At 35.2% G+C, this 72089-nt stretch overlaps 3 protein-coding genes across 5 annotated transcripts; 1 reads left to right on the top strand and 2 right to left on the bottom strand.

The window, feature by feature from the left end:
* Positions 1–43451: 43451 nt before the first annotated feature.
* On the bottom strand, positions 43452–57164 carry LOC149962277 (solute carrier family 41 member 1-like). 3 transcript variants are annotated; one of them, XM_090179496.1, is made up of 10 exons: positions 57010–57128; positions 49302–49391; positions 47834–48173; positions 46869–47611; positions 46646–46790; positions 46394–46540; positions 46104–46325; positions 45912–46046; positions 45694–45842; positions 43452–45621 (listed from the first exon to the last, which is right to left on the bottom strand). In XM_090179496.1, exons 3-10 carry the CDS (start codon positions 48150–48152, stop codon positions 45436–45438), a joined length of 2046 nt encoding a protein of 681 aa, XP_090035622.1. In that variant the 5' UTR covers positions 48153–48173; positions 49302–49391; positions 57010–57128; the 3' UTR covers positions 43452–45435. The 3 variants fall into 3 exon arrangements, with proteins under 3 accessions (XP_090035622.1, XP_090035615.1, XP_090035628.1); XM_090179489.1 differs by lacking the exon at positions 49302–49391 and having other exon boundaries at positions 57010–57164; XM_090179502.1 differs by lacking the exons at positions 49302–49391; positions 57010–57128 and having other exon boundaries at positions 47826–47966.
* Positions 57165–57672: 508 nt separating this feature from the next.
* Positions 57673–61600, top strand: MAPk-Ak2 (MAP kinase-activated protein kinase 2). Its single transcript, XM_090179481.1, has 7 exons — positions 57673–58457; positions 58598–58737; positions 58800–59071; positions 59140–59215; positions 59283–59407; positions 59478–59563; positions 60031–61600. The coding sequence occupies exons 1-7, from the start codon at positions 57969–57971 to the stop codon at positions 60232–60234; spliced, it is 1392 nt and encodes a 463-aa protein (XP_090035607.1). The 5' UTR covers positions 57673–57968; the 3' UTR covers positions 60235–61600.
* An 832-nt stretch (positions 61601–62432) lies between these two features.
* Positions 62433–65861, bottom strand: LOC149962275 (V-type proton ATPase subunit S1-like). Its single transcript, XM_090179476.1, has 8 exons — positions 65728–65861; positions 65437–65557; positions 65099–65375; positions 64942–65027; positions 64382–64629; positions 64261–64314; positions 63730–63970; positions 62433–62996 (listed from the first exon to the last, which is right to left on the bottom strand). The coding sequence occupies exons 1-8, from the start codon at positions 65838–65840 to the stop codon at positions 62787–62789; spliced, it is 1350 nt and encodes a 449-aa protein (XP_090035602.1). The 5' UTR covers positions 65841–65861; the 3' UTR covers positions 62433–62786.
* Between the last annotated feature and the right edge of the window lie 6228 nt (positions 65862–72089).

The raw sequence follows: 72089 nt of genomic DNA, 5'->3' as shown, positions 1-72089 counted from the left end.
CAAAATGAAGAGTATAAACCTTGTGTAACAAATTTAATCATGTTTATATTTGTTAGTTATGTAAAATTTCTTAATTTGAGTACTTTTAATTTAAAGTATAGTCTAGTTTTAGCCTAAAAACAAAATATTTTTTCTTGGAAAGTTGTAATTCAAGTATTTTTCATTTATAAAAAATAATAAAATCTAACAGTTTTATATAAATTTGATTTGAAATGTTTTTATTTTCACATTAGGTGGTTTTTTTTCGCCTGTTCTGGGTGTTTTGAGCAGGTTAAAAAGTGTAGTAATATGACGTCATTTTACTTCAATTCTGTCTTGACGAAAAAAACGAGTTCGAGTAAAGGCCTATTCACACGAGCCAACTTTTTGATCCAACTAGATGAGTCAACTACTTGGTTCGTGTGAATAAAAGTTCGATGAGTTGATCCACCAAAAAAGTACGCGAGAAAAAAATGGATAACTGATCCATTTTTGCTGTCTCAGCATTTTGATTTGAAAAGTTGGCTCGTGTGAAAAAGTCTTAAGAAGGTTATTTATAATAAGCTTGCCAGTCATGTTTTCGTGAAACAAAATTTATGCAGACAACAAAGCTAGATTACCCCCTCTACACCTCCTTTCGAGGAGGAGTGAAAAGTGTAACCTTAGAGCTCTGTAACAAGCGAACAAAATTCGGGGCCGGGTGGGTGGGTCTGTCTGTCTGTCTGTCAGGCCTGCGAACGCGTTCGCATTTTCGAGGCAAAGGGTAATCACTGCGTACGCAGTTTCTTAGAATCAGGGAAAAGGTTTTTCCAAAAGCGCCCTCTTTTTGTCATGGGTGTAGTATAATTTTTTAATAGGCCGGGATTCGAACCCGAGCCCTCTTGAACGACAGGTGAGCGTTCTACCGCAGAACCACTTGTTTTTATCTATAGGGAAAAGCATGGGTGACGTGCCGTAACGTCACGCAGCCATTACTCTATTAGCGTGGCAGGCCTAGGCCTAACGGAAAGTTATTACTAGGGTTGTTAATTTTCCGGAAAAATAAAATGCGGAAAAATTTCCAGAAAGTTAATAATTTTAACTGTTCACATTCAAGAAAAATAATTCCATATAGAGTGATATTGGCGTGACGTATGTCGATGTCACTCATGTGTTTTCCTATAGATAAAAAAACTGCCCTCAAAATGGCGGCCATAGCCCAAAGCTACAGAGCGATACTACTCTATACGTTAAATATTTACTTGTGTGATCGGAGTGAGAGAGAGAGAGGTGTTTGGAGTTACCTTAATTTGTACGGAGTTACAGTGAAAAACAGCGTTTGGCGAAATTGAGTTCATTTAAAACGTTGGGATAATATGTCTAAGGAATTTTTCCATGGGCCTAAATACGTTCGGAGTTGCCGTATCCCACCCTGACTAGTTAATACTTCCTACAACTTTTAACTAATTTGATGCATTCTACGTTTATCTTCCAGAATGCATTTGGGTATCTAAGACTATGGGTAGATAGTTTAAGCTAGGAGCAACAAACACAAGGAGAACGCAACCCGTCATAAGTCGTGGATTTTCTTAGTTCCACATCGAGATATATATATACAGGGTCTTTTTTTTTGCTCGGAAAAGTGTTTTTTTTCAAAAACTATTTATAGTACCGATTTCAAATTTGGAAGGTCAATTCTCTATACCGGGGGACATCAGTTTGAGAAATTTGAGCGTTTTCGGTAATGTTTTTCACCAATTTTGAAAAATTATTTTTCGACCACTAGGTGCGAGATAAAAAATTTATATTATAAAGTTGTAGGCCGTCATCGAAAACCCTTAAAAATTGTTCACTCGACGAAAAACAATTTATTTATCAGTGAAAATTCGAGCTTGAAAAATTTACAAGTTGGTGAAGCCAAATTACGATTGTTTGAAACGATAATTGAAACCGAATTACCTAATCCAGTTTAAACTTTGGTTAAAAAAACGACCGGATTTAAAAAACACGAGGCTATAGGTCAATCCTAAACATGCATTGGGTATTTAAAGGAAAACTTTGGGAGATTATTATCAGTGTTTGATAATATTTCGAACAATGCCTCGTTATTCAGTAGCTGAGCGTACCGAGATAGTTGCCATTTACTATGGAGAAGCAGCGCAAAACCTTAGAAGAGTGACTGAAATCTTCGCAGAAAGACATCCAAATGGAGCACCATCTGTAAATACAGTAAGACGAGCAATTCACGATTTCAATCAATTTGGTAACTTGCAACCTAGGTTTCGCGGATTGGGTCAACCGGATTTAGACTTCGAGAACAATGTACTCGCGTACTTTGTGGCATATCCTCGTCACAGTTGCGCTAACGCCGCTGCTGATTTGGGTTGTTCTGCAAATCGTGTGTGGAAAATTCTTCGTAAGAATCGCTATCACCCATACAGAGCTACGCTCCACCAAGGACTAATTGACGGAGACCATCAAAGACGTTATGAATTTAGCAACTGGTTACTAAATGCTGTCCAAGAAGATAGACAATTTTTGCGCCATGTTTTGTTCTCCGACGAAGCGTCATTTTCTAGAGATGGGCCCTTTAATCATCAAAACAGCCATCTTTGGTCTGACATCAACCCACATTGGGGTTTTCAATATCATCACCAGGTTCAATTTGAACGGGTCAATGTTTGGGTTGGACTTGTTGGAAACCGTTTGATTGGTCCCTTTTTCCTGCCGACGAACCTCAACGGCCAAAGGTATTTACATTTTCTACAGAACGAACTGAGTGACGCAATCGACGACCTTCCATTGGCTGAAAGACGTCAGTTGTGGTTTCAGCAAGATGGCGCCCCTCCGCGCATTTTTCCCGGCAAGTAACTGAGCACCTCAACAACGAGTTTCCTGAAAGGTGGATAGGGAGAAATGGTCCAGTGCATTGGCCAGCAAGGTCACCTGACCTAACACCGCTGGATTATTTTCTCTGGGGATTCGTTAAAGCAAAGGTATACGCCACGCCCATTGAAACTAGGGAGGAACTCATTAGACGAATAATCAGTGCTTGCCGAGACGTCACACCAGAAATGGTAGAGAAAGCGTTTGAGAACTTAATTGTCCGCGCACAAACCTGTGTTGCAGCCAATGGTGATATTATTGAAAATGTTTTGTAAAAATTTATGTGAATAAAATATCTGCATTTAAAAACCAAACGTGTACATTTTTTCAAGTGTGGAAACTCTACTACGTTTGTATTAGACTTGTTCCCTTTTCAATTATCGTTTCAAACAATCGTAATTTGGCTTCACCAACTTGTAAATTTTTCAAGCTCGAATTTTCGCTGATAAATAAGTTGTTTTTCGTCGAGTGAACAATTTTTAAGGGTTTTCGATGACGGCCTACAACTTTATAATATAAATTTTTTATCTCGCACCTAGTGGTCGAAAAATAATTTTTCAAAATTGGTGAAAAACATTACCGAAAACGCTCAAATTTCTCAATCTGATGTCCCCCGGTATAGAGAATTGACCTTCCAAATTTGAAATCGGTACTATAAATAGTTTTTGAAAAAAAACACTTTTCCGAGCAAAAAAAAAGACCCTGTATAATATATATCGAAGTGGGACTATTGCTATGGACGGATTGTCGTTAAGTGTTGTGTGTTTGTTTGTGTTTGTTTGTATGTTGGTTTGGTGTGGAAAGCAACGACACGGCAGATGGCGCTGCGAAAATAATTTGCAGCTTTGGCGAAACCGGGATTCGAACTCACAGTCAAAAACTCCGAATAATGACGCCTTTACGCTCTCGGCCACTGGAAGCTTCCCAAATTACGTTCGGAACTTCTACTGTATTCTCGTCAGTTTTAGCGGCGCGGGGGGAGTTGGCTAGTTAAGTTGTCGAAATTCTCGTCCGTTTTTGCGCATTATTTTACGTATATTTTCGCGTCGGGTGGTGGGTGGTGAGTGGTGGGTGGTGGATGGTGGGCACACTCGCTTAAGATGCCTCGCTCGAAAGTGAGTACTCGAATAAACGAGCTCGAAAATTTTAAATGTTCGGGTGGTGAGCAGTGGTAGGTGAGCACACTCGCTTAAGATGCCTCGCTCGAAAGTGAGTACTCGAATAAACGAGCTCGAAAATTTTAAATGTTCGGGTGGTGAGCAGTGGTAGGTGGGCACACTCGCTTAAGATGCCTCGCTCGAAAGTGAGTACTCGAATAAACGAGCTCGAAAATTTTAAATGCCCTCTTCCCCATATGTACTTATAAATGCTCTAAAAGCCCCACAATGATATACTTATTTTCTTATTTAAATAAATCAACAAGAGACATTGAAAAACTTCATCACTCGTTACACCAAACAAAAGGTTCAAGACAAACTACGAGTTCAATCCACACTGAGGAACTTCCTTTTGGGTAATAAAGGCAATAGAACCATAGAGAAACAATTATAAATTGAAGTCACTATCGGGAGAAGGTATTATATTATTAAGAACACGCGTACGCTTAAAAAGTTAAAGCATTGAAGACTCTATTTCCCTTCACACACTTACGTACCGCCATTATTAATTATTGGACTCCCATACTCATCCAAAAACTAGGGGCATTCGGACATATGTTGTTTTATATCTATGAAGGTAAATTTTTATTACGATAATCTTTGCCGTATACCATTCGCAAAACTTGGGTATATTAACTTACAAGTTCACGTAAAGACTACCCGTTTATAGCTCTACCACAAATAGATCGAAATTTAAAATATAGCTTTTTGTCAAATTACCTTGCAAGTTAAGTCAATAAATGTCCTCAACAGCTTATGAATTGGTTTGCCCACCCGTGTATCCTGAGGGTGGGCGGTGGCCTCTCTTTAACATAGGATGGTAAATAGTATATCTCACTATAGGAAATCACATGGGCTCAACAGTTTTTATATTAGTTTGCCCACCCGGGTCTCCTGATGGTGGGCGGCATCCACCCTTTCACTTAGGGTGGCAATTTATATATCCAACGATAAGAAATCACAAAGCCTCAAAAGCTTTGTATTCGTTTGCCTACCTGTGTCTACTAAGGGTGTATGGCTTTGCCCATTCGAATACACTGATGTGGAACTAATATTACGGCCTGGGCCGACTTGTTCATTATCTAGACGCTTTAGCACCTGCTGCCGTCGAAAGGGGAAAATTCGGAAATTGTCTTCCCCCCCGCCCGTAAAACGTTCAGCGTAAAGGCTCCTGACGCTGGTTAAATGAAATTCGTACACAACCCTTCGTTAGCGTGTTTAAAGGCTAGCTGCGTTCTCCTTGTGTGGGGTGTCTTGTTTGTTGCTCCTAGGTTTAAGCTCCTCTTCATTATTATGTTGCAAAAATTAGTCTTTCCAAATTTCATGCCAATCATTATACATCTCTATACAGGGTGTTTTCAAAAGGTTATGCAAAAATTTGAAGGAGTTGTAAGGGGTAAGTTGAGAAGTATGCCTGTTTTTTCCCCATTTTCCTACGATGAGTTAAAAGAGCGCCAGAGTACTTCGAAGTGTGGCCTTCTAGCCAGCCCCTGGAACTAGGCTGCAACAAGCAGCAGGGAAATGTGATTTCAGGGGTACGATGAATTTGCGAATTGCGTGGGAATTGAACAATACGTGTGTAACGAATCAGTCGCAGAGAGGTTCAAGTAAAAAACTAAGTAACGTAATGTGCCTGTCTCACGTAATCGACGATGGACGTTGGTAAAAGTCCGTGAGACGGGGATGCGCCATTTCGGGTACCTTTCCTGGTAGAGACGTTGAGCAGCCAAATCATTGCCATCCGCCAGTCCATACACGAAATGAATATCCGTAAGTTCTTCCGAAGTGAACTCCATTGTTGCAGTTTGCAAGTGATGAGAAATCGCGGTCCATCACGACTTTTAATACTGTTTAAGTTTACTTTTTTTACGCTGGTTCACTCGATTTGTTTACAAAGTCCTTTTTTCCCTATCACACGAACCCAAACCTTAATGTTCGCATTTCCCTGCTGCTTGGTTTTGCGCATTTTGCAGCCTACTTCCAGGGGCTAGTAGGCCACACTTTGAAGCTCTATGGCGCTCTTTTAACTCATCGTAGGAAAAACAGGCATACTTCTAAACTCACCCCCTACGACTCCTTCAATTTTTGCATAACCTTTTGTAACACCCTGTACAAAAAAGCAGACAAACTTTTGTGGTGGTATCGCTTAAAGGGAATAGAACCTTCAACGCATTCTTTGTGGAAGACCCCATCAATTTTCTTTATTCCTTTCACAATCAGCGATTATCAGCGCCGCAAGTGTGAAAAGCTGTGGGAGGCAGCGGACAATATTGGAACTCTCGGAGGGCGACAGAAATACCAGAGGTTATATTCCCTTTAAGCAATGTACGCCTCTTTCTTGTTGACTCTCGAATACTGCTCAAAAACCAACCTATTGTGGGCTTAAAAACGCGCAAAAAAACCAACATTTACCCAAACCTAGGTAAAATATTAATTATCTTGCCCTCTTTTAACATTACATCAGTAATTAAGGAAATGTTTAGATAAATTCATATTTAGAAATATATATTTACTAGTTATAATTATTATAAGGTTGTAAGATAAATTGTCTGAAATATATGATAAATCACTTTTATTCCTTTATTAATAAAAAAAAACATTCTACATATCATAAGGCATAAGGTTCCAAAAAAAGGACCCACACACAATTTTGCTTTTATTTAAGAGACATATGCAAAAACATTCAATGAAATCGGCCAGAAGTAATATTTACGAGAGCCAGGACCCTCAAGTTACTGTTTATATAGTGCTTGTTGAAATAATGTAAGCTGGTCACCTGCACGGTATCAAAGATAATATAAACCTCGTACCCTAGTTTCGAAATAACTGCCAATAGCGTTTACCCACTTGCTGTCAGAACTCCGAAAACATTAGCTCCATAGTTACCATGGTAACCAACTAAAGATAAAACGACAGCCAGCTTTGTGGCTGTCACCAAAGTTCGCCGTGATAGAACAATACAGGGACCGATGGAGATCACGTGCCAGAAGTGGGTAAATGCCTCGTTACAAAACCGTCAATAAGAAAGTTCTCAGAATTCGAATCTAGGGTACGGAGTTCTATATTATCTGTCCTTTTAACCCGGTAGATTTTTGACATATTAAGGCTTAGCAAAAACATGGCGTTCTGTTCTGGGACAGATAGCTTACGCTCACGGCCAAACAGACCTTATTTGTTTTCGTTTTGAAACTCCCTGACACTAAATGAAGCTGTGTTACGTACAATCATAAGTAACGATATCCATTAGTATGACCCTAAATGAAGTTTTGTTACGTACAGTCATAAGTAACATCATCCATTAGTATGACACTAAATGAAGCTGTGATTTCGGCATTTCGCGATTTCGAAGTTGAGTTCGTGATTCCAGACTTGATTTCTAGAGTTTATACTGATTTTTGAAATTTCTCCTTTGTTTTGAATTTGTGTGGCTACTTTGTTAAATTGCAATGATATATGACTTTTTACTCTTAATTTTGTATTTTAAAGTTGTTTTGACTGCGAGGTTTTAAATTCTTGATTTTAAGTTGACTTTTATTGTTTTGTGATAAATCTTTCATCTTCGTATTTCTACTTTGCTTTTTATTTTGTTGCCTTTCCCTATGGGGGGAACGATATTTTGTAACGGGGATCTGTGTCATCTGGAGAAGCGAGTAGGGCTGTGTGAGTACTCGAACATCATCGATTAGTCGGCATTTTTTGAATAATTAATTGGAAAATACTCGTTGATTATCGAGTACCAAAAAATTGCATAGTGGGGTACCCGATTACTCGCATAAGTTCAAAGAGGGGTTTTTGCAACTTTTTGGGGTGGGTATAATAAACGGTACCTACAAGACGTACAAACAACAAATGCTTTGAATGACCTTGGAGATGGATCATGGTTTTTAATACGTAGTGCCCCAGCGCGGTTTTTCTTCAAACAATATTATTAATTTTGGATTTTGGTTTGAAGTGCCACTTCACGAGTTCGGATGTCGGCCGGCGTTAGAACTCCGGATTATTAACTTCCTAAGCAATATACGGTACATAAATAATTAAAAAAAATATATATTGTGTTGTTATTTTAGTATTAATTACTATAATTAGGCGAGTCAAGTAATTCAGAAAAAAACTCGAGTAATATTTTTAACGAGTCGGGTTATCGAATATACTTGATTAGGAGCGGGTTTTAGTCGAGTAATTAGGAAATTAAATTAAAAATTAGTATAAACTAACTTTCAATGCGGAAAAATATTATTTTAATTTAAATGAACCACAGTTTGCACAACTTTAGTGGGATAAAAAAGACTAGTATAGTGTAGTAGCACTCCGTAGATTTGGCCATGCCCGCCATTTTGGTCGCAAATTTTTTATCTATAGGAAAAAGCATGGGTGACGTACTAGAACGTCACAGTGCCATTACTCTATATATATACTAGCTACTCGAATAAGATAAAGTTTCCTCTTAATAAAGAACTCGATTACTCGACTCGAATTCTCGATGAAGAAGAATGCACGAAGGAGATATGGAACGTAGATTTGTTTTCTGCACTGGCTAATAAGCATGTCTGATGAGAACCCAAATTTCATCAATTAAATGCTGGTGACCGACGAGTGTTCCTTTGGGAGAGATGGGCCTTTCAACCATCAAAACACCCACATGTGGTGTAACGAAAATCCTCACTGGGGTTTTCCCCACCATCATCAACAACAACTCCGACTGAATGTTTTGGCGGGTTTGCTTGGGGATCGAGTTATTGGCCCATTTTTCCTCCCAGCTCGTCTTAATGGACAACGCTACTTGGCGCTTTTGAAGAACGAAATAGCAGACGCTTTAAAAGATATTCCGCTGGAAGCTTACAGACAGATGTGGTACCAACATGACGGCGCACAGCCCCACGTACCTAGATGTGTAGTGGAGCATCTTAACAACGAGTTCCCTCAGCGTTGGGTTGGCAGGAACGGTCCCGTTCGATGGCCTGAGAGGTCTCCGGTCCTAACTCCGATGGACTTTTTCTTGTGTGGCTTCATCAAAGCACAAGTTTACGTGACACCCGTTGAGAACATCGAAGATTTGGGTCACCGAATCATTGCATCCTTCGAACTTGTCACTCCTGATATGATCAGACGCTCGTTTCAAAACATGCTTCCTCGTGCCCAAACATGTATCGCGGCAAACGGAGGTATCATAGAACCTCACTTGTAAACTTCTTATGTTTATTCGAATAAAATGTTCAATTAAATCTTTCAGACATTTCTTTCATGTACGTAAAAAATGCGAAGGCTATTGGCCCCTATGGACAGCTTATTTTTTTCATCAGCTCATATCTTCGTTAAAAAGTGTTCTTTTCCAATGAACCCATTTTCTTTGAACATTTTCGACAGCTGTCTACAACTTTCTCATTGAAACGTTTTTTCTAGCACCTACCGGTGAAAAAATATTTTTTTTCCGAAATTTAGGATTTAATTAAGCGATCCCACACTAGAAATGACTCCCTGATAATTTCGCGACTATCTCGTGCAGTTTCTGAAAACAATGCCCAGTCCAGGGGCGTAGGAACGTTCTAGAAGTTGGAGGGGGCAAAGAGAAACCAAAAGGGGTCTGGAGAATGGTTTTGAATTTTTAATGGAGCGTAACTTCTCCGAATTCACGTGTACATTTTACTACTATGTAAATTGGCGGGAAAAGACTGAAATTTAAACACAGTTGAGGTTGTATAAGTTTTTTATGCTTTTAAAATGAGAATTTGAGCCTTTTGAAGATTTCAACTGACCAAAAAGTTGGAGCTCTAGGGGGCAATAACATTATTTGCCCCTCCCAGCAAAATTATAGAGAGGGGCATTGCCCCCCCCCCCTGGTTCCTACGCCCGTGGCCCAGTCAGAGCAACTCAAAACACCCTTTATAAAAATGCATTTGTTTATATTTGCCTAAAGAAACGGTGGGTTAAGAAATTAGTACAAAAAAATCTTCTCATCGCAAGTATTAAATATTTCCATAAATGTTATTTTCAGTGAGTGTTTCCTAACGTCCTTGTTATACCATTATTTTTATACCCATGAACCTATAAGATTGGCTCCCCTATCATTGGAAAAGGTAAGATGGCGTATACATTTCACGCACTTATGTCTAACATCATAAGATAGAGACTAAAGCAGACGCTTATAGTTTTTCCTCATCGTTATTCGTAAAATTTGGACTTTATAAATAATGATACTTTCATGTTAATTGAATTTTGGAATCTTTTGCTGATATTTTGATCAGTTTATTTAGAAAAAAAACGTTATTATGACTTTTTAAATTGTCAGTAGCAGACGCTAGATCATAGGCGTAACCTTGGTGAAGCCAGCGCCGTTACGCCACCTAGACTCTTTTCGGTCGCGAATAAATTTAAATTTAAACCCATCTATAAAATTTCCAAATGCAAAAAATACTAAATCTAGTCTTTTTTGGGTTTCAATTTGTTTTCTTATCGCCAGGGGCTTGCCCCCCTCAGACCGCCGGGTTTAAACTGCTTTGCTCCTCCCAACTTATCAAAAGTTCCTACGCCACAGTGGCGTACCGTCAGATTTTCCTCGCTACACCACTGAAGCAACTGCTTTTGCCAAATTATATCAAATGGGAAAACAAAAGGTAGATAACGCACAAACTGGTTTAGGGATCACACCCGCAGACCAAAATGGTTTACGAGGCGTTGTTAAACTCTTCCAAGCTTTGACATAAATGTTTAAGGTCAGATCAAAAAACATAGCTCTTCTTTTGTGGTAAATGGCTTTCTACGGATTTATTTCAAATTTAAATATGTTGTTATTTTGTTAAGCCTGGTGAAAGGACCATTGCCAATTTACCCTAGCTCCCAAAGTTTGTCCAGTATCAGTGGTCAAAGTTGGACAAAACTTACTAGAGTCTGTTTGTTAAAGAATTTTGCGTCGCGGGTTCAGGTTGATTGTCATATTATTGAGCGTAGCTCTCTTATAGCGTTTTTCATTGGGAACCTCCGAGCACTCCCGGAGTGCTCCAAAATCAAAATCGTATTCCATTGGGAAAAAAGGGGCAACTACGAGAGGGAGGATCGTCTTCCATTGACCAAGGTACTCCCTCCCGGAGTGCTTCCGGAGCACTCCCGGAGTGCTCCAAAATCAAAATCGTATTCCATTGGGAAAAAAGGGGCAACTCCGAGAGGGAGGATCGTCTTCCATTGACCAAGGTACTCCCTCCCGGAGTGCTCCCGGAGTGCTCCCAGCTGCCCCAACTCAAGAGTCGGAGGGAAACAAAAGAGTGCAACGAAAACGTTTCGTATTTCATTGGGAGCTACCAGGGACTCTATTCTGTAAGCACTTCTCGATCGAGATCTCTCTCGATCTCGAAAAATGCTACTCGAATTCGATGGACTTCTCGAAGTCGATCTCGTCGTGTCAACCAATCATCGAGCTAGTAGTTCTTTTTAACTCCCTCCCCCCACCCTTCTCCCGTGTTGCCAAAAAGATACCACTACCCAAACCGTCTTTCTTAGGGAAAAAAGCAATGGCGCTTGCTATAGCTCGGCTTGTATTGTTTAAATATAGCCTTAGAAATCGATAATAGGCGTAATTTTCATAGATAAAGAGTTATAAAAGACCAAAACAATAAATCCTTTGGACTTAGAGCTCGGCGTTTGGGTAAGAAATAATAACTTTATTCATTTTTATCCACAAACGAAAATTATCCGAAAAAAAACCCGATTATTATACATGTTAAATTGCTATATACAGTGTTCCTATCAGGCATCTCTACGCCCCCCCCCCCCGAGCTTCCCCTTTTTCCGACGCCACTGCCAGGCGTGCAGGGAGCGATACGCTCGCCACTGGATACCGGCACCCCGAATGTCTCGGAAACCCCCCGAAGAAAATTTTCTGAAAGAAACACTGGCTATATAGCCGTAGATAATATCCATGGATAAACAGTTAATCGTAATTTTTATGGTTAATCAAAACTTTAGCGGTTAATGTAGCTGTTTCGCCGAGCTCTATTTGGACTTTAAATATATACTGTAGTATTACAATGAATATAAATATCCTTTCTCTAAACTATAAAACATGGGCGTTTGTAATCAGCTGTTTTTGTAATGGTGTATTCTTATTGGTCGGAAAATAGAGAGCCTATGCGCGATTACAAGTTTACAACCGGAAATATGTAGAACCCACGTGGTCTACTCACTTGTCGAGAGTCGAGATGTATCACTTCGAAGTCGATTTCGATGAAATATAGAATAGCGTTTATCGAGAAATGACTTCTCGATCGAAGTGATCGCCTTCGAGATAGAGTTCGAGTCGACATCGAGAGTGAGATCAAGATAAATTAGAGAATAGCCTCCCAGGGCGACTCCTCCGAGCCAGCCTTGGAAATAACGGTGGTCAGGTGGTCAAAGACCAGTTTATTAATTGCTCAGACCAGTTTATTTATTCAAAATTTGGGGGGTCACTGGTCACCGTGTCCAGTTTATTAATTCGAAATAATTACAAAAAATAGAAGGTGACCAGTTTAATAATTCGAAATAATATCAAATAATAGGAGATAACCAGTTTATTATTTCAAGGTTTCGATCAATTTTGATTTCCCTATTCACCGGATTTCTATGTACCGCATCCCACGAACGAGTCGAACTCTCGAACCCCCTCTGGCCTCAAAGCCTCAATCCTCTGTCTCGCTTTCCCCCGAGTACGGTAGGCTACGTGGTAACGGAGCTGGGACTTGGGAGCTACGGGGCCTAGAGTAGAGAGAGGGTCTTCCAGGCTATGGCAGTAGTCTTAGGTGAGATAGTACTATATTGTACTATTCTTGTGGTACTCATAAAATAAAGTTAACTATTTTGAATACGTGTAAAATTATTGTTACCATGTAGTATAGGTTTTTATAGGCTTATAAAATGACATTAGAACATTTTATATGAGACCAGTTTAATAATTCATAAGCTAGGGGTCACTGGTCATAATGACCAGTTTAATAATTCATAATCTAAGGGGTCACTGGTCATAAGGACCAGTTTAAAAAAAACCTTATTTCCAAGGCTGCTCCGAGCGCCTCCTACAGAGAGCAGTGACGTCATTCAACAAATCCGGATCACACTCGGAGGTTCCCAATGGAAAACGCTATTAGCAGCAAGTTCTATGGAAAAGTTTTGTCCGTCCGTTAGTAAGTTTCCAAGGAGGGGGGTGCAAGAGAAAGAGGAATGTTATAAGCCACGGGTTGCGAGAGAGAGAGAGGGCGAGAAGGTAGGGGGGCGCTAGGCGGGGATAGGAGCGAGTTCTACGGAAACGTTTTGTAGATAAGTGTAGGGGGATGGTTTGGGGTGCTAGAGGGGGTGTCGGAGGCGTTAGCAGTGGGCCGGAGCCCGGAGAATATTGAAATCCACGACTGCCTTTTTGACGGGTGTTTTGCAAGCCGTCGACTATAGAACGCAAAATGTGTCACAATTTGTCCAAATTATGGGCGTTGGAAAATTCAGCGCGCAAAATCGCGTTCTCCAATCCGGGCACAGAAAACAAGTTTTTAACCAATCAAATGCGTAAAATTTTTGCGTGCAAAAATATTTCCATGCGTGTCGAAATATTTCGGAGGGTTACTTAAAAATACCGAGTCTTTTTAACGCGCAGGGCCTGTAAGCCAATGAATTTTAACTTTACATATCAAAATTTGAATTCAACCAATTAGGTTTGAATTGAACGTAAAGCAGGGGCGTAGGAACCGGGAGGGGCAGGGGGGCAATGCCCCTCCCTAGAATTATGTTGGGAGGGGCAACTAATGTAATTGCCCCCTCCAACATTTTGGTCAGTTGAAATTTTCAAAAGGCTCAAATTATTATTTTAAAAGCATATACAGTTTATAGAACCTCAACTGTGTTTAAATCTCAGTCTTTTCCCGCCAATTTACATAGTAGTAAACAGTACACATGCATTAGGAGAAGCTACACCCCATTAAAAATTCAAAACCATTCTCCAGACCACTTTTTGTTTCTCTTTGCCCCCTCCAACTTCTAGAACGTTCCTACGCCCCTGACGTAAAGGCGGAGTTTAGCGATAGTAGAAAACATTTCAGCACGCCAAAACTTTTACCGCGCAAAATTGGTTTCTTGCGGGTTAATTTTTTCAATGTCATTTGCACTTTCCCATTGGTTGATATTTGTAAACGAGCACGCTATTGGCTTATTTAGGACACGAGCAAATTTTTAAATTAAAATTTTGGCAGGTGCGCCAGATTTTAACGCGCTAAATTTTCACCCGTTAATAATATTTTTGGCGAGTGCAAAATCTTACATTTTGCATTTCATAACGCGCCAAAAGCAAAATTTAACGCGTTATATTTCGTTTCGACGCGCAAAAAAATCGCGGCCATCAAAATATTGACGTGCCAATTCCAATGACCTTCACAGAAGCCGCGCGTCAAAATTCGCTTCCGCCGTGCAAGAAACTCGCTTCCGCCGTGCAAGAAACTCGCTTCCGCCGTGCAAGAAACTCGCTTCCGCCGTGCAAGAAACTCGCTTCCGCCGTGCAAGAAACTCGCTTCCGCCGTGCAAGAAACTCGCTTCCGGCGCGTAGTAAAATGTGGAATTTATTAATAACTTAAAAAACAGTGTCTGATAATTAAGATATATTTCAAACTTTCAATAAAAATCATTATGAAACAAAAATACTAAAAGTACGGAAAAACTTGTACTTAATTCGTGAATGATCTTTAAAAGCTGAAGGGGATCGTACGAAGCAGTAAATGTGGTAAGGGCCTTTCGCTTATAAAAAAAGGTTCCAAATCAAATTTCATGGGAATATTACCTCCTGTCAATTTTGAGGGAAAAATTGACAAAAAGTTAACTAATAATAGCTAGAAATAATAAAACAAAAATATTGCGAACAAAACAATCATATTTTTGAGAATATAAAATTATTACAAATGAAAAACACATGGTAATATTTTTAAAGGGACTACCTCACGACCATTATTATAGAAAAATAATTTTTAGAGACTCGTTTTTAACGCTTAAAAAGTGGGTAGATGTCACTTCTTTAAAACCAAAATACACAATTTTGAACAAATTTGAATACAATAAAAGCCCACATCAAGTACAGTCTTTTGAGACCAAAAAATATTTTTTAAAAAATAGAGTATTTTGGGTATCGGCAATCAAACTTTTTTAAAATATCATTTCCATGGAATACCTCGCCAAAATTTCACGATGGACCTACTTTATCTCCGTGTCAAAACCAACGCGTTCTGCTAAACCCAGATTTGGTCGAAGTTTAAATCTAAATTTAATTTTAGTTTTATATGATAGAATTTAAAACATAAAGTTGTTAACTGATTTCATACTTTGGCCAATTACAACTGGTTGGCGTTTTAAGGCGTGAGATTTTATAGCAATTAAAAGCGCCATCAAGAGGTCAGCAACGTTTTCATATTACATGCGCCGTTGTAAACAAAACCCACATTTTTTCAATAGATCTTTCTACAATGAAATTTTAACAAATACATTTATGAAATTCTTAAGTTTTCGGAGGATGGGCTGACGGTTTACCTAAATTTTACATTATTTTGACACTAGGATTCAATCATAATTCGCTACGCAAATTATGCGAATTTTCTTAATTTAAGTTTTTGAAAGAATACATCAACATTTATTTATACTAAAACATATTTAAAATGGCTCCAGATATAATTAGAAAGTAATTGTTGTTTTACCCCTATTGAAATATTTTTATTTTTTTATCTGAAATATTTTGAGATAGGGTCAATGGAGGTATGTGTGATCAAAATATTTTTTTGGGAGTTTACTTGAAATTATTCCTAAACTAAAAATAGCATCCTCTTAAGAATTGGCACCATTAATATGGGCACTTTATCCTACACAACTGCGCAAAAAATTAATATCGAGTAAATAGTTATTTAAATATTAATTATTTAATTTAACTCTGTTACTGATCACACTTACCCCCAAAATGTGGGTGGATGGTGCTCACGTGAAATCCTTGACCAATCACTATGAAATTACATTCAGAGGTGAAATATGGTGTCTCATTAAGCTATATTTTTTTCGTAGCTTTAAAATAATATCTTCGTGTGGTCACATTTAATGCAAAAAGTAGAAACTCCACCCACGGAAATATATTCTATGTGTCCAAGTATTATTTTTCAGAGGTTTCCATTTTATTTTAAACCAGTGGCGTTTTCAATGGGGGTCGAAATTTGAGTTTTTACCCCCTCTAACCTAAACGTCTCCGTAGCGTTTGATAGGAGCAATGTACAATAATTTCAAATACATCGTTTTATAGGTATTTGACTAAGGAACAACCATTTATGTTCAGAGTTGGGCAAAAGGGGCGGAAAGGTGGCAAAAACTTAAAAACTCTTATAGGCAGTTGTTTAAAGAACAATCTCGTATAATCGGTGTGGAACAATGCGGGTAAAAGGAGAGGGGAAAATGTAGAAATTAGTTCAAATTACATTTTTGTTCTTACGCAAAAACGCGGCGTAGCTCTGAATAGGAATATTATCACGGTTTAATACTAAAAACAATGCTCAAGAACCCTCAATATCTTAAAGGGAATATAACCTGCAAGGCAATCTTTATGGAAGACCCCTTCATTTTTTCAAGTTTCCCTTTACAGTGGCGCCAAAATTTTTTAAAGCCAAAGGCAAGAGCGGCCAGAGCTGCAAACGTTGGTGTAGTCGGGGCAGGGCGTCGCCCCGGTGCTTTTTTCAAAGGCAGGGCCCCGCCCCGCCTTGGTTTATCCATTTTGCCAGGGCGCGCCATGCTCTTTTTTTTCCACTTGCCAGGGCGCGCCTTGCTTCTATTTCGTAAATCATTTTTCTCGAATAAAAGGTGTGTGAATTTATGATACATTTTGGCCGCAGAAAAATGCCATAACAATTTCAAATCGTTACCTAGGTACGGCCAACTTCGATCACGCTAAAAATCAAAGTTAGACCTACATTTATAGCAGCCGGTACAGCCAAATTCGGTTACGCGCGAAATCGAAGTTGGCCGTACCCAGATAGCGCCCCGGTTCTTTTATTTTAGGACTACACCACTGGAGTTAGTTCACAATTACTTTAACACTTTCAGTCTTAAGCACGCACTGTTCATACACTTAAGTCCATTCACTCGCGTTCCAAACGCGAAACACAATTTAACTCTTTTCTTGACCGAAGACCGAACATACTAATTAAAACCGCAAAGTTACCTCATAACTTTTGACCGACACCAGGACCCCGTCCTGTAGTATTTCGTCTGACAGCCAAGAACTAAGAAAGACTAAATCTTCTAAATTGACGGCAACGGCCTTAAATACCTTTATTTCGTGTTTTTTTTGACCCCTCGAGAATTGACTAAAGTTCGAAAAATTGAAGAGATTATATTTTTTACCCGGTTTGATTGATAGTTCTCCACACGGTGGCGCTATATTATTACTTTTATATAGTTTCCGCGGGAGTTTTGAATAATTATCCTTTTTCTAAGCGTTATTAAAAGGTAAAAAACCCGCCTTATCATAATGGTTTCTTTACTTTTTATTTTCCTAAAGGAAGTCAATGGCTCGGCGGTAACGATGCGACCCGAGTTCAATTCCTGAACACGAAAATAAATTAAACTACTCAGATATTTAATTAAATATAATATTAATATAATTTATAAATATTTAATTAAATATAATATTAATATAATTTATAAATATTTAATTAAATATAATATTAATATAATTTATAAATATTTAATTAAATATAATATTAATATAATTTATAAATATTTAATTAAATATAATATTAATATAATTTATAAATATTTAATTAAATATAATATTAATATAATTTATAAATATTTAATTAAATATAAGATTAATATAATTTATAAATATTTAATTAAATATAAGATTAATATAATTTATAAATATTTAATTAAATATAAGATTAATATAATTTATAAATATTTAATTAAATATAAGATTAATATAATTTATAAATATTTAAATAAATATAAAATTAATATAATTTATAAATATTTAATTAAATATAAGATTAATATAATTTATAAATATTTAATTAAATATAAGATTAATATAATTTATAAATATTTAATTAAATATAAGATTAATATAATTTATTAATATTTAATTAAATATAAGATTAATATAATTTATTAATATTTAATTAAATATAAGATTAATATAATTTATAAATATTTAATTAAATATAAGATTAATATAATTTATAAATATTTAATTAAATATAAGATTAATATAATTTATAAATATTTAAATAAATATAAAATTAATATAATTTATAAATATTTAAAATGATGTAGAATAAATTATAGTACCTAACGTTATAACTTTGTAAATGACATTCGCCAAAGCTGTTTTTTAGAAAAACACCGTAACTTAACAAGCGTTAGTGGCTGAGTGGTTAGAGTAAATCTCTTGCACGAGGCAGACCCGGGTTCGATTCCCGGCCGGCGCCACTAAATCGCAAATCGTTACTAAGACGAATACCGTGGAGAGAAAACGCCCGTACAAACACAACATACTCAACATCTCCAACCATCATAACACAGACACACCTCAATCTCTACACCCACAAACGACATAACACAAACTTAACATGCACAACCATCAAAACACAAACTCAACACTCACAACCGTCATAACACGAACTCAACACTCACAACCGTCATAACACGAACTCAACACTCACAACCTACGCGTAAACGTTACAAAAACGTAATACACCAAACCGTCACGACGGTGAGCGAAAAAACACCATCCAAACCAAACCGTAAATGAATCCGTTAACGCTCACCCTTCGAGAAACTGCGAACGCAGAGATTTCGAGAAACAATGATTAACCTTTGCAGACAGACAATTTTAACTTACCACTACTTGTTCCTTACGCCAGTTTCAAGTTTAAATAGCTATTTGAATATTTGTAGGTGAAAATAGTTTTTTTTGTGGCAAGTAATATAGTAAAAATTGGCGGCAAATTTGAATTTTAAATTATTCGATTTTTCTTACCGCGTTTTTGTCACACTTGACGTTGTTGCGCAAATAATTTTCGTACATAAACCATAGAAATCGGATAACAAACTAGAACGATTTTTGAAATTTTGTCGCGGGTTCCGTTTAGAACTTTAAAAAACCCTGCCTTTGGCTCATGCTTTTCGTGTGGCTGGCAACGAAAGTTACGCCATCGGTGCCAAACTGGTGAACTAACACTCTATTTCGCCTAAAATTAAATGGCTGACTTTAGTTCGACGCTAACGCGGATTTTTTTACATCTTTAAAGTAACTTATGTTTAATTAAAGTAATCATATCGTGTAAGATTACATACTCAAAAGAAAACATCTTTTCACAGGTTAGTGTTAGAAATAGTTTTCTTTTTACCATAATTTCCAATCGCTAAGAACGCGGCACTAGAAAACGCGTTTCTTTCAAATCATAGAAAGATAGTTTTTTAAATAAAAAATGAAAAATGGTTCAAAATTCCGTAATTAAATATTTAAGGAGTAATTACTCAAACAAAAACATATCTTTTCACAGGTTACTGTTAGAAATAGTTGTTTTACGAGCAATGGTTATGGGGAAAACCGGTGCACAGTAATGGGTTATCGCGAATATCTACGTTAGTATTGTATGTACGGCTATAAACCCAAGTATGAACATTAGGGTCCGGCTATTTCCTACAAAAAATGTTCTATGAACATTTTACATACGAGCAATCGTTGTGTCGTAATCGCGGTTTTAACGTTGTACCTGAAACGCGTCTTACAATTTTGCGCCTTCGTTGACTTAAAACGCATCCGCCGCTCTTCATGTAACCGAAGTAGAGGATAACTAAATTTGAACATGTAAATCCAAGATGGCCGCCAAGATGGCCGCCAAAACAACCCCAATTTTTTTTCCAAAAACCAGTTTTTGACCTTGGAAAAAGTCATCAAAATATTTTTGTTTTCAATCTCAAATTTCACCTTGAAGATAATCCTTGACCTCGACGCTTGACCCCTGACCACAACCCCTAAGCCTCGGTCTATCACCCCAACAAGTTTGGACACGATCGGACAAGCTCGGACCGAGATATCGGCGGTAATATTTGACCCCACCAAATACTTCAACTTATTTACTTTTGATATCGTTTTTTTTTTTCGTTTTTTCGTTTTTCGCCATTTAAAATGCTAATTAGTTAATTGCGAGATGGGGTACGAATTCGCGACCTTCGCTTTATAGCCTTGACAACTTTTGGCCCCACCCAAAATACTTTAAACAACTAATAAACGAATCTAAAATGTCGATAAAAACTATTTCTATAAATAATAATTCTTTTCACATTTAAAAACCAAAGGATATGTGTAAACGTAAGACGTCTCAAAACTCAAGCTCTTTAAAGGTTAAAAAAATGAAGTTATTTATGGGGAAACCAGAAATTAAATGCAAATCTCCTACCGAGAACCCTTGTTATTATGAGGAGCCATGTCGCAAACACGCGTTTGATTTTATAGATAGTTTTAAATTTAGTGTTAAATGCTGGGTTTGTCAAGCTTTATTTCTGGAACGAAGAGTTTTTAAGATGCATCTGATGAACCATTTGACATCTAGTTATTCTAATAAAACACTTCTTAATATTGATGTTTGCGATTGTCTTCATTCAAATCAACCGAAATACACAAGCGAGTAAGAAATATTAGACGACCAAATTATTGATTATTTGAACGAGTTTAACGTAAAAAATCAAGAATGGTTCGACGGGTTTGTTAACGATAATAAAACTCCAAAGAAAATTCATCGTAAATAAAGACAACTGGTATTAAGTCCGAAGAAACTTTAAATTCAACAATGAAACCAAATGTTGTATTTCCACCGGATTTTGTCATGCCGTCTGATGAGCAGATGGAAGCTATTATCTTTTTTCAAGAATATTGTAAAAATAATCAAATTTTAAGTCTTTATCAAGTTGAAAAGCCCATTGAGGTTTTGGAAAATCTTGAAAAAACTTGTCAAATGATTGAAAATATGTGAATAAAGCTGTTTTTCTAATAAACATATTGTTCTTATTTTTCCTACGTAAAAATAGATATTTTAACTCTTTCGTGTTAAGGTTTAGCGTGGTAGATCGGTAGCGTTGCAGGACGTTAATCAATTAGTTTCAAGTTCAACTCCCAATCCTTTCGATCTATCACGCTAAATCTTTTATTAATATAAAACGAGATGTCGCCCAACTAAACTGTCATTATAAAGATGTCAAGTTTCGTAGTATTTCTACCTTCGAACGCATCACCCGATATATATCCAGAAAATACACCTTCTGCCTTTAAAGTACAGTTATCAAAACCTTTAAATTTTAACAATGAAAAATGGACTTGTGCATTAGCAGAGATAATTCTTCCTGAAACTTATTCAAATATAACAAAGGAGTATTCGCATTTCCAAGTAGGGCACGTGTCAGATGCTATTTCACCCGAAGAAAATCAATGGGATTATATTAAAATTGAAATTCCACCCAAACGTTACGAGGGTGATCTAGATCGAAATAAGAATACTATTCCAACATCTCTTCAAAATAATATACTTAACGAGTTTGCTAAAACTATTGAGGCCAATCAAACACTTAAAGGAAAAATCCAAATAAAAGTAGATGAAAACGAAGATAGTTCAAAATTAAAAATACAGTTACCAAAAGATGTGCAAGTAAGAATACCTCAAGCATCGCCCCTAGCTTCTGTTTTGGAATTTCGAGAAAATGATTTTGTCGACAGTGATTATCTTTCTAATTATCCTCTCTCGAATCACGCCAAAACTATTTCTTTAACTTACGCAACAAATTTTATCGAAGTACGAATTAAAAAAGCGTTAGTTGTGAATAAATATCAACAAAAATATTTACCACGACAAATTCCCGTGGAAGAAATCCAATCACAACCCAGGAGGAAAAAACAGAAAATTAACAAGAAACCGAAACTAAATCTAGAAGTAAAACAAGAAACAAAACCAAAACTTGAACCAAAACTAAATTTAGAAGAAAAGCCAAATCTGAAACCAGAAGAAAATCTAAACAACATTTTACCAACAGATCCTTTAATTCCAAATATTAATGGAGATGTCAACCAACCAGAAGTTTTAAATCCTTCCGAAGAAAATAATTCGCCAAGTTCCTCTTCCAATAACAATTAATCTACCGTCTCAACCTGTTATTAAACCAATACAATGGAATAATTACGCGATTGTGTTTGAGGCGGGCAGATATGAGGGAGAAAGACAATATAATAATGAAATTCAACCGTTCACATTACACTTAATTATACGCGATTTATTAGAACGATGTAAACCGAGACAGTTTGATGGATTAAAAACCGCGATATCGTCCGATGATGAAGATAATTTATATTTTAATTTAGAAATACCGGTAGGTATGGAAATTAAATTTCAAAATCCATTAGCAGATTTTTTTAAAATTCCACCAGACATTTATTTTACGGGTATTCAAAAATTTGGCCCGTTAAATAATTTAAATAATATTACTTTTAGTTCGCGCAACAATTTTATCGACATACGTATTGAGACTACAAAACTACCGCAATTTGAGCAGGAATATTGGGCTTTCTACTCTGTATCAATTATCCAACCTTTTTTAATTGAAGGTCAGAGAGATGATTTTGGAAATATTATTCCATTATCTTTGCATAGGCAATTAAAAAACGAAATTCAACAAGCAACAAACTTCCCCCCTTTAAATCGGTTCGAAATTCATTACGTAATCGAAGAAATAAATCGAGGTCATTACTTAAGAGTTTCATTCCCTCGAGACCTACAGGCGGCCTTCACCGGGACCTTAGCAAATATTTTTAATATAAACGCGCCAGAATTTCAAGATGGTGTGATTAGTAGTCAAAATCCTTTAAAAGTGTATGAGGAAAAATTTATGTCAGATGAGGATTCGGTTATAGATTTTAGATATAACAAAAATATTCCAATTGAACCGCTTAATTGGGAAAATGACAGTTATACGTTTGAAACGTAATTATTACGAGGCTGATAAGGATTCAAGCGGGAATTTTAAACCGTTATCCCTTCATTTTAAATTTTAAATGCTTTTCAAAGATATTTTGATTCGCATGTCTCGCTTAAGGCTGGATTTTTTATTTTCAAAGAAAATGGAAAATATTATTTTTAAATCGAGTTAATGAGTGGGTTGGAAATTAATATATTCGGTCCTCTAGCAGACCTCTTGCAAATTGAGTACAAAGTAGATTATATCTCCTCAGTTTATAAAAGCAAAGCATTAGACCCTCTTCAAATTAGATTAGAATTGGATAATACGGTTAATTTTATAATTTTTCGAAATGATTTAAACAGAGTTGAGAATAGTCGACGACAAAAACGTGATATTGATTTCCCCAATTACGAACATGGTAAAAATAATAAACTAAATGTTGTAGACAAATTCCATTGTCGAATTCCAAGTGGTGTTTATCACACTATTGAAGATGTTTTAATTGCGATGAAACACTCATTACCACAACAGAGCTGGGCTAAATTCGAGTTTAATTTTAACTCAGATTCGACAGTTTCAGTTAAAGGATTGGGCGGAAACAGTTTTTTAACCTTTCCAATAGATAACCCCAAACTCGGACAAATGTTAGGATTTTCTTCCAATCAAATTGAAAGACTTCTTTTTAACGAAATCAGTATGTACCCCGCAGATCTCAACCACGGAATATCCGGAATTTATGTTTATACAAATATTATACAACCTGTAATTACAGGTCACACCAACACACCCCTGCTGAGAATTATCAAATTAAACGAAAATAAAAATAGCGCCAAGGTTGAAAGATTTCATTTCTTAGACTATTTTCCAGTTCTCTACGATCAAATACAAACCATAGAAATTACTTTAAGGTCGGATTACGGTGATCTTCTCCCATATAAGACAGGAAAGACTATTGCTAAATTAATATTCAAAGACTGGATTCTTAGTCTAAAGTACACTTAAAACAAGCTCATCATGGAAAGATATTATACCCATTACCTACAAACAGGCCGCGGCTATAACGTCTTTCGAGGAAGTCAATATCAAGCTGGTCGTGGATTTGGGTCAATTTTTAAAAGTTTAGCAAGATTCGTAACGCCTCTTTTTCGACCCGTAGCTAAATCACTCGGTATCCAAGGGTTGGTTATGGGGAAAAGAATAATGGACGATGTTGTTGCGGGTCAAAATTTTAAGGAGTCGTTAAAAAAATAGTAAAATTGCTGGAACAAATCTTTTAAATAGTCTCGGTGATACCATATTAAATACACAGAAAGGCTCTGGAGTTCGGAGAGGACACAAGCGCAAATCAAAATTACGCAATAAAACAAAAAAACGACCCAGAACCAAATCCGATTTTCTAGACTAAAGCAGTATGCCTCAATTTGAATCAATGGTTTCGGAGTTGGAGCTTTTTAACGAACCCTTGGTTAATGGAAATATTGAGGGGAATAAATTTGTAGATTATTTTCCTATAGCTCCCTTGTCGAATGCTACACAGATTGATTTTTCTATCCCCGGGGGAGATTATTATATTGACATGCCGAACTTGATGCTTAAAATTCGAATTCGTGTTAAAAAAGAACAAAACGGAATTTTAATAGATATACCTGCAGCCGAAAAAAGTCTCCCTATGTAACCTTCCATTGCATTCTATTTTTAGTCAAATAGATGTATTTATGAATGAGACTTTAGTACAATCTAGCAACAACTGCTATCCGTTTTTAGCATATTTAGCAACAGTTTTAAATTTTGATAAAGGAGCCAAACAATCTTACAAATCCGCGGAAGGCTATTACGAAGACGGGTTTTGCGACCCAGCGTTAGCTTTTGATGCTGATAATAAAGATAAACAAAACAACGGAATTTTAAAAAGAAGTAAAGATATTGCAGGATCTAAACTTTGTGAATATATGGGTAGACTTAATGTTGATTCTTGTAAAATAGACAAATTTCTTTTAAACAAAGTGTTGGAGTTCAAATCGTATTTTAGCTGCCTAAATATCGAACTTAAGTCTCATAAAAGAATGCACAGGCAGTCGCCATAAAAGGTCTAAACGGAACTGTTTTTATTGAGCTTTTGGTAACAACAAAGAACAAATTCTGCTATATACAAAATGTGTGGGTGTGAACAAAGTTCACCGAGTTAGAGGATAGAGGGAGAAATAACAAACACAAAAGAAAAAACCAAGGAGGATTAATACAACGGGACAAACAAGCATATATATTTCCAACACAAAGTAAATTTAAGAATTCGGCTCTTGAAAAATTCCGATGAATTTATAATTATTTCCCAAGAAGATGTTAATAATAAATATAAATTGATTATCGAGGACGCTATTCTTACTGGTAAACATATTCTTGTAAATCCAGATCTCCAGCTAGCTCATAATGCGATACTTCAGAAACAAAGAGCTTTGTACGATTTAACACAAACCGTCGTTAAAACTCTGACAATCTCAGCAGGCGCGAGCGATTTCGTGAAGTCGAATATTTTTTTAAGTAAAATTCCAAATCGTGTAATAATCGGAATGGTAAACAATTCTGCTTACAATGGCGCCAGTCAAGAAAACCCCTTTCGATTTAACCATAATAATCTCTCGTTCTTACAACTTTCTTTGGATGACCAGAATGTCCCAGAAACTGCTCTAACTCCAAATTTTAATAAAAACCTCTACACTAGGGCGTATTATTCACTATTCTCGGCAATGGATTTAATTGGAAATAACTCTGGCAATTGTATTGATTACGAAAATTATAAAAACGGAAATACATTATTCGCGTTTGATTTAACGTACGATTCTTCGGCCAATTCTAATAATCTCTCAATTCAACGGAATGGTAGTTTACGAATGGCAATGAAGTTTTCTTCCCCCTTAATTAATATTCAAAATATAATTATTATTGGAAAATACGAAAACCGATTTGTCATTAACCAAGAGCGTCAGGTTACGTATATTACTGAATAAAAAACAATCAACGAGGGCAAAGATTGCTTAGTTGCTTCGTGAAATTGTAGTGGTAAAGATGTCTCGAACTCACAGTCTCTCGCCTAAACAAGAAGTAACGGTGATAGGTTATGTCAACCCATCCATCAAAATTTATCGACTAGACACTTGCGCCGAGTTTGAATTGAATTTGGAAGCCTGGCAATCTCTATTCACATTCGAAAAGGAAATAACGGATTTTTTTTAAGATCAAGTTGTTAGTTTTCATTCCTGGCTCCCACTTGAAGGTTCAAAAATAAAAATCGACTGTTTCAAGGGACAAAAGGAAAAACTCGTGGATGTACGAGCTTGCGCAAGAGGAAAAAATCATTTATACCATCTTTTTTATTCAACAAATTATGGTTTTACTCTCAACCAAGCAGCGTGGAAAAGATTGAAGCATTGTAAACATACAATTGATCAGGAGATTAATTTAATTTTGTCGGCAAAAAATATTATGCGTGACATACTTGTACACGAGCTCACGGATAAAATGTTTGAAATTACCGAAAATTGTGAGAATCCATATTGTAAATCTTCGATTACTTAATAGTAGAAAGTCAGTTATATTTTGATTTTGTACAAAATGTTTCAAACTTAAAATGTGATTTAATTTATTAAAATAAAAACTTTTACTATAATCTGATTTTATTATTGCTACACATACATTTAAAAATGGTGGTGTCAAAAACCGACAAACAATTAGTTAAAGTTTATTACGATGTTGAAAACCCATAGAGCTATTCTAACAGTTTTACTTTAGGCGGTTAAATTTTAAACGTAACAAATTATATGTAACAACTATTGACGAGACATTTATGGCAGATTTATTAGACCTCCCTCTTTTACAAGCTTTTAATAATAATTATCGTTTTACGCTCTTAGTTCAGGACATCTTAAGTAAATTTATTTTTATTCATCCAATAAAAAATAAAACCTCGAGCGAGATTATTAGGGCGTTCAAAGATATTTTTAAAAAACGGGTACCCCTTAATTTATGTACCGATGCAGGTTCTGAATTTAGAAACGCTCCATTTCGTTATCTCTTAAAACGTTATAACATCCATCATTATCTCACGTATTCCGAGAAAAAAGCCTCTATGATAGAGAGACTTGTTCGTACGGTAAAATCTAAAATTTTTAAAATAATTACCAAGACCGGCGATTTACATTATCTTAATAAACTACCATTAATTGCGAAAGCTTATAACGCTCGAAAACATTAAACAACGGGAATCGCGCCTAAAGATGTCAATAAAGACAACGAATCGGCAATTTGGAAAAAAATTATGGCAATCTTAGAATGATTGGGAAGCCAACTTTAAAAATTGGGGATAAAGTTCGGTTAGCCGTTGCAAAATCAACATTTGATAAAGCATACAGGGGAACGTTTACAGCCGAAATATTTGAAATTCATAGAGTGATTACGAGAGAGCCTTGTATGTATATTGTGAAAGATTTGACAGGCAATATAATTAAAGGGGCGTTTTACGCTCAAGAAATGGTTAAAATTCAAGTGTAGAGCGCTACAATCTTTATTCAACATTTTGTTAACCATGGGTGAAGTACACATTTTCCTGGGTCTTGCGATCGTAATATTTGGTGTTAGCGCTACAATAGTGTCATCCGCGATGAAATTAAAAAAACGAAGTCCCGAATATACCCTAGACATTGGAGTTTGTGACAAAGCATACGACCTAGGAAGAGACACGTACCTCGTAAAATGTAACGAGAATTTCCACGTGCGACATTTTAAGAAAGAAGACGGAAGTTTGAAGCCATCTATTAGGGGAATCAACTTAACAAAAGATCAATATGAAAAATTATGCATTTTGACAGTGACGTGAAAGATGAACACTAATCAAATTCATTCTATACTTAAATGTGACCCACGATCGAGAGATAAATTTATCGGAGTGTTTCCAGCTAACAGATTACCAAAAGTTCCAATTAAAAAAGCTATTGTTTCGTAATCAACACCGATCCTGACACTCTTCCAGGGTCTCATTGGACGGCTGTTTACAAATCGGGAGACACTCTGGACTTTTTTTGTTCTCTAGGAAGATCACATCATGACTATGGATTTTTGCTAAAACAATATGGCAAGCGTATTCGATACAACACTCATAAATTTCAATCAAATAAAAGCCAAAACTGCGGACCTCATGTAATTTATTTTCTAACCTCGAGATGTATGGGGATTTCTTACAGTAAAATAATTAACGAATTGTATAATTTCAATTTAAAAAGAAATGATAGTTTAGCGTTGTTGAATATATGTATTCATTTGATGAAAGAGTGGAAGCGAAATAAAAAGATTTGTTTAAAATAATTTTTTTTTATTTATTTCACACATAATTATTGTTACACATTTTTATTATTCTTGCCAGCGCGAAGGAGGTCGTGTTTGTCGTTTTGGCCTGGGAGACTTTTTAGGCGATGGTGATTTTAATTTTTTTGCGGTGATATTAGAACGCCACCAACAGCACCCTCCTCAGAATCTACCTCTCGATCCCAATCACCTTCCTTGCTTAATTGACTTCCAATATCGGTATTCTCTAAGTATTCTTCAAATATTTCATTTTCTTGATTTAATCGTTTTTGCATTTTATCACCAATAGTTGTTTTTTGTTGCTTAACAATCGGCGTAGATGATTTCCTTTCCCAAGAATCTACAGTCTTTAAGAGACCCGGGAATTTGGCCTCTCCCCTAGTCTGTTCGTTTTCTCTCTCGCTGAGATAGTCTTTCATTTTGCGTGTCATAGTATTTAGACGCAGCTCTGCGGCTTCCCCGGCGTTAACTCCCTCGGGCGTCTTGAAGGGTGAATAAATTTGCGAGGCGAACGGGGAATTTAATGGGGCAACAGGTACGGGTGCTTGAAAGTTGGTAATTTCAACTTTAGGTATTGGTATCGCCTTCCTCATTTCCCTGGCCTCAATCAGTATTTTTAGAAATTCGCGTAATTTGGAGCGACTGTTTAAATTAGAAGATAATATATTTTGCATCTCATTATCTAATAAGTTATAATATGTTTCCTGGGGAGAAACAAGCTGTTTATTTTCTAGAGATATTTGTCCAACACTCGATGCGGGAACTAAAATAATTTTTTTCATTTTATCTTTTATTGAATAAATTGGCAATTAAGGGAACGATAGATCCTAGGAGGGCCGGTATGAAGAACCCAGTGCCTTTCTGAATTATTAAAGCACGCTTCCTTTTTTGTGAAATTTTCGGACTGGCCAAAAACCGTATTGTTTTTTTATATTTAGATAATTGTTTTTTTTGCTTAAGATAAAACAATTCCACCCCCTTTCAAGTTTTTGCAAACGGTCTGTAAGGCTTTTAATTGCGTTGGAGAACTGTTAGCTAATAAATTTTTACGTATCCCTCCTTTAGATTTATACAATAAATTTAAATATGGATAGTGTGTTTTAAACCTGTCAGAGGGATTTGCAATAGGAGTCGTTTTTTTACGTACTGTCTTTTTTGGAGCCATTGTCTTTAATGAAGTTGATAATAATATAGTAAATTATTTATTATTGGAAAAAACTACCATTTGTGGTTCGATTTGATTAAATGTGTACGACCTTAATCGCAAGTTATCTGGAGTGGTGACAGATGTGTCTATAAATAGGGAATTGTAAGGTTCGCTAGTAGCCATATCGTAGGCCATTTTAATTAATTTTGTATTATTGGGAGATATTTGATTAGCTAAATATTGAATTTGACTTAAATCTCGAGGAGATTTAAACAGATTTAGATATGACATATTAAGAGAGATTAAACGAGATTGTTTGCCTCGAGGAAATAAGGTTTGTGAGATTAATATGACTGAAATTTCATAATGATGACTGTCGACGGTAACCAATTTAGCAATTTGGTAATTTTTGTAAAGTTCATCTGCTAAATCATCAATAATAAGTAAGGAATTTCTATTTGATTCCCAAAACTCGCTGTCCATCGGAGGTAGTCCTTGAATAAACTCTATATCGGTTAAAAGTTGACATAAAACCTGGTAACCTGATTGCCAAACCGAATAACAATAAATAATTTTAATAGGAGGTTTATCGATTAATTCATTCCTCCATCTAATTAGCGAGTTTGTCCAAGATGATTTGCCTGACATAGTAGGCCCTGACACCATCATTCGAAACGGTGAAAGAAGTTTTATATAAGACATTACTGATTAAACAAAGACAACATACTACGTAGTTTGTTAGTAAATTGACTGTTTTATAGAATATAATTAAAATCAACAAACACATTTTAAATTTAAAAAATTATTTTATTAAAGTATAATATGTTTCTTATCAAAAATTATTCCTTCACCAATTATATAAACTTTCAAAATAACATACAAAAATATCGTTTTTGAATAAAAAATAAATCATAATAATTCCTTCACCAAAAAATTATACATCAATTCCCGTTTTTTAATAAAAATTCAATTTTAGAAGTTAAAAGTTTAAATCTTAGGTTGTTTAAAAATTAAGTATTTACTCGATTTTCGGAAGAGATTTCATTTACGATAACTATGTGGTTGAATGAAACCTGTTTTGCAGGTTTTTTTGTTACATGTTTTTTAGACTTATAATTAAAAGATGACAATTTTATTTTACAATTCGCCATCTTCATATTCTAAATAACCGTAGAGTACACTAGAGATATTCTCCTTTAACACACGTTTACAAAATGTTTTTTTTTTGAAAGTTTTACTTAAGTTGCCAACGCGTAAAAGCATTTTTTACTTATCTTTTATTACGTTAAAAGGAATTTTCACCTTAAACTCGGTATTTTTTACAAAAATCATCTGTTTGAAAGCGTCGAAATGAATAATTTCTGAATTATCCCTGGTAAGAGTTATCCCTTTTAGTTTTATAATTGTCTGATTATTTTCAAGTTGAAAGCTGTAACTTTTTGGCCCGGTGGACACGAATTTTGTTATATATGTATTCGGGGTCTCGCACGTAAGTTCACCTAAATTACCACCGAGGGGGGGTAGCCATTCGTTTGGTAAATGTGTAAATTTAACTCCGTTTGTGTCAAAATAAATTACACGCTTTCCCAATTTATTAATTAATTTATGCAGATGAATACGCCCATAACTGGTGACAAAGGCAGCAATTATTACATTACCTTTTGTAAATGTGGGTGCCAGCTCACTTTTTTATATAACCTACCATGGCAACGTCGTTGTTGATTAAATGAAAGTCTGTTAATTTATTCGTTGTATCTGCTATAATCTCGGTTAATTGGGAGTAGCGATGGATAATTTTAGTTGTTGATTTATCCATTCTTAAGGCCATTCTTCCATATAATGAATTTTGCGCCAATTTCGCGGAAGTTCTTAAGGATGGGTTATCAACAATTTCTTCGGGTTCTAATCTTACTCCATCCGCTTCGTATATCGCGTCTAAATACTCTTTTTGTTCTTGATATGTTTTAATATTAGGTGGAAATCCTGAATTTTTAACTTTTGCTCTAAAAAAATGTCAATATATGGTTTGAAAAAATTGGTTGCAATACTATAGTGGTACACCTCGAAAATTTCTAACAGCTGGTATTTACACTCTTTTATTGAGTAGTAGATTTCCACCGAAGGTAAAACCACCGTTATAGCTCGTTCGTCAATACTATGGGTACATTTTTCATCATTATTTATCACACAACTACCACATAAAGGATAATAAAGTTTCTTATTAAAACGGTAGGGAAGAACGGGTAAGTAGAGGTCTCTGGGGGGGGGGGGATTCGACAACTAATTATTCCAAAATAGGCGTCAGGTGCATAATCAAAGCTGTGTGTGATAACTTTAACACTTTTACAACCATATTCTTTTTTTGTAAGCAATACGCATACAGACTACAAAAGTCAAAATATCGGATTTGTTCTCCAATTGAGGGGTCTATTTCATGGTACAGCTTAATTGTTTCTACACGTCCTCCAACTAAAGAATCTCTAGGGTTAATTTTAGGAATAATTTTAATTGTATTAAAAAAACTTTCGCTTCAGTATTTTTTCTCAACAAGTCTAATATCGCACATTCAAAAATTTGAATATATGTGTGGTTTGGTAAATTTTGTTCTATAAATTCTTTTCGGTCTAATTCCCGTTCTCGAATTTCTTTGAATGATTTTCCTATAATTGGATTAAAGCTCGAGCCAGAAAAATGTTTTGGACAACCGTGCCAGAAATCACCCATTACATAAATTACTATGGGTGGATTTTCACAGTAACCATCTACGAAATACGGACCTACGGCCTGTTCCCCGGCCGGGGATCTGACCGTTTGCAAAATTAAATTATTTTCCTTCTCGTACCAAGATAAATATTTTAAGGCAATCTCACTTTGATTCTGTCTACTTGCCAAACCGATAGCCGGAATAGTACATAGCGTATATGGCTCTAAAAACTTGTCGCTAAAAACATTGTTAAGTGCCCCAGAAAGAGAAATACCCCCATAATTACTAATATCAATTTCAATTAGGTCTTTATATAAGATGCGAAATTTCTGCATAGCTAAGCGTAATAAATTACAATCTAAAAGACAATACGCTCTGGATTCTGATTTAATACAATATATCGGTTCGAGCTGTTTGTGTGAATACCAGTTTTTAAATTCTCGGTATTCCATCTCTTACATTTTATTGGGTTCAAAAAATTTTTCGTCCGGAATTGGTCCTGAATAGTTTAAAGTCTCTTTTGTCCAAAAAATATAGGGAAAATATCCTTTAGATTTAGGCAAAGAAAACATTTTAGGAAAATGCCTTAGTGGTGCACTAATATAATTTAAAGAATCTACAAAACGAATGTCTACCCCTTTAATATAAATAGTAAGAATTTTGGCTCCATCGTAAATAACCTCGGGAATGACATGTTTAATTAATTTAGAAATAATAAACATTCCATCAAAAGATCTTAAATTATGGGCCATTACGATGAGGTTGGTAAATTTCGGCCTAATTGTCTTTCTTTTCCGTTTACCATCAGTAAGTAAAATAGTTTCATGTTGAAACAAAAAATTGAGAAAGTTATTTACACAATATTGTCCTTCAAAAACCGTGGTTTGAACAGGTTGATTTAAGATTTCACTTTGTGCCACTAACAAAATAGGCTTATGAATGTCCTGCTCGATTACAGTTTCAATATCGAAATACACATAGGATCGTGGTTTCTTTTTAAAGGTTGGCTGTTTAACATAATGTTGATTAGGAGGATGTTCAATTTTACAAGAGTTGCAAACTGTTTCACATTTGTGAACTTTTAAAGTTTCAAATTGAACACAGCATTTTTCGCATCTGTGAAAAAGCTTGCAAGTTTCATTTTTAAAATGAAAATTGTAACATTCACCTTGTTTTAAATACCTATTACAAAGTTTACAACGAACTAAAGGAATTTCTAAAATTTCGTGAAAATTTGGACTTAAACACCTTTTACATTTAATATTTGGAGCGGCAAAACAGTGGTGCTTGTTTCTATGTGTGGTGGAATAAAAAAAATTCACAGTCTAAGCACGAAGCTACGCCGCCCCAAATGGAATGTAGATTTTTAGCTAAATGAACGTGCGTGCCAATTTTTACAAGTAGAATTTTGTTTTCGGAAGGTGGAAAACCTATGAAATAAATTTGAAAATTTTCCGCTGCGTTAAATATTATTATCTGATATTTTGGGCCTAAAAATGTTTGAAATTTAGCTATATCACCAATTTCTACCGCTCCTTGTGCAATTCCTACATCCTCATGCAATTGTTTAGCGGCTTTAGTTTGTAATTTACTACGAAAGAATGTTAAGGCTCTATATTCTTTAAGAACACTTGTTAATGGAAGTTTTTTCTTTTTGTATTCGGTAATTTGACAGAGTTTTTGTCCGACTATGAGGGCTCTCGCTACGCATAAATTATCTATGTTGTTTATATAGTAAAAATTGGTTTTAGTTTTTAAAAAAAGCATCAAGATCGATAATATCTCTGTTTTTTAAGGCTAAATTTTTTTTCCCATTTTCTGTGGGGATTTCAAAAGAATTATACTGAATTTAATTTCTCCATCTAGTAAGAAATCTTTTTTCGATTGAGCAATGCGAGCTATATGGCTAAATATTCGAGAAACAGTTAACTGGTCAATTTTAATAAATTTAATGTTAATTGGATGTTCTAAATTTTCCGATTTAATTGCAAATCTGAGGAAATCGAAACCTGGTGCCTCTTGTTTTACGTATTTGATAATTTTGGACAGAATCTTTTCAAATACTGTAAAAAATAAATGTGTGGGGATTTAGTTTAAATCTATTAGTTCTAATTCAATATCAAGTTGTTTACATTTCCACTTTTTGAATTTCTAGGACTTAATTTTTTAATTTTATAAAACTTTTTATAATTAAAACTGTTTAAAGATGAAAAGTCTAATTCAGTGTCCGAACCGTAATCACTGGAGTCTTCCATATTCTAATTTCTTTTCCAGGTCTAAAATGTTATTCTAATTACTGTTACGAATAATTAAGCAATGAGTTTAACTTGCCTTCGAGGGTGGGCAAACAATTTTTCCTTCCGTCTGGTCAATTATTTTTTTCAGCCTGTTTGTTGAGTTTATGATTCGAACAACGTCCAGGGATAGGGTGTTGGCTAAGAATTTTACTCTTTTGTAATCTCCTTTCCAGATCTCATCTTGAGGAAGATGTTTAATGTTTTTATACGAATATATCTGAATATCTAGATATATGCCCTTGTCGCTCGCCTTCTTTCTCGGAGTTTTAGTTTCGTAAGAAACCACTTTTTTTTTAACTTTCACTGATTGTTCAATACCGACTTCTTCGATATTTGACATGCGACGTAACTCTTGAATAAAATCTACATCCGATTCGTCCGAATCTAATAGCATCTCCTCTTCAGGCCTATCAAAAACTGAAACTGCTTGACTCGCGGAGATTTGACTATCGCTTGTGGAAGCCATTTTAGGCTGTTATGTTTTAATAGTAAAATTTTGCCCTTTTATACCAAATGTAATTTATTTTTCATTAATTTTTTCAAAATATAAAACCTTGAATATTAAAATGTTTAATACTACAAGGATAGAACCTAGTTATAATTTATCGGTATGTAAATGGTATTTAAAATTGTTTGTGAATGCCAATTTAAATATAGACATGTATAAAAATATAAAATTATTAATTTTTTTTGAAGTACTTTATATTTAATCAGTTTTTTATCATTGAATCAAATATTTTCCATGATAAAAAAGAAAACGCCCTAAGTTTATTAATATTTTTGCTTTAAAAATCGATTATAGATGTAAGAATTTTGTTAATTACAGGGTTAGATGTTTTAAAATTCTATGGGAAGAAATATATTTCTGCGAGGTATAAAATTTAAACGACGAGATAAAAATTATATTTCTGCAGGGTGTATTTGATAAAAAAAAAGTCTTTGACTTGATTTTAAACAGGTTAAAAAACTGGATGTAAAAAATTAAATATTTCTAAAATTTTTCTTATAAAAGACTGTCTTTACCGTATTCGTTTTATAAACCATGGGATCTCGCGAAGTTTTGACGTTTTCCGGTAAGATTTCTCATCCTCTCGCTATTAACCCTTTTTCACTTAAATATCTAGCTTTACGCAAAGTTAGGAATTATAATCTTTTTAAAATTAGTGATATTTCAATTAGACTTGAAAATTACTGTATGAAAACAGTCTTTCTTGAGTGTCAAGCATTAGTAGAACCTTTTAAAAAAATCGTTTTTGCGTGCCCCTTTATAAAAAAAATCTTTTAAATTATCTCCATCTGTTTTTGCTTCAGTTTTTTCTAGAAGAATCAATAACAATTCTTGTCTATTTGACGTTCATTCTAATAATGTTTTCTGTCCCCACGATGGTTTTGAGTTTGATGGTTTAATTTTCCACACTCAAACATCTCTTGAGGGCTGGTTTTCTTACGAAATTTTACGTTTAATTGGAAAACATATGCGATTATATCAAAATTTAAATAAGATCCCATGGTTTAGACAACATAGAAATCGTAGGAACCTTCAACACGACCTTTTAATTCTCTATCAATTACAACAACTTTCTTTCTTTCGAAAAAACAATTAACTATAACTAATGACTTTCGCCTAACAAGATATACCATCCGTTTAGAATTAGGAATGATAGTTCTATTTTTTATTAATGATTTGGATCGACAAGAAGTTAAAATAGTTACAACTTTAGAGTAAAGCCTGGTTTTCACTTGGCGGAAAATCACCGACAGAAAGTTCAACGTCGGCGATATGGTTTTCGACGTTTCGCTCACTGTCGGCGTTTTAGCATTTTCACTTGGCGTTTTTTTAGGGCGGAAATAAAGCGATTTCTTTCAGGCAGCGAGTTCGTCGGTTTTCGTCTGATAGTGGAGATTTAAGCCTAGGCCTAAAAATGGATGATTTATCTGATCATAATAGTGAACTATTGATTAAAGCTCATGTAAGCATTTTAAATTTAATGTTATTTTACATGATCTATCGTGTTCAAAGAAATATGAGTTATGAAAGATCGGTTTGTGTGAAAGAAACATACTGGAAAAGAAGGCAACAAGGGTATAAAAAAAAACACGTTCCAAAATTCACAGAAAAGCACGTGGCCGAGTTCCGGATGCAAGAAGCGGGAAATTAACCATCCCCCTGACGTCACAGTCACCTTTCGAAAATGGTTTTTGATTGGTTGAAAAAGAGCGAAATCGCCCAACTGAGCGAAAAAAATAGAAATGAAAATCGCCACACAAAACCGAAAACCGACGGAATTTCCGCCCGGCGTCGACGGAAATTTTCGCCCATTTTCCGTCGACGCCGGGCTTTTTCGCCCAAAAACCGCCAAGTGAAAACTAGGCTTTAGGAATACTAATTTTAAAAAATAATTACAATAATTAAGATAAATATTTTTATTTAGTTGCAAATTATCTCCACCAAATTCGAATTTAAACGATCGTCGGCGAATTTTACAACTACGACTCAAGGTATTTACAATATTTTTTATTTATTTATTTTAAAAAATTAAATTTATTTTTTTAAAATAGGACTCAAATCTCATAAAATTTTAATTTTGTGAATAGACATTTTTTATTTAAAAAACTTTATTTGTGTTTTTTTTTATTTTTTTATTGTTTATTTGGTGAAAGATAATAATTTTGAAATGTTTCATATTTTTTATTTAAAATGTTTTCTTTTTAAAGAGTTTAAGTGTTTTTTAAACATGTTTTCGAAAATAACTAGCTTTATTAATTTAATTCAGGCGGTGGAGGCTCTTTTTAATACTTCATAATCTACTTTTTCTTTTTTAACTAGCTTTATTAATTTAATGTTGGGATTGGTGCAAAGACCTTTTTTTCTATATTAAACATCCTTTGTTTTCATCTTTTTTATACAATACATTTTCAAGAAATTGTATTATTCTTATCTTTTTCTAATTTTTTGGTTAAATTAATTCGTTGATATAAATATCTTTTTTTGTTTTTATTAGTATTAGATTTTTTATATTTTCTTTTATTATTATTATTACTATTATTTAAAAAACTTCTTTATTGTTTATAACTGATGTAAACGAAGTTCCTCTGGGATACAATCTATTGCTCATTTCAAACTACCCATTGGTCATTTATTATTCTTATTTTTTTTTTATTTTTTCATATCTTCTATATACTTTTAGTGTTTATATACTACTATAGTGTTTGATTTTCTTATATATGTTTATTTTAGTAATTGTTGAGTGTATTAACTGAAATTTTATAAGTACATTTTGTACTAGGTCGTTTAAAAGTAAATATAGGGTCAGTCCCCCTATTATCGGACGCTCCTATTATCGGACGCCCCTATTATCGGACAGAATTCATTTTAATATTATACAAAAAAATCCCGCGAAAGAAAAACCAAACAAAATACATTTTTCTATAGGTTGTATCTCCATTTATATTTCAGAATAGTTAACAAGGGCGCGGGCCCCTGTGGCAAGAAGAAAGTAGCATCGAACCAGGGTCACTAAGTTTTCTTGTTTTAAATTAAGAAGGGGGAGAGGAAATTACTTTCCCTCCGGTTTTTGGATATTATTTTCAAGTGCTTTAGTAGTTGTTAATTATACATTCTTGGTATCAATGAAAAGACTGAATACTTCACTATAAATTTTTATAGTAAAAATGGCTTTGCGTTTTCTTATTGCAAAGAAACAATTCGATTACGTATTGTAATTAAAACCCTATTATCGGACACGTCTTACACTAATTTTCGGATTGCCTGTGAGACATCTATCATGAATATTAGTTCAGGGAAATAAGGATTTAACGTAAAAAAAATTATAAACAAGGGAAAATAAACGGGAATCGATTCACTAAATAAAGTTAAATAAGGGGGGAGGACATTTTCCGACGTCAGAGCGGTGAAACCCCCCAGATAACGACCTCCCTCTAGAATATTAGGCCTTTGTTTAAATTTAGGACACTACCACGAGAGATATTGATATTCACGAAAAACCTAAACTCTTCATGTGGCATAGCTCGCTTAGGGGGTCACTGAATAACGAAAATACAATGACCTTGAACCAAGTCGTCAAGGTCATTAAAAATTATTACTAGAACGATTAGATTAGTTACAACTGAGAAGTGTGAACCAGATCATTTTACATCGAAATACCTGTAATCCGAGGTGAATTATCGAGGCTGGATGATGTCTAGGGGCCAAAATATAGGACCAATGCCTTCTAGAGCCCGTAACGAGGTTAATTGATATCTGGGGTTGGTAATTAGGTTTTATGCTATATGGGGCCCGTAATGAGGTTTGATGCTATCTGGGGCCCTTAACGATTTAATTGATATCTGGGGCCCGATAACAAGGTTCGATAAAATCTGGGGCCTGCAACGATGCTCAAAGCTTTCTAGGGCCCGTAGCGAGGCTTGATGATATCAGGGGCCCATAAAATGTTCTGCTGATACCGGGGCTCGTAACGAGTTCCCATGATATCGGTATGAAGAGCTATTATTAATAGGGCCCGCAGCGAAGACCGATGTTGTACAGGGTCTTGAAGGAGCTCATTTATTAAGAGGGCCCGCAATGAAACCCGGTGATGTCTAGGACCAGTATCGAAGCTCTATTATTAACAGGGCCCGAAACACGCTAGATGAAGTCAGAACCAGTGGAAATGTAGACAATGTCCGGTCTTAAGGGCCCTTTGTCCGGTTGAAAGGCACCGGTGTCCGAAACTTAAGTTCATGTGTCCGGTTCTTAGCTCCTAGTGTCCGAATCAAACGTACATCGTCCGATAAAAGGACCAGTGGTGTCCGATTCATTATCCAAATGTCCGATAATAGGTACTCGTACTAGCCAATTAATTTTTCAATTTAGCATTAATTTACATATTTTTTTAAAAACAATTTCAAAAGCATCTAGTCAATAATGTTCCATATTCCATAGTTCTGAGGTTTAAAAAAGCCTCTATGCTGTTTACCTTAGTTTAAAAATGAATTTTCTATAAGTTGTCCGATAATAGGGGGACTGCCCCTAATTGTTTTTTATTAATTTGTTTAAAAAAACCTGTTTGAGAAGGATAGGGATAATTAGTTAACCTTAGTTGTATTACAAAATTAATAATTATTCCCAAAGGCAATATTTTTAAATATTAAAATATAGGTCAGGCTTAAACTATAAAATCTCAATGTAAAGGATTTTTACCAGGAGAAATCTAGAATCAAGATGTCTGGTGAATTCTATCTAAAGCCTGTAGTTTCTTTGCCGCGATCGTTAAAATTTCTCTCTCTTCGAGTAGTAAGAATGAATAATCTTTTTAAAAAACAAACTATTTGTAGAGAATTCGAAGAACGTTGTTTAAAAACTGTATTTCTAGAATCTAAAACAGTAATCGAACCATATGGTTCGATTGAGTTTAATTGCCCCTTTTTTAAATATTCCTTTAAGTTAAATCCCTTATTTTTTGTCGCACCCTACGAATCGCGAATTGAAAAATCGCAAAACTTTTGTTCTTTTTCTGTGCATGATAAAAGTTTCAAATGTTATCGTCCAGGAATTGTGTACGATAATTTATTATTTCATTGTAGGGTAATGTTAATCGGTTGGTTTAGCTACGAAATTCTTCAATTATCTAGCAAATATATGCAGATATTTTGTAATACTAGTCAAATTTCGTGGTGGAATCACAAGAATTTAAAACAGTTTGAGTCTGAACTTCACGTGTTAGATCAAATTCAACATGTTGGCACTGTACAACATAGCGTTCGATCTGTTTTAATTAATTCAGACATTCTCGGACTGTATACTTCCGAAGCGATTAAGACCAAAACCAGTGTTTTTATTCGTGCGATGGTAGAGCAACAAAAAAAGTTAAAGAATTCTTGTGGTAAATATTTTTTAGATATATTCGTTTTTAATAGATTAATTTATTTATATTTATAAATTCTAGCCCGAATTTCCAACCCGACATGTCGTTTTGTACCGAAGAGGAAAAATACCTTCTACGAATTGATGTAATTATAATTATTTTTAATTATACACTTAAAATATTTTTAACATTGTGTTTTTTATATTTTTTAGCCTTCAAATTATTTATACCCCCTTCTTTAATTCTTTATTATTTATTAATTTAATTTGTTAGATTATATTTTAGTTTTATTTGTAGTGTTTCTTTTGTTGTTTGAAATATAATAGTTATTAAATATTATAATAACTAATTGTGTTTTTGATTACTTTTACTAAAACTAACATTGTTTTAAAATAATAAAACTATTAAAATATTTGCGAAAAAAATGAAAAAAACTTATTTATATTAATTTAGTTATTTAAAATATTTTGGGTGGGGCCAAAAGTTGTCAAGGCTATAAAGCGAAGGTCGCGAATTCGTTTCCCCATCTCGCAATTAACTAATTAGCATTTTAAATGGCGAAAAAACGAAAAAACGAAACAAACGATATCAAAAGTAAATAAGTTGAAGTATTTGGTGGGGTCAAATATTACCGCCGATATCTCGATCCGAGCTTGTCCGATCGTGTCCAAGCTTGTTGGGGTGATAGACCGAGGCTTGGGGTTTGTGGACAGGGCTCAAGCGTCGAGGTCAAGGATTATCTTCAAGGTGAAATTTGAGATTGAAAACAAAAATTGTTGACTTTTTCCAAGGTCAAAAACTGGTTTTTGGAAAAAAAATTGGGGTTGTTTTGGCGGCCATCTTGGATTTACATGTTCAAATTTAGTTATCCTTTACTAACCGAGTTTAAAATTTACCACCCAGCTAACTCTTGTTATTTTTGCAATAAATCGCTTGAAAATGAAGCTATTGTGAAGGATGTGTGAGACAAAATGATGGGAAATTCGGAATAATGGGTCACTTCAATTTAAGTTCATATTGACTGCCGTAAGGAATAAATCCAAAAGACCAGTATCAATGCTTTGAAAAGAAAACACGACACCGATGAGACTGTTCGACATGTAGAATCAACCTACTAAATGATATAAGAAATATTCAACATACAAATTTTCCCGTTTATATGAACTTAAATGTAATATAAAATCGTCTTGAAAAACCGTTTATTGCTTTATAACATTCAAAAATAATATTAAAATTATTAACATAATAATATAATAAGTTTGCGTTGTCAACGCGCGTATTTTGAATCGGATTAATAATATGATATTTTTAATACGAAACAAATAACGAAATACGTGGAATTTTTGCCGTTAAATAAGCTTAGAACGTATTTCGTTATTTGTTTCTTATTACAAGGAGCGTTCGCCATCATTTAACCAAGATTTAACGATAGTAATCGGGTTTTTCCGTTTCAAAATACGCAGTAGATTAAACCGAGGCTTAAGACTGGGCAAGATTCCGCGCCTTAAAATTTTCGTCTACTTTAAAGATACATTCTGAACGAACCAATGGATGAAAAGATATGAAACTAGCTTTTAAATAAACCTTGAAACTTATTTCAAGTCATATTTATAATTCACCAATGACAAAATTCGTGAAAAGTATTAATATCGTTCCGAATTACAACCTACTTTCTAAAATCTCATTTTTCTTTCTAATACGCGCGTTGACAACACAAACTTTACCTAGACGAGCAGATGCTCGGTTATCTACATGGTGCGGGAAAAATATTATTTTTGAATGTTGTTGGGGGAAAACTTTTAACCAAGTTACGCGCGAGCGCGCCTCTTTGGGCAGCGCAGATGGCGTTACTGTCGTTTTAGCCAAGAATCTAATCGGTACCTTGTCAGCCATTCGATTAAGCGTTCTAGTTTGTTATCCGATTTCTATGACATAAACGCGTTCTTAACTCCTATGGTGAGTTGGTAGAAATTAAAATGTACCAACCTCTTATGGTTACACACTTTTAATTTTTTCTCCTTGCACAATGCATTTGATGGTACTTTTAATTTATGCTATTGTACATAATGCAATTTACGTCTTATTTATTTTACTTTTCCTACAAAATGGCCACATGTGAAAACGATACTGTTCGATAAAAAAGGCCAATAGGCCCTTCAATAAAACGTCTTCAAGGAAATCGCTAAGAAGTAATATATTCGAGAACCAGGACCAACAAGTTACTGTTTATATAGTGCTTGTTGAAGTAAAGGAAACTTTTCACCTGTAAGCCGAACGTCATATTTCTGTCAAAACAAAAGTTGGCTGGTTAAAATTAAATATTTTTTGCATACCGTACAGGTGAAACGTTTTCATTATTTCAACAAGCACTTTATAAATAGTAACCAGCAGGTCCTGGCTCCTGTAAATATTACTTCTTGACGATTTCCTTGATGATTTAATGAAGCATCTATTAAAAAGCAAACCACAGCTAAAAATGAAAATTTAAGTTACTTAAAATGAAACAACTTCTTTTATTTCTGTTTCAAGATCAACAATATTTGGTTATTTTCTCTTTTTTCTCTTCACCTTCACATTAAAACTTGAAATGCGAAGTTTACATATTTTAAAGGGCGAATGATTACAACTCTCAAAACAAAATTTAGTGGATTTTTTTTCTCTTACATAAAACCTCAATCTACCGATTAAACTAGACTACGTTTACATTAGAGAGATTGAGAAGAAACTACAGGAGTTGCGTATAATGCTTTTCGAATATCACAATTGGATTTTTTGTTTCTAGTGGAATTATACATCCAAGGAAAACAAATAGATTTTCTGAAATTTCTTTTTATCTCGAATATTTTCTAATTATTGAAAAACGTTAGAATTCACAATGTATTTTTTAACTTTTTTATCATGATTTTTTTGAAGAAATTTAAAAATTTGGCATGTTAGTTTGCATTTTAAATGATTAAGCAAACAGGTACATGTTGAATTGTTTTAAAATGGACACGTGAACATGCGGGTTATTTTAAAACCTTCCAAATCAATCAATTTCTTCCGGGGAAAAAAATCAGCGATACACACTCCTTCGTCCTTCTTCGCACAATAATTTGGGTATTTTTAATTGCCAGTTTTATTTGAATTCGGCAAAAACAGACATATTTCAAGCCCTTAAGGCACCGAGTTTAGTTTTTGCGCGTTTTAAGTCTCACTTTTCTTCCATTTTCTGCGTTTACTTAACTTTATCTGCTTAAAGGACGGCTACATCCCTTTCGCTCGCATATCATTTTTCAAAAAATACACAAACTAACAATATATGGGGTAAAAATATGTAATTTAGCGAGTGATAGCAAATATACAGCCAATCCTAACCTAAAACAATCATTTTTGACTAATTTTAGTAGATTTGTATTATTTATCAACAATTCCAAAAAAAAAAATCACAACGATTCAGAATTGCAGGGATATTTGACTTACATCTGAATTTACACTTTTTAAAACTTTTGAGAGCAAAAGATTGACACCCACTTACGAAATTATTGCATATTTTAAAGAACATCCTTCGAGATACTTAATCCACTTGGCATGTAATAAAAAGTAAAGGTTGGGTTTTTGTTAACCCAAGCCTAATTTTTAAAGCATAGCTTACACTGTGCTTACTTTCGAAAAGCAAATCCAAAAGCTGTTACAGTATCTCGCAATTACAATTTTAAAATTATGCCAATCACTCCCCAAAATGTTTTTTCGTGTAAATCAAAATTTAATTTCCTTAAATAAAAGCTTTCGCTACAAACACCTAAATGTGCTTGATGTCACTAATTTACCTAATTTTCCTATTTTTTTTACACACTATAAATAACCAAAGAAAACATAAAAACAATGTGATTTTATAACGAGTAAAGAATAAATTAAGAAATTTTAATGAGAACAATTGAATTAAGAGAATGCTAAGTAAATTGATTCCCAGGGGGATAGTAAACTAATAAAACACAATAAATAAAAATATAATTTATTAAACATGATTTTATAATTTAAATTTCCCAGATTTTATATTTGGTTTTTGAGGTGTTCGAACTACTGGTAAAAAAAATATCTAAATATATATATATATAGTTTAAAATGGTCTAATTTATGTAATAAGGCTTTGGCCACTTTTTAGGTAAAAACTTTTCAAAATTATACAAGAACCTCGTACCAAATTCTACTGAAAAATTGAATTACAAAATCCGTCAGAGATTCCATGCTTCATATGCATTTTATGATGGTTTTTGGACATCCATAATAACAATTACCAAGGATTTTTAATATTAACGGAGAAAAGTTACCTGAGGTACGGTTAGAAACAAATTCATTAAATGAAGCCTTCGTTTGTAAAAAAATTTCAATGGAAAAGTCATTTTGGTGGTTTTAGTTGTGTTAAGCCTTGGTTGTAACACATGCTTTAGATTAGAGGAACAGATTTTTACAGATGGCAAAGCTTACCAACACTTAGAAAACAAAGGCCTAGGAATAAATGTTGTCAGTAAAATATCTAAGCTTACATGCACCGGAACACTATTTTTTGTTAATTTTACTATTTTCAATTTATATTAAACTCACTAAAAAATAAAATAGTATTTATGAAGAGCGAATTTTTCCTACCTACAAATATTTGAACCACCAATACACAGACCAGTAGGTGCGTTAAAGGGGCAAACTCATGCAAAATTGTCTATATGATTAAGAAGTCTTCATTCAAACTCGCGGAAATTCACCTAAATCACATTTGTTTTTTAAATAACACAAAATGTTTCTTAAAATATATGTACAAACGTTTTGGATGATTATATAGTTCTTGGTGGGGGCGCGGAATTGGAATTATTCACGGGGGACCTAACAAGGGGGTTAAGGAACTTGATTGAAATTGACGAAGTTTTAATTTTAATTTCTTCCTAAAACTGACTGGCGTCAAAAACCGTGTGGACGTTTGAATTGTTTAACTTCTTTTTCTTAGAACCTAGATGGTTAAGCCTGGGCTTAACTTAATATATACATTACGTCGAAACACACCGCAATTGACCAAAACTAAACTTAGGATAACTAACTTTCGATTTTATGTATCTTAATCTCCAACATCCGAATCTTTGTCTCCAATTGAAAATAGAAATAAAAACGCCAAGGCTAAGAGGGAAGTCCCCAATAGATCACCAAACGCAGTCAGGTATGGAATGGCCGAATTGTCCGGATCTGTTTTGCGACTCCACATGAAATGCACCATTGCATGAGCAATATACAGTAGCAAGAAAACCTAGCAGTAAAACAACAAAAGAATTAGAAGCTTAAATGTAGGAGCCAATTAGAAAACATTTAATATTTTTACTTGTAGTAGACCGGCTAAAAGATATACAGTGAGGAAAATGAGGGTAAGAGACGTATGGCCAGCTTTCATTAGATTAATTCCAAAAGCAAAAACTAAATGACCAGGAATCACCATAAGTATTAGGACGCGAGCTGTTCGAGAATGAGGATCTGGAAGAGCAAAATATTGGAATTAAATTCAAGAAAACAAGCCTGTGAAATATTAAAAGAAAAACTAACTGTTAGAACAAAATGATGCCCACGGTGTAAGGCATATTTCAGAATCTGTTGGGGGCAAGACTCCCAGACGCGAATGCTGATGTAGAAAGGTGGAAATACGACTTGCTTGAACTGCGACTAGATTGCCACCCACACCTAAAACCATACACTGTCAGATAATTATTTATGATATAGAAAATTAGTAATCAATACCATTTATAACAGGTTGAAACACAGCGATTCCTTTAAACCTCGCAACTGCGTAGTCGAGTACAAGGCCTCCTGCACTGGAGATGGCCACTGCAGTTATAATAGGTGTCCAGCCAGTACTGAGTACTTCGCTGGAGTACTTGTTGCGCTTAGCTATGTATGCCCAAACAGGAATCAGAAGTAGAAATAAACCAATCACCAAGGGTGCGAGCCATTTGTGAACTTCTACATATTACAATCCCAATATTAGTAATATTCATAGAAATATTTCAAAAAGCTACACTGATACGTACCAACCCTATTATACAGAAAACTAGATATGCCAGACAAAAGAGCTAGCGTTGTTAAATCTCCGAGAGACGCTGCGATTGGAGTTGCAACATTGTCTGGATTGATGTGGAGCTTACGCGATAATATAACCACACCCACCATAATTCCACCTATAAAAATATCATTTATTATAAGTATAGAAAGACAATTTAGCTAACTGCATTCAACAAATGTAACGCCTAATCATTGAAGTAATTATATACAAATATCAATACCCAGTATCAGAGATGCGAGGGAAGCAGTGACAATAGAACTGGAGCAAAGAACAAGTGCGTGGTTTACGTTGAACTCCCCATCCGGTATCCATCCCATAACCATAGCGAATAACGATGCCATGAAACCTAATACAGTAGCTTGGCACTTTAGTTTTCCAAAAGTTCAAAAGAAAAAAAACAGGTTAGATGCATTGCTGAAAAAAGTTCCATCAATTTAATTTACTTGAATAAGGGCCATGTTTCCATTGGTCATCTTCAACTGCTCTTTAAACGTATCCATATGCCCCAAGTTAGCCTGAGTAGAAAGCCTTGACGCAAGCGTCATCTCCAAATTTCCTTTAAGGCCTAAGAGGGCAGGAACTAAAATGAACACTTCAGAAACCTCCTTGAAGACTGGCCAATGTTGTACGATGTCTAGCACCAATCCAGCTCCAACAGTACCAAAGCCAGCGATGAGAAATGGAATAAAGACCTGGAACGTGATGGCCCAGAGAGATTCAGGTGCGGTTTCGTCCAATGGAGCAACGGGGATATCCTCACTCGCTGACCTCTCTGATTCGTCCATGGCCAAGCAAGTTGCGTCAAGATGAGCAGAACCCACGGGCAAGGTCTGTGGCCTTTTCAATAATGGTTTGATCGATCCAGACGTGTCTTTTTCTTCCAATTCCAGCGCTTCTAATTTCATACCATCAGCGTCATAGACATAGGCTACTAGACCCTTCCTGTGGCTAGAATTCTGTTGATTTGGGAGGAGAGGAAGCGTTCCGTTTAGAGCCGGACCCGCAAAAGAATCACTCTGGCTATCATCTTCAGTATCTCTTCGGCTACTTTCGCTACCTCCAGCGTTCATATCGCCTCTACTATCGCTGATCGTTACTAGTTGCAACGAATCCTCAGTGCTTGTTGATGGAGTTGCCTCCTTTTCAGCGGATAGTTGAGGAACCATGTTTGTGGAAGTTACGTATTCTTCAAGGAAAGCGTAATTATTAGCCATTTTTACTATTAAATTACCGGAAAAAAAAACAGTCCAATGAGATTAAGGCTATTTTTGTTTGTTCCCAAGACCAAAACTAAAGTATCTGTATAACAAAACCTCCTATTTATCAGTGACTTAATATTGAAAAATTATCAATATAGAACCTAAATGGACTGTGTTCCAAAATCAAAGCAAAAAACTCACATCAATACCTTGATCTGAGTGACTGGTGACGCGTCGTCTTAGGAAGCCTGTACCTTTGGGGGCTGCTCGTCCGTACAAGGGGTACTCCGAGTTATTGAAATTTAATAGAGAGGTGGTGGATTCGGAACTGGTGAAGGGGGAGTCGTAGGACGACGAGCGCGGTCTGGCCGTCCAGAGTTTGATCCCCTTGTTGCTTTTGCCGCCGTTGTTTTTATTCGATGAAGAAGAGGAATCGAGTGGCAAAAGAAGCTGTGTCTCTGAGCAGCGGCCGGATGCTGGTGAATCGCGTGAAGTTGAATTTGAAGAGCCCCCTTCGGACGTGGTCATAGCTGTAATCCAGCTGCGCCACTACAATTATTAAAAACAAGGATAACCAATTTTAGTTAACCACTCAATTAAGCTTTGAACTTAGCAATTAAAACTGCCACTACACAGTGAACTTCTTTCACGCGCAACTTTCCCCGTTGTTTTTATAGCAGTACATAGTGTCGTTAAGCAACATTTCAAAGCAAAAATAGAGTGTTTTATTTATTGTATATGTAAATACGACAATTCGTAGCTTGCTCGTGGGTGTGGCTTGCGTTCGTTGCCATGATAACGCGTATAGGTCTGCCATGACATTAAGACGCCCATGGTGGTCACGTGATTATTTCGAAGGATCGTACGGCATTTTGTCTTCGTAATCTGTGACGTCAAATTAATGTCTGCCGTTTCAAGGCGGGGCTTAATTATGACGTATGTCTACGACGATACGAGCAAGCACCCAATGTCACTAAGTAATCAACCTTAAACAAGCGTCAACTTTTTTAAATGTGCTTATTAAACAATGCAACCACGAATACACATGCAACTAGTTGGCGCTATTCAAAACAAAACAGAAAACATTACGTGGCTTTATTGATATAAAAAGGTCTTTTTTCTCTTTGTGATACCACTGACTACAGCTACCAGTAGTAACAGATGCTACCCCACCCCGTAGTTAATTAAGAGGGACCAAACATGTTAGCCTATATAAACGAACTTCCTTTAAACATAATCAAAAAATTTCTCATTTAAGCAATAATTTCATTGTTATAGCGAAATCAAAAAATAAGTAAAAATTCAAATTCTTAATTTAAATTTTAAAAACCAAATCAAAACCAAAGATGAAAATAAATCCGAGCGTATAAATCTTTGTTATTATTATTCTCAAACCTATTAAAATTGATTTAAAATAACTATAATAAAAATGTCTGCATGGTGTAGAAACATTTATTATAGCTAGCAAGTGCATGCGAAAAATGTTTTGGATACATTACAAAAGTAGTTTAGAAACTACATGAAAACTGGGAAAAATCTTCAAATTTAAGAAATATAGTCTCCAAAAAATGTTAAGAACCCTACCAGAGACAAGAAAATGACGTTCCCCTTTAAGTTAACTGGTGTTAGTTAATGATTAAAAAATAACTGAATAAAGCGGTACGGAACAACACTTACTTGCGGCTAATTTTCTATTAATTTCTGAGACACCCATTCACGACAGATATGGAGATGTTACAAGAGAAACCATTGATTTTAAAAGACAGCCTGAGTTAGAGGAGGGGGAGACAGAGGGGAGAAACAGATCAAGACAAGATAATTAGTGAACGAGAGAATGAAAGATTATCACGGCGCAAAACGTGCGTGGAAAAGATAAGCAATGCCACCCGACTTCCAAATACGCGTTACACACGGATATTAGGAAACAAATTTAAGTTTTGCAACTTTTTAAAGAGCAAATGTTTTTAAATGTGTAAAGGGAGTATGAAGTTTTTGAAATAACTTTCATAACGGATTCGAGCAAATGTTTTCAAATATGTATGGAATTTCTGATATAACTTTGAAAAACAATTTCAGGGTTAGACCTCCAACGATGATTTTTCTTCTATTTAAATAAGTTGGTCGAAATCGAAAACCCTTCGCTGTTTGTTGGTTTGCAATGTGATATGGTGGGAAAGTAGATTGCCCGATGTTTTAACTGATTAAAAATTAGTTTAAACAAAAATTTTGTTCTTATACAATGAGTAGAGCATTTGTAATAATTCAGTATTGTCAAAAGCGACATAAGATCCAAAAGTGAGTCAGTATGGTATAATGTTTAATGAGAGTTTGTCGAGAAGTAAAAAGAGGGAGTGGGAGTTGAAAATACGTCATCAAAATTTGTAATTTTCTCCACTTCAGCGCCGCCGAGTGAGGCGTTTTAGAACGTATGTCTACGGGAAAATAAATCAAAGAGAAAATCGCGGCAGACCATAGACTAAATATAACGTTGCTAGTACTATTCCAACTAGTAGTTTATGTAGTCTATTGTGAGACTACCTCTCACAAGGAGACTTGTGAGACTAGCAGCTCTCACAAGGAGACTACCCGAGGTGTTACACTCAGATTTGGTTCGAACTCGGGGGATTGGTAGACCTTCATGTAACTTGAAAAATTCTAAAGGGATTTTATTCAATGGGCAACGGTTTTGCCATGGCAACGAAAAATGTTTTTGACAACATAAAATTGAAATTTTCCCATTGAAAATAACATGGGATTTTGACAGATTTCCCTGTGGAAAAAATTAAAAAAATTGATCAAAAATGTGATAAATTTTATGTTTCACAGGGGGGGGGGGGGGGGGACCCTTGGAATCGGTCAAAATCCCATGTTATTTTCAATGGGAAAACTTCCATTTTATGTTGTCAAAAACATTTTTCGTTGTCATGGCAAAACTGTTGCCCCTTGAATAAAATCCCTTTAAGATTTTTCAAGTTACATGAAGGTCTACTAATCCCCCAAGTTTGAACAAAATCGGTGGGTTACACCTCGGGTAGTCTCCTTGTCAGTAAATATTTTAACGGGCGCGAAGGTAGAGTTGACACACTTTTGGGTCTTATCGTCACTTTTGGTATTGTTAGTACGGAAACGACAAATTAATTTTCCAAGTGCCACCGACATAGACATTTTTTTAAGGGGGTTAGTTTACACTCGAGGGGGATATTCAAAGTGTACCCTTTTTCATTGACATTATATTAAATATTTTTAGTATTTAAGTTTTAAGCAAATAAAAGTAATTAATATAATTTTTAGATCGTTTTGGCATTTTTGAAAAAAAGTATGAATCAAAGCGAAAGGATAAAAAACATTAAATGATTTAAAATCAAATAGATTAAATATTAGGTTAAAAAAATAATTTAAAACTAGGGATGCACCGATAAATCGGCCTATTTTTCTAATATCGGTATCGGCCAATATTTTCGGGAAAAACTTAAAATTAAAAAATTCTCGATTAACTAATGATAACATTTTATTTGATTGGCCGCGCCACATACGGCAGACTTCAGAAGCTAGATCATACCTTGTTTTAGACAGGGGGTTACGAGTGTAAACAAATAAATAACGATACTCAAATTGTGATAGAAAATATGAATCAAGTAAAATGAAAAGAAACATATTACGATATGCTCTTGCACTGAACAGTCTTTTATAATGATTTTATCACATACACTACTGATATGATAGATAACTTTGTTAATATCGGCCACGAATAGCTGTACCCATATCGGTGCATCCGAATTTAAAAAATCAAACGTAGTTTTCATTATATTAGCAATATTTTAAGTAGATGTAGATAAATATATTAAAATGTACACCTAAAAGACATTTATAATTTTTCATTCTTGTTATCTACCAATTGATGACTTTTCAACATCTCAAAATCGATAAGTGATGCTTAAGGAGCCATTTAACACTTACTATGTGATAGATAAAAATTTTGACAACTTCATAATTCCACTCCAATTTCAAGGGTTTAATATCATATACTATTCTTTATGGTGTAATACTTTAAATAATATTTCTGAGGATTTAGCAACTTGAATCGGAAAGAAGAACTTTTAAACCCCAAATCTGAGGAATGTCTTTTGATTGATGGAATATATTGTATACCAAGGTTCAAAATAAAAATGTAAATAACTGCACGCTCCAAAGAAAATTATATTTTGTATTTATGTTTTCAGCCGCGACTCTAGGAAGCAGAATGGTATTGCTATAATGAAAATATATTTATAAATTACGATAAATCTTAATCGTAAATTTTATACGCATACATATTAATTTTCACATTGATAATTACAGCTAATTAAAAATAATTTAATATCACAGTAATAATAATATATAGCGCAATTGCAAATTCCATTGGATTTTATTGAACCGAAGCACACCAAAAATTGAATAATTGGCCAAAAGTTTCTAAAACTTCTCTAACAAAAATTAAAACTGCGTTGTTCAATTTAAATAAAATTATTTGGTGAAAAAAATAGTTCCTTTAACTTTCTACCTATTTTACTTTTATATCTTTATGAATACGTATAAAAATATTTACGGTATTAATGGAAATTTACACCAAACTAAGTGATAATTAAATTTAATTCAGATTAAATTATACCAATGCACGCAAATTATTCAGTAAACTTTCAAAGGGAAATATTTTAAAAAAAACATTTTTTTTCTTATCAACAACCCTTGACTTGACACCTGTACAAACAGAATTTACGCTTATAATCAATGTTATTTCGCAACCAAGTCGCTATAATTTCCAATTTACAAAAACGTTTAAAGTTTAATCAGCGCCCTTCTAGAAAAACCCTCCATTTACGTCACATTCAAATCGAAACAATGACTCGGGATAAAATTACAATAACTGTTAAGTCTAGGGCGTCAGAAAGGTTCCGATAACATACATTAAAGGTCTTTTTAATCTAGTTCTATATTTAGAAATCGAATCAATATTCCTAAGACCAATTGTTCGGGAGTTATTATTTCATCTTTTAGATTGGAAAACGTAGGAAGAAAATGCAGACATACCCAGGTTGCACCAACAGGTAAAAAGTACAAAGTTTATGGAAGAATTTTCATAAGCTAAATATCAACTTACTAGATGCGGTCCCTATACTGCCTTAACAAACACATCCTGGATACATTTTAAACAAGACTACCAACTGGAGATTTTTCCTTTTATAAAGTCAAGGGCTTTTAATATTAAATAGGAACCACGCGCCATACTATAATTTTTTTGAAGGCGGGTGCTTTGACTACTCAGGCTAGGGTTTAAAGGGCGATTATGTAATGGATCTGGTTCATCAAAGTGTTAGGGTTTTGATTTTTATATACAGTAACGTATGTAAGCTACAGTTCGTTTTAAATTGAATAATAAAAAGTGCCACCCTTAATTTTTAATGTTTAAATTGAGGGACCTAAAACTGAAAAGCTCGAGATTGTCAAAGCTCTTTCTGGCCGTTAAAAAACCGCGATACACTTGTCATATTAATAGATGTGTTAACGTATTTAACGTTGCGCATACAGCCCTTATTCTTGGGTTATGTAAAAACTCTTCTTTAAGACATTTATTTTATTAAATTTCATTTGTTGAACCTATGGTGGGGTGTCGGAGTGGTTAGCACTTTCACCTCGCAGCGAGGAGCCGGGTTCGATCCCAGCTAGTGGAACTGGGTGAAAATCCGGAACCACTCCTTCCGCGTGTAGTTTGTAAGTTATCTGCCCAATGGTTAAAGGGGTTTTCCCCCGAGATTTTCGGTTTCCCCTTCCCATAAAAACTTGCCGAGGTTAACGGTAATAGTGAGTGTAGGGAGCTGACGGTTGGCTCGCGTGGCATGAAGGGCTTGCCACCACCCTCCTACGCATCGTAACCCGGCCACCTGTTACTTGATCACGCACAAGCAACATTGCTTATGTCGTTGAAGGTGGTGCCTTAAAAAAAGGGTATTTTTCTCATGACATTTATAATTTTCTGCCACGACTACAATCTCAATAAAATTCCTTATGAAATCTTACAAAAACTAGTAGAAACTAACCACTTGCATCGCCCATTAATGATCATATCAGAACTCTCAGCCATTTTCTTTTAATTATACGAAGTATAGGAACTTAACACAGAAAATATAAGGAGTTATATGTAAAAATATCTTGAAAAATTGGATTATATAGGAACATCTTCTCCATAAAAACCCTTGTAACAAGAGTTTAATAACGTTTACACTAGTAGCCCCTTTTAAAAAATGTATATTCTAGCTTCTGAAGTCTGGCGTCCATGACGCGGCTAATCAAATAAAATATCGATAATTTTCTTGTTTTTAAAGGTTTTTCTGAAAATATTTTTCTAACCCGGTATCGGCCAACATCGGTTTCGCTTAAGCCGATATTGGCCGATACCGATATTAGAAAACTAGGCCGATATATCGGTGCATCCTTACCCAGGATGTTATTAAAAAAAATTAAATTCCCTTAGTAAATATATATTTCTATTTTTTTGGTATTCTGCCAAATTTCATTCAATGTATTGAACAATAAATGTCAGATTTTATATTAGTTCAAACAATTTCAATGAAATAACAGACATGCTAGTATCCTGAATATTTCATTAGTCATTTTTTTAAAGGTCATGTAGTAGTAACGTGGCTGTTGGCATTATTACATAATATCGGAACCGAAACTGGTGTAATAACAATTATAAGTTTCAAAATTATTTAAGAAAAGTGATGATATTGACAATGGCCAAATTGCCTAATCTAAAATCAGAAATATTTCAGTTAAATTAGGAAATTTACCAACAAAATAAAAGTTTTAGGTAGTTTAAAGTATAATTTAAGTTCCAAAAAAAAACGTCAAAGAAAAACGTAAATTGTACACACCAAGGGGATGATACCCAGCTGTAAGGTACAGTAGCGGCGCTAAGGTTTTTTCACAGGTGGGCTAATTATTTTGTGGCCCCTAAGAATTTTGTGGCCGTTAGCTTGAACCTTGGATCGACTATATTTCGCAAAAGTGGTGGAATCGAAAAAGCATTTTCCAGGAAGCGAGAAGAGCAAGGTCGTTTTATTGTTGCGGCTCTCGTCGCGTTTTGTGGACCCCCTACTGACCTTGTATCTGACCTGGAGGGGACACGTGCATGCCTGGGATATTTCCCTAAATTCCCATAAGCCCCTTTCTTTTCAACTTTATCTCTGTTTATGGTCTACTACCTTTTTGAGTAAACAAATTGATTTGGAAAGATTTTTTCCAGAAAAAAGGTTTCTTGGCAATAAAACAAATTTCTAGACATAATGAAAATTCATGAATTAAAAAATGTGGCCTCTTAATTATGAATATGTGGCCCTTTTAATATAAATATGTGGCCCCTCTCAGAAATGCAGGGGGGCTAAAGCCCACTTCAGCCCACCCTTAGCGCCGCTACTGGTAAGGTAAACAACTGGAAAATAACACAATGGTTTAAAAATATTATCCCTGCTGTGAATAATAGGGTTCATAGGAAAAGTTCTGATCTAAAATCCCTGACTTTTCCAGGTTATCCCTGACCTTTTTGGTTATATTTTAGGAATTTTTTTTTATTATTTTAGGTCAAAAATTCTTTGATAATGTGTGGTTTGGTTGACTAACCTAAATGCCTGACTTTCTACGAAATTATTTAAATCCCTGACTTAGCCCTGACATTTATCCTCCATTTTACAGATCCCCGACTTATCCAGGTTTCCAGGTTCTGTACGAACCCTGAATAAGTACGCTCACTAAGTTCACTCGCGGTACAGACGTACTTGCCTAATTTAGTACTGTAAAGATTGGCCGTTTAATAATAATAAAAACCACTACCACGTTGTAACCACAGTATTATAGTAAATGATTAACTAGCACGGTACAAAAGACAAACGTAGCAAACAACATTAGCCTCCGGAAAAAACCATCTTCAAAGGCGCCTAATTTATCAAAATTTACTCAAGGTGAAAATAAAAAAGCTGATAATTGAAAAAAGAAGCGCTGACAGCCGTAAAAATGTGAGACAGACTTACGCATGGCTGTGACATAAGGCATACTTGACTATGCACCTAATAACTTCAGAAAACCGTCAATTTCAATTAAATTTAACACCCCAGGCACTTTATCACTAATATCAAGGTTAAAAACATAGTTCTTCCATGAGTATAAAGGTATTTACACACGATTTAAATTAAATGCGAATACATTACAATATATTACAAATCAACTTACGAAACAAGAACTTGAAAACCAACCTAACTGTTGAAATTATTATTACAAGTGGTTTTGGGGTGAAAACTAACCTAGACACATTCACAATGGCCCGATTAAATTCAATGCCAAACCTTTACTTTAAAAATAACATGAATGGAAGCTTCGCTACTAGCCTATTGATCCGACAGTAGTGATAATTTAATGTTAGTATATTATTTTTGACTGTACCTAGTTCGTAGCTCTCCCTCTACTGTTAGGTGATAAAAATATAACACATAAAACAGAATTTTTGGCCTACTTAGATACAATGAAAACCACATTAACCCTATTTCATTGGGGTAGGACGAGCTTAGGTATGCGCGATTAGTATTCAGGTGTAGTTTTTCTCATACTGGTAACCTAATTTCCCCGTAGTAAACAAGATTAGATTAGGTTTAATTTATTATTATTATTAGAGAGAATTCATCCTAAGTTTGAAAATTCAAAAACTTCAATAACAGAATCATTTGGAGCTGTATCAAGATACCAGAAAAAAAAAGTCAATGATAAATTAACATTGAAAGTATTTTTTCAAGAATAAAACATTCAATTGCTGTTTTTAAGTTCATTGCTAAATTTATATTGTAAAGTATCAGAATTTAGTAATATATTATAATGATTTAATAAAATTAAATGAGTTTAAACAATTTAGACGACCATTGATTATTATGATAAATACAAATGAAATAACCATTAGTGTAAATATGTCCCGTTATTTAAAAAAAAAACACTACACCACTTAGGTGCTGGGACAGCATGGTTCATAAGTTAATAGCAATAATTACAAAACTATATAATTTGAAGAAAATGGGGCATATCTGAAAACACGGTCAAAGAATTACATCTCAAATCGGCTTCAAATTGTTTCGCTTATGAAAAAAGGCTTCAAGAAAAACCCACAAAGTCACTCAAAGCACGTTTTTTTCCCTCAACTGTCATTACTTTCAAAGATCAAAGGTTTTCGAACAAAGGCTAAAATCACAGCAAGCCTCGGCTTATGAAAGCCATCCACGATATTAAAATCACAATTAAATACCTCCGATTTATGTGAAAAGTACATAAATTTGAACTGCACGAGTAAACAGTAAACAGATTCGCTTACCGTTCTGATTATGGCTTCGGAACTCAAGTAATAAACGCTTCGTAGCTTCAAAAACAATTTTTGCCGGGTAGAATGCAAATCTCTGATGGTCTACATCTTTCTAAGAACTGAAAGCTCCAGCGCTGCTCAGCCAACGAGTCAGACGCGTTGACGTAATAATTGCGTCATTTCGGCGAAGTTGCACGGCTTCGCCACTAGTCGGTAAAAATGAAAGTTGCAAAAACTAAAACCTAAATTGTTTAAACATTTATCTCGCGTTTATAAATTAACAAAATAGAAAGTGTTTGTTCATTGCAGTTCGCTTGTTATACCGATTCAAATAAAATTTCACGAACAATAATCTACGGTTTCTGATTTCGAAAAACAGTCGCTCATGGTTTTACCACTAGCTGGAGTTAAAAACTTTCCATTTGAAAACCAATTAAACGCACCTCATCTATGAATTTTTGTTTTACAAGTTTCATTTGTCTTTGAAAAAAAAACAAATATTCACACTGAGATTAATAATTAAGTTCTGAGTGAAGGCAACTTTTAAATATATATTCAAAAGATAAGACAGAAACGCACTTTTGAACAAAGCAATTTTCGATCAATTTCGCACCAATCATAAATATCACAACTTTAAAAAACCGATCATGATTAAAGTAAAGACTGAGGGTAAATTTAATTTTTTATGTAAAACTGTAATTATAGATAACCTTCTTTTTGCGTTGCCTATTCCCACGGCTTCTATGAATTCTTGCTATCTACGGCAAGATAGACTAAAGATTGCTAGTAATTGCGAAACTATTTCATTAAATGAATCACTGAACTGAAAACCCTTTATTCGAGAAAGGTGTATCGGTCACTTCCATACACGAAGAAGTCGGAAATAGCGCGTCGAAAACCAAGAAACCCAGTGGGCACAAAGATCTAAAGAAAGGTTGTTTAGAACTTGGCGCGAGGGTGTTAAAGATTGCATGGCATTGCGCGAGCATCGCAAAGCGTCTGAGCCACGAGATCAAAGAAAAGAGACCGCGTTCGGACCTGTTCAGTCAAAGTGGTGGTTCGATACCTCGGATCGCGGAGTTTTAACTTATTACTTGACCAACAATTACCTTCCAGTGACTTTTGATGAACGCAATATAGAGAACGTAGTGTATGCTCTGTCGAAAAGTTTCGTTTCGTTGTCGAATTTCGCTAGGAGAAAAATTCGTACGGTAGAAATAGGCCTGGAAAACGTACCAAGGCCCAGTTTTATAAATTTTTCAAGTAGATCTTCCGGGCCTTCATCCACCATGACAGATCGAGATTTCCACAAATTAGGCAATGCCCGACCCCCTTTGATTCCGAAATCATCTCCAATTATTGCGGACTACACAATTTCGGACAAAGTACTCGGTTTAGGAATTAATGGCAAGGTTGTGGAATGTTTCGATAAGAAAACCGGCAGTAAATACGCCTTAAAGGTAAGGATTATACGTTTAAAAATATCAAGGTCATTTTAAGCACACCAATTTGGGACACTATTTATAACCTTTTTTTGGGGAACACAAAAGATGGAATCAAAGGTAAACAAAGTTTAAAACCCTTATTATCTACTTAATAGGTTTTGACAGATTGCCAAAAAGCCAGACGAGAAGTAGAGTTACACTGGCGCGCGAGTAATTGCAAACATATCGTAAATTTGATTGATGTGTATGAAAATACTTATGCTGGGAAAAGATGTCTCTTGGTTGTTATGGAATGGTAATTATTAAACTATCTTTGGTTTTCAGTATCAAGCTTAAGGTCTAATGGGTTATTCTTAGTATGGAAGGTGGGGAATTGTTCCAACGTATTCAAGAACGAGCCGAAGGTGCCTTTACGGAACGAGAAGCTGCAGAAGTTATTAGAAATATCTGCAAGGCTGTTGCCCATTTACATCGCATGAGCATCGCCCATCGTGACCTGAAACCTGAAAATTTATTGTTCTCCAAAGCCGATATGACTGGTGTTTTAAAATTGACCGATTTTGGTTTTGCTAAGGAAACAAACTCACTAAACACCTTAAAAACCCCATGTTATACGCCTTACTACGTTGGTAAGTTTATCTCGTATGAATCACGCATTTTTATATATCTTTTTATATGAAATTATTGTTTTTTGTAGCACCCGAGGTTTTAGGGCCTGAAAAATATGACAAATCATGCGATATGTGGTCGTTAGGAGTTATCATGTACATTTTGTATGTATTTAGAATTTATTATCCAGAAATGTCACTTTCATTTAACTTATTTTCTCATCTTGGGCAGACTATGCGGTTTTCCTCCATTTTATAGTAATCATGGGTTAGCTATCTCTCCTGGAATGAAAAAACGGATTCGTGCAGGCCAATATGATTTTCCTAACCCAGAATGGAAGAATGTGTCTCAAGATGGTATGATTCCCCATTAAATCAAAGCTTTGGTTAAAGTTTTCTTGGTTCTAATTTTAAAATTGAACTGTAGCTAAGGACCTAATTAGGGGCCTTTTGAGGACAGATCCCGAAAAGAGATTATCAATTGAGGATGTATTGAGTCACACGTGGATAGCTGTAAGTAATCAAAGTTTACCAAGGTATAATTTTTCCTTGCAAAGGCTTAACTTGTTTTGGACTATTTTGGCAAAAATCTCATCATTTTTATCTGCTATAATATTTTATAAATAGTGATTGGTAATTGTTTTACTAGAAACTATTAAATTCTGTTTTAAAATGCGTGACCTAAATTGCTTTGTTAAAGACTAAGCTTTAAATTTTATTTCTAAATCAGTCTGGCTCAAATATAAAAAGTTATTTTCTTAAATGCCGTGACTTAAAGCTTTTCTTTGAAGTCTGTGGCTTAAAACGTCTTTCTTAAACTGCTATGGCTTAAAAAAAATCTCTCCTAAACGGTTATCTTAAAAAAAGTTTCAAAAGTAATTCTGTTTGGTTTTTATTATTTCTACTTCCAACGCTAGCAAAAGCTTAAAGCCTTAGCTGGAATAAAATAAGTAAACGATGGTTTGCATTTTACCTTATAGAAATACACTGAGGTGCCACAAACTCCACTCCATTCAGTACGGGTATTAAAAGAAGAAGAAGCCACATGGCCTGAAGTACAAGAAGAAATGACGCGTTCCCTAGCTACTATGAGAGTAGACTATGATGCCGTTCATTTAAAAGCCTTGGACACTTCTACAAACCCCTTACTAATCAAACGTAGACAAAATTCAAAAACCAAGTAAAACCTAGTTAACCGAATCCTTCGACAAACTTTTAAAAAAAATCAAAGCTTGATTTTATATCCTAAAAAAAGATAACCACGAAGTCTGTTAAAAACTGTGGTTAATGCCTGTTTCTTTAAAGAAAAAACACATGTGTAAAATGGGGTTTTTTGAAGTCTTCCTTTAAACTAACGAATTTAAAAGATTTAATAATATTGCCTTGCAATCCGGGCCAAAGTTTATCATGAATATATTATCAACTTTAACGTTTCAACCTGCCAATATATTAGCCGGAATGTAGTTCAGCAATAATGACACGTTAAATATAAAAACGCATATCTTTTTTAATTTTTCCTACAACGAATGAAAGTTAAATCTGCGATAATTCAACTATGAAATACTAATTTGATTTTATCTTGTTTGGTCTTCCAATAATTGTTTTTAACAATGCTATTTTTAAATAATTCTGGGATGTTTTAATTTTTCTAATGGTTTATACATTCCTGTGCATTAAATTTTTTTTTAAATATTTCAACTTCTTTCCCCCTGATTTTAAATGTTTCTGAATTTTGGTTCTAAAATATTAATATTAGAGTCTTTAGGCCATTTTAAGCCTGTGTTAGATTTATAGCTGACTACGCTTCTAAATTTACAAAGATTCAGTTTTTAAATTTGAAAAGAAGGCTTAATCATGACATTTAAAAAAAATATGGATGCGCAAGCGAGGCTTAATTTTTATTGATAATTGATAATATAACCTAACAATGCCAGACTTTAAGGAATATTTCTCTAAGATTTAAGCCTTTTGAGACTATTCAATGACAATTGGGATTGCCTAACGATAAATTAGCACACTTAGGAGTTTCAGCAATAGGCATATTGCAAATAAGTATCTTGAAAGATTTCAAATTTTAAAATAAATTTCTAAAGATGTAACTTATACATTGCACTAGGAAAAAATGTTATTTAATTTATTTGGTGCTACAAAGTTTAAATGTTATGAAAAGTAGACTACGAATAATATAGAAATATTTTCACTAGGGCCTACTGATATATAAGAAAAGCCAAATTTTAGCTGGCTTTAAAGCTATTTATTTTTCTCAAACATGATGAGTAGCATTAGATTGGGTGCTAGATTTAGTTCAACAATGCGAGGGCTGTGTTTTTTGCGAGTAATTTTCTATTCCGCCTTTGGTTTTTTAGCCCTTTCGCCTGCCCTCTCTTACAAAATCGGGCTTAAAACAATAGGCAGGAAATTCCTCGAATCTATATTTTTTTGGTGCCTTGCTATTTGTTGTAAATAATTAAATTTGTTACACCTCTGTGAAGATGGGTGATTCATGTATTCTACACTATACCAATAATAAAAAAGTTATATTCAATTATAAAGCGATTTTTGGTCTATCTCTCTACTGATAACATGGGCTTTCTTTGGCTACTCGGAAATTAATCTAATGACTCGACTGAATTAGTATTATTCTTTACTTTGCAGATAAGTGGAGCTTATCTGATAGACTTGTACTTTGCATGATAAGAAACAAAATGTAATCCGAAGGACGCTACCTAAAATCAGTAGCTAGAAAGGGGGATTTATTTCACTCTTATCATCTAATTATGGTACATATTTACAATTCGTTTAACTTTTATAATAACGTATGATAAATGTAAAAAAGTTCATCTTGGTTTATAATTTTATCTATAGAATAATTATTAGACTTTTTTTTTTCATAAAGCATAGTCTAACTTAATTCCATGATGCTGTTCTGACCAAGACACCATGTACGAATCCCATTCATATTGTGGAATTCTTTTTATTTCTAAAAAAATCTAACATTGGGATATAAGGATTTTTTTTTCTACCTAAGAACCACATTTAAAATATCTGATGCAAATGATTTTGAATTTATCCAAAATATGCTACATATTCTGCCAGATTATAGAATTGGTTAGGAACTAAATCAACTGGAAAAAAGATCGTTTCGAAATTGCACAAAGGCATGTGTTTTCATAAAATAGTGGCTCTTTTGTGTTAATGATTTTTGCACTTCACTACATTTAGCTATAATAGACAAAAAAAAACAGACGGGGATTTACAAGAAACTCTTATCAGAACCCGTATGAGAGTTGGGTATGCTAAAAGACTGAGGTTAAACTTGGGCTTCTGATGAGAAAAACATTTTCATTTTACAGAAATAATACCTATATACCAGTGAATATGATTTACGGATCTCGAATAATTTATTAATACCACAGAATATATTTACACAATTAATCCTTTCACACTTTCACAGTTTATAATATTTATCTATGTACAAAATCTTCAAAGTTAACCAAAAAATTAAGCAAGGAATGATCAAATTTGAATGAAAATGGCATAACCTCATGGAAAGTGACTGAGTGAGGTCAGCCAACGTAATATTTAAATAATTCAGTAATTTTAATTTATTAATTACAATAATGTGATTTCCACGAGATTAAATATTGCTCCTGAGGAAACAAATTGCTCGAATAATAAGTTGTTTACCATAAATGGTCTTTTTTTTAACTTTAAACCTAAGATTATTTAACATTGATTAATCCGCAAGAGGAACTGAAATGCTTTTACCCTTAGGATCGTCAAATCTATCCATAGTTTTCACTTCGAAAAGCATAAATATGCCAATTGAAAGAATGACAGTGAAAAGTAAGACTGTTAGAGTACCCATCCAAATTGGAATGGTGAAAAACGTAAAGCAGTCAAAACTTTCACTGAATGTAGAAGTGCTTTTCGGATGCCATTCAGCCTGAAATCATAATACTTATTATAAGTTATTTGTATATGGTTTTGACAAAGTACAACCAAATACAAAATTAAAGACATATCATTCAATGTAAAAAATGTTTTAATGCTATGACACATTACTTACTATAGCTGCTTCCCCCACCAAAACCCTCCAGGCAACTAGGTGTAAGCCTACTCAGGCTATTCATTACAGGTGTGCAAGTTCTTGAAACTGCTATTTTTAGGGTGCCAAGGACTAAAAAATACCAGTGGCGTAAATAATGACACCGGTTTCAAGGGGCCCCATAATGTAGGGGTCTTTACTCGTCCCATTATTTACGCCACTGATTATAGAGGGCCCCCCAAAAGGGTTTCAGGGAGGGGGGAGACCTGAGCTATCCCACTGGAAAATACTGGCGCTGAATTTTTAGGTATGACGGTTTCCTAGATGGAGCTTAACTGATTTTCTGTAGTTTTCAATTAAATTAATTGTTTAAAATAATTTTTTATTTTTGTTGAAGTTATTATTCAGTAATATTAGTTTCAAAATTAGACTGATTTTCTTTAACGGCTTAGGGATAAATTTAGGACTCAATCATTTTTCAGGAATCAGGGGTGTCTTTTTCAGGACTTAAGACTCAAAACCCCAAAAAACAGGACTTGCACACCCTTACTACTGATTTTTGACAATTAGATGACAAAAGGATACAGTAATGCAAAAACACAAAAATAAAAATATTAAAATACTTCCCAACCTGAAAACGCTCGATAACAAAATTGACATAGAGATCTCGCTTTTCCGATTCATTCTTGTACGAACCCTTTAACTCTGCAACATTGCAGCTAAAGGAAAAACCTTTCGAAGCTCCAAAAACATAAGGTGGTTTCAATGCAACAGTCAAATTATTCAAGAAAGGTGCATTAGGAAAATTGGCATTAAATATTATGTCTTTCGCCCCCCAAAATGAACTTGGGCTATCACTAGAGAAATTCAACCTGAAATTTGTAAAGTAAAACTTCATAAATGATTCCAAAATAATTCTTATTGGGTGCTTGCTCGTAGCATCGTAGGCATACGTCATAACTAAGCCCTGCCTTGAAACAACCGCCATAACATTAATTTGACGTCACAGATCACGTGATAAAACGGTACACGATCCGGCAAAATAATCACGAGACCATCATGGGCGTCTAAATGTCATGGCTGACCTACACGAGTTACTGTGGCAACAAACACCAGCCACACCCACGAGCAAGCTACGAATACTTATGTAAATTTAACTTACTTTAATTGTATGTTGTTCACAATTGGCTCCTCAGATGGGTAGAGGAATGTAACACTGGATAAGAAAGAAAAAAATATTTTATACATTAACAAATAGGGAAAGTAATTATTATAGCTCTTACATTGCTGATTTGTTATTTAAAACATCAAGTGAAACTGTATCTGGAGGCCAAGTGAAATTGGCAGTATAACTGATGTTTTGATAATTCGATTTAAGTTCAATAGTAACACCAGTTCCATACATAATCAATTCCGTTGAGTTCAAAAAATTTCCATCTTTAACAAAATCACCAAGATTCACCGACATTTCCTCAGTTTCTTGAAGTTGGCGAGCAATGCGATAATGTAGCTCCATCTCAGCTTTTGAATCCTATAAATCATTTTTTCTAAATTAGTCAAGATAAAACAATATGACAATTAGTCGAAAGGTGCCAAAAAAACTATAGCCTTCTATATAAATAGACCCGAAATGTTAGATATTTTTTTAATTTCAGGTCTGCAGAGAAAATACCTTTTAATTTTAACCAGTTTAAGGTAAAACTTACAAACTTTACTTACTCCCACGAGAAAAACAAGAGCACCAATTTAATTGGTGCTAAACATTTCCATAAATTCAAAATAATCTTAACTAGAGATAAAATTCAAAATAATCTTAACTAGAGATAAAAATATTTAAACTCACATATGAAGGGCTCAATCCAGTATACATGGAAACAAAGTCTTTTTTATTTGATTTTAGCTCCTTCATTACATTATCAATAATTTCATCTGTAGGATAGACACATGTAAATTTAGTGATATCAAAACACAAAAAAATAACATTCGCTAGAGTAGATTACCATTTTTTCGCAATGCAGCTTTCTTGTCATTTGATATTAAGGTAGAGGGTAAATGATAAATGAGAACTTCAGGTTTGAGAGAATTTGATTCAAATTTATCCTCGGATCGTACTTCACGGACATTCATGTGACTTTTCATGCTTCGTAAGCCCTCTACTGGATTGCTTACACTAGGTAAAATTAGCGAAGGGCTTTGCTTAAGATTGTTCTCTAGGTGGGGGAATGCTTTTTCATTTGCTGTTAGAGATCGGTGAGTACTTAAATCCTCAGGGCTAAGCTGTTAATATAGTCCTACTATAATTTCTATCTTTTGAAGGCACAAAAAAAATGCAGTCTACCTTGTCTTGAACAAACGCAACGATGCTCTTGTGGTCCTTTGCTAACTGATCTAAATACTTAACTCGAAATTCCTTGTGCGATAATGATTCAAAGGCAGAAACCGATGGATAGTTAGAAGAGCTGAAATTCAATAAAAAAAATTTAATACTAATCATAATTAAAATTAAAAGCTAAAGCAGGCCACCCCCCATAGAATTTAGAAACCGGTATTTATCGCAGAGGCTTAACGTTAAATAATATAAATTAGCTAACAATAAGTCAAATTTTTCATAAATAAAACTTCCCGTTACCTTTTTAACCCCATAATATACACCGGAACATTTTCGGCTAAAGCTAAATCTAATAAATTTAACAAGACGCAAACGAAAATAGCCGTTCTCAAAAAATCAGGTCTTGACGCCATCTTGAAAGTCACGTGAAAATAAATATTAAGTTATGAGAATTCGAGTTACATTAATTGATTTGGGAATATATAACTAGAGATACAATTACCACTTCAGAAATCTGGGTTTCGCGAGACAAAGTCTTCACTGACTGTAAACTTTATCATTCGGGGGTGGCGCCTTCTATCTTTTTCAAAAACTATGTTTTTGAAAATATCGTCTGCTTATATACTTTTTTTGCACGTGTTCACGTGGTAATTGGTATTTAGATACTTAAATTAATGGGAAGAAACTGAAAATAACGTTTAATATTCTGATTATAATAAAAGTAAATATTGTATTATTCTAACATAACTCCAAACATAACTTTTGGTCTTTGAACAATATCAATTTAGTATTTTCCTAATGCATTCCCTTTTCACCTTCTCATTAATATTCTTCGCTATTTTACTGAGTTTTAAGTCGGTGTAAAAGTTAATTACTTTAGGAACGGGGAAATTTAAATGATATAGTTCAAAACCACCTCTTGGTCAAACATGTGATCATTCAAATCTGGGATAAGTGTTTCATCATGGTCAAATATGATCATGGTTAAGGCACCTTCGAACCAGTAACTCAATTTTGAAGGTAAGGCGTTTATTTGATGCCCCTTGTTTATCCAGTTTAATGCTTCTTATGAATGTTTCCTTTATGTGAAGAATTTTAACAACACTCTCAGATGGATAAAATGCCCCATCATGATTCCGTAGGATTATTTCGTTGTTAAGCAATAATCATGTTGGCGATATTTATCCTTTCTTCCTGCACCAGCTCAAGCAACATTACCAATGACCAAAGTATATCCTTAAATATAAGCTTAATTTAGAAATTTTCCATTTAATTTAATTTTAATTTTTTCCTAGGTTTTGTAATTTGGTTTATATTTTAATTGTATTTTGGATTCCTTTGCCCCGTGCTGTACTCTAGGAAGATGAAAACTACGTACCCGCTTTCATCCTCCTAGCTTTACTATTTTTTCAATATCAAGCAGGGGACACCATTCGGGATCCAACCGCGATTGTTGAAACACTCAATGCCTTTTTCCGGTCGGTTTTTGTCGACGAAATTCATGAGGAAGCGGTTCTTCTGGGTGACTTTTTCTCAATCCTTCCTGCCCGTGATGAATTAACCACCCAGGACTTTGGCCTAACATATGCCGCTGTCCGTAAGTATCTCAGACATCTGAAAATAGACAAATCACCGGGCCCAGACAACCTTCATCCACGCCTTTTGCGAGAGGGCTCGTCTACACTTGCCACCCCCCTCCTCGCCATATTCAAGCTCTCCCTGGAGTCCGGTCGCCTGCCTACGATTTGGAAACAAGCCAACGTTGCGGCGATCAGGAAATCACCCGCCTCCAGTGCGTACGACAACTTCCGGGGTATTAGTCTTACATGCCTCCCTTGTAAAGAACTAGAAACTAATGTTCGGGACACACTGGTATATTTCCTCGATAAGCACTCGTTCTTCTCCAACGACCAACATGGGTTTCTCCTAAGATGGTCGTGTTTTACCAACCTACTTGCTACCCTGGTGGAGGTAACTGAAGGGCTTGACAATGGAGACTCGGTTGATCTCATCTATCTGGACTTACGGAAGGCCTTCGACACCGTCCCCACTCCTTGCTCATTCGTAAACTGGAAGCTCTGGAAATGCCGTGTAGGGAACGACTCATAAGTACGAAAATCACAACTCCGAATACAAAATTCCCATAAATTCCCATATCGCCGCATTCCCATTTCTCCGAATTCCCATAACTCCGAATTCCCATTACGTAGAACTCTCATATCTTCGAACCAAAACCCCGAATACAAAATTCCCATAACTTCGCATTCCCATAACTTCGAATTCCCATAACTTTGAATTCCCATAACTTCGAATTCCCATAACTTTGAATTCCCATAACTTCGAATTCCCATAACTTCGAATTCCCATAACTTCGAATTCCCATAACATCGAATTCCCATAACTTCGAATAGTAGTTTTTTGGGTACGGAAATGCTAATTATTATTCTCAACTCAATGGTGAAGTTTGTTTTCGTTGTAAAGCTCTCTTGTGGAAGTGAATAGGAGAAAGCGGATAAAATATGCTACCAAACAATTTTCTTATACTGTAATAAAACATCATATTTAATTACGACCAAAAATTAAAATAAAGGGAAAACTTCAGTCAAGATTATTTAATTTCAATAATCTTGCTTTAGCCACAAGCGGGCGTAGGAGGTTTAACTCTGCATAGTGTAACTAAATACATTTCGGAGAAATGGGACTTCGGTGATATGAGCTTTCGGAGTAAAAGCAAGAATATGTCAATTCGGTGAAAAGGGAATTCGGTGATATGGGAATTCGGAGAAAGGGGAATTCGGAGAAATGGGAATTCGGAGAAACGGGAATTCGGAGATGTGAGGTCACTAAATACATTTCGGAGAAATGGGACTTCGGAGATATGAACTTTCGGAGTAAAAGCAATTCGGAGAAAAGAGAATTCGGTGATATGGGAATTCGGAGAAAGGAGAATTCGGCGAAAGGAGAATTCGGCGTTGTGAGGTCGACCCGCCGTGTATGCTTCTTAATTGGTTTGACTTTTTGAGCGGTCGGGTTCAACGCGTGGTCCTTGGTGGTGCTAGCTCCTCCTGGACTAAGGTCACTAGCGGGGTGCCTCAGGGGTCTGTTCTCGGTCCTACCCTGTTCGTTATATTTATTAACGACCTGCCCTCGGTGGTTCGCGAATCTCTCCTAAAACTCTTTGCGGATGAAAACAAGGTCGGGCATAAGATCACCTCACTATCGGATGCAAGCGCTCTTCAGAGCGATATTGAGGCTCTTGACTGCTGGGTGGTTTCAAACGGTATGAGCTTTAATGCTGCCAAATCTATGGTGCTCCACTGTGGAGCGAAAAATCCAAAATTTCATTACCGGCTGAGAGGTAGAGCCCTGGCTGTTGTTCGTGACCTCGGAGTCATGCTCTCTGGCCATCTATTGGGGACGTCGCACAGTAAGGTGGCTTCTGCTCGTGGGATGAAGGCCCTATACATGCTACGACGCTCCTTCTCACACTTCACTCCTAAATTGTTTAGAATCCTGCATCGTACATACATACGTCCCCACCTCGACTACTGCTCCAGTATTTGGTCCCCTAATTTGGTGAAGGACATAGATAACCTCAAGTGTGTGCAGCGAAAGGCCACAAAACTTGTAGCTGGATTACGCGGTCTTTCCTAGCCCGATCGCCTCAAGCGCCTGAACCTTATGTCGCTCGCCGATAAACGTCTTCGGGTGGACATTGTAGAAACCTTCAAAACTATCTATGGTCATTATGCCGTGTCTGCAGCGCAATTTTTCGACCTCAAATGGACAGGGCGCAAAGCTCCCACCATTATTAAAAAAGGTGCCTCAGTACGGTTCGGCGTACTTTCTTTACCCAACGCGTTATTAACTCTTGGAACTGTCTTCCGTCGGACGTTAAAATTAAATCGTCGGTGTTTGCCTTTAAGGCTGGTTTAGATAAGTTTCGCGGATGGCGCTAATGTGTGTGTATATATTGTTTGGGTACTGGGTGTATTTAGTGGTTCCGAGATGTCCTTCATGGATCTTAGTGAGGACGTCGTGTCGTAGAGCGTTAGGTATAATGAGTCTGCATCCCATCATTAACAGTTCGTTAGTAATTGAGGTGTTGTGTCTATGTCGATAATATTCCATGCATTCTAGAGGTACATGATTTTTGGCGGGCCATACACTGCTGGCATATTAACGAATGAGGGTTATGGTTTTATTTTCCAGTTGTGACTGCAATATTTGCGTCATCCTAGGGTCAGTCGCTGGAAATATGGATGTGATGAGTTGAACATGCGCCAAGAGTTCTTCTTGAAGTTCGTTTGATTCAATGACATCTAACGGTTTCCTTGACAAAGCGTCAGCAACCAAAAGTTCCTTACCAGGTATATGTACCACGGTGTAAGAGTAGCACATTAAGCGAATTCTTAATCGTTGAAGCCTCGGCGTTAAATCCAGGGCCGTCTTTACATATTGTGAGGCCCTGGCACTTTTTATTTTAGGGGGCCCCTACGGTGGCGTACGAATTGGGAGCACCAAAGTGGCGACGAGATAGCAAGTATGGGATGTAGCCGAGTACTCTTCAAGGTAGGGCAGGGCGAGTAGAAATTTATCATTTATTTTTGGTATCATGTACGGCCACAGGATGGGAGTAATTGCCGCCCCCCCCCCCTTCAATGAGCTATTCTCCGTTGCCCTTCTTGGGTCAAAGTTTTCCCCGCCGTTATTTTCGATTAATTATCGGAGACTAGGCTAATACCTAAAAATGAACTGCGGCCCGTCCTGACCATAGAAATCTCATAGGTAACTAGAATGCTGCCGTGTAACTGGCAAATGGGTCAAACGCCGTGGCAGACGATAGCCAGATCTCAGCCAATCAGAGCTCAAAGAGTGGTTCTGCCAAGAATTTAATGTCACCAGAGAGAATGACGTCACCTATCTCCCGCTATAGTAGCGGATCCAAGGAGGATTATTATCCTCCTTGGCGGAACCACTCTACGGCCTCTCATTGGCTGAAGGTTCAAGGCGAACTGGCGTCAAGCTCGGCCGTAGGCGGCAGCATTCTAGTTACCTATGAGATTTCTATGGTCCTGACCAACGTATTACTTGAACTGTCGTTCTTCGTTTTGGTGAATACACTGCAGTAGAGTAATTACTTCAAATGTGTCTTATATCACTTACGGAAAGCTCGTTCATTTGGGCCATTTATCAAACCGTCTGTGTGACCTCCGAGCGAGCGAAGCGAGTGAGGTCGCTATATATGGCACACCCTTAGAATGTCTGCTGGCGCACATGTTGGCTATTTGTCAAAAACCAAATATTTCGGATTTTAGAAATCATTTGTCAAATTTGATTTCGAAAATGACTGGAAGTATTCGAACAAATACCGCCAGGTTTGAAAATTTTAACTAAAGGGAACTTTTTATCATATACCAAATATCAACGTTTTAGCTTGAGGAGTAAATTTCCATCGACTATGAAAGCGTGGTATTTAACAGATGGGAAATAACATAATATAAAATGGGAAAAGTGGTTAAATAAAGGTAAATAACACTACAGCATAGCATGGGAAAAGTTGTTAAATAATGGTTAATAACACTACAGCATAACATGGGAAAAGTTGTTAGATAATGGTAAATAACACTACAGCATAAAATGGGAAAAGTTGTTAAATAATGGTAAATAACACTACAGCATAAAATGGGAAAAGTTGTTAAATAATGGTAAATAACACTACAGCATAAAATGGGAAAAGTTGTTAAATAATGGTAAATAGCACTACAGCATAAAATGGGAAAAGAACGTTATGGATTAGCTTTAAAGGGGCTCCAAAGTTCGGTGGCAAAAAAAAAGAATATTGAGCATGCTTTTCATTCCCCCCAACCCCTCACTCGGCCTTGGCAGAAGCGGGCAGAGTCATCCGTAAATTTCGCACTTTACTGACTTTACACACATTTTGCCACCGAACTTTGGAGCCCCTTTAACTTCTTGACCCCATCAATCGTAGGATGATTCCTCAGTGACTTTCTCCCCTCCAACTTTCTAAACGTGCTACTAGCATTGCTGATATAATTTTCTTACGCCTTTTCCATTGGCTTATGCTCTGGGTTACTAAATAGCTAAGGCATAAGTAACAAAATATTATATTTCCTACCACCCAATGCAACATTTTTAATGATATTCGGTTTCGCCAATGACAACCTAAATCATTATGTTTGCTAAAAACTGACACCGGTCCTAGAATTACTTAGTCTTTGTAAGTTCCAGGTAACAACGCGCGGGAAATCATTGCTGTTAGCCATTTTCAACTTTTGATGAACGAGCCCAGACCCTTTGAAAATTAAAACACTTTCACAAGTATCAGAAGAAAATTAACTTCTGCAAATATAAATAACGCTTACTTTGGGAAAATAATGATGTATAATTGAATCGGAAGTGAAATATCAGAATTATAAACACTCGCTTCAGTCTTTAAACCTCTGGTATTTTGGTCACCCTCCAACGTTAAGGCTGTTGACCGCTTCTTCCTATGGCTTTGGAGGTATCGGCGCTGCTTAGTGGTTTACTTAAGAGGTAATCCTTAAAATTGTGGGGTCTTCCACACAGATCGCGTTGGAGGTTACATTACCTTTAAAGTACTTCTTTTTGAATTTGAAACTTAAATGCGTTTACGATAG

The sequence above is a fragment of the Leiobunum rupestre genome, chromosome 1 (genome assembly GCF_980474605.1).
Source record: "Leiobunum rupestre chromosome 1, qqLeiRupe1.1.hap1, whole genome shotgun sequence".
Classification (NCBI taxonomy): domain Eukaryota; kingdom Metazoa; phylum Arthropoda; class Arachnida; order Opiliones; family Sclerosomatidae; genus Leiobunum; species Leiobunum rupestre.
This window is presented reverse-complemented; position numbering and strand designations above follow the sequence as displayed.

Excerpts from the sequence above, each read along its gene's own strand:
- MAPk-Ak2 (XM_090179481.1), top strand. The coding sequence starts at position 57,969 with ATGGCATTGCGCGAGCATCGCAAAGCGTCTGAGCCACGAGATCAAAGA. Across the intron at positions 58,458-58,597 it reads GCAGTAAATACGCCTTAAAG|GTTTTGACAGATTGCCAAAA; the intron begins GTAAGGATTATA and ends TCTACTTAATAG. Across the intron at positions 59,564-60,030 it reads TGAGTCACACGTGGATAGCT|AAATACACTGAGGTGCCACA; the intron begins GTAAGTAATCAA and ends TTTACCTTATAG.
- LOC149962277 (XM_090179489.1), bottom strand. The coding sequence starts at position 48,152 with ATGACCACGTCCGAAGGGGGCTCTTCAAATTCAACTTCACGCGATTCA. Across the intron at positions 46,326-46,393 it reads TTTTCTGTATAATAGGGTTG|AAGTTCACAAATGGCTCGCA; the intron begins GTACGTATCAGT and ends TGTAATATGTAG. Across the intron at positions 45,843-45,911 it reads GGCATCATTTTGTTCTAACA|ATCCTCATTCTCGAACAGCT; the intron begins GTTAGTTTTTCT and ends TTGCTCTTCCAG.
- LOC149962275 (XM_090179476.1), bottom strand. The coding sequence starts at position 65,840 with ATGGCGTCAAGACCTGATTTTTTGAGAACGGCTATTTTCGTTTGCGTC. Across the intron at positions 65,558-65,727 it reads TATATTATGGGGTTAAAAAG|CTCTTCTAACTATCCATCGG; the intron begins GTAACGGGAAGT and ends ATTGAATTTCAG. Across the intron at positions 64,315-64,381 it reads TTAAATAACAAATCAGCAAT|TGTTACATTCCTCTACCCAT; the intron begins GTAAGAGCTATA and ends TTTCTTATCCAG.